We start from the raw sequence: 72,089 nt of genomic DNA on the forward strand, positions 1-72,089 counted from the left end.
AGGGGCCGGAAGTGAAGCTGAGCCTTTGAGCAGGGGTGTGGGTGGGGAGAATGGCTGGTGTTGCTAGAACAACCAGTACCAGCTACTGAGGAAGAAATCGTGGCTCCTTTTCAATAGACACTATTCTCCCCTCATGCCAACCCCATCCATATATCCTTCGATACTCAGCTTTGTGCTCCATCCTGCAAACTGCCTAAGTTCAAGTCTCAACTCCCTCGCATACGAGCCAGGTGTCTTCAAGGAAGGTACTTAACAAATTGGGCACCAGCTTCCTTACCTGGAAAACAGCTAGTGAGAGTTCCTGTCTCAGAGTCTGCCTGTGAAGTCTACTTCCTGACACATGGTAACACTGGCAGCAGTTGGAGGTGGTGGGAGTAAAGGACAGTCCCAAGTTTGGCTCCACCATCCAAGTATGTATTGAGGACGTTAAGTTCTTTCCATCTTCCACTCAGGAGCTTGACTTTCTTTTTTTTGTGGTTGTTTTTTTAATTTTACTTTAAGTTCCAGGATACATGTGCAGAACGTGTAGGTTTGTTACATAAGTGTACATGTGCCATGGTGGTTTGCTGTGCCTATCAACCCATCATCTAGGTTTTAAGCCCTGTGTGCATTACGTATTTGCCCTAATCCTCTCCTTCCCCTCTCCCCTGACCCCAGACAGGCCCCAGTGTGTTTTGTTCCCCTCCCTGTGTCCATATGTTCTCATTGTTCAACTCCCACTTATGACTGAGAACATGCGGTGTTTGGTTTTCTGTTCCTGTGTTAGTTTGCTGAGGATGATGGCTTCCAGCTTCATCCATGTCTACACAAAAGACATAATCTCATTCCTTTTCATGACTGCATAGTATTCCATGGTGTATATGTACCACATTTGCATTATCCAGTCTATCATTGATGGGCATTTGGGTTGGTTCCAAGTCTTTGCTATTGTAAATAGTGCTACAATAAGCATATGTGTGCATGTGTCTTTATAGTAGAATGATTTATAATCCTTCGGGTATATACCCAGTAATGGGATTGCTGGGTCAAATGGCATTTCTGATTCAAGATCCTTGAGGAATTGCCACACTGTCTTCCACAATGGTTGAACTAATTTTCACTCCCATCTACAGTATAAAAGCATTCCTTTTTCTCCACAACCTCACTAGCATCTATTGTTTCTTGACTTTTTAATAATCGTCATTCTGACTAGCATGAGATGGTATCTCATTGTGGTTTTGATTTGCATTTCTCTAATGATGAGTGATGTTGAGCATTTTTTCATATGTTTTTTGGATGCAGAGCTTCTTGATTTCTGCCTTAATTTCATTATTTACCCAGGAGTCATTCAGGAGCAGGCTGTTCAATTTCCATGTAGTTGTGTGGTTTTGAGTGGGTTTCTTAATCCTGAGTTCTAATTTGATTGCACTGTCCGAGAGACTGTTATGATTTCTGTTCTTTTGCATTTGCTGAGGAGTGTTTTACTTCCAATTATGTGGTCAGTTTTAGAATAAATGCGATGTGGTGCTGAGAAGAATGTATGTTCTGTTGATTTGGGGTGGAAAGTTCTGTAGATATCTATTAGGTCCACTTGATCCAGAGCTGTGTTCAAGTCCTGAATATCTTTGTTAATTTTCTGTCTCATTGATCTAATATTGACAATGGGGTGCTAAAGTCTCCCACTATTATTTTGTGGGAGGTCTTTGTAGGTATCTAAAACCTTGTCTTGTTAATCTGGGTACTCCTGTATTGCATACATATATATTTAAGATAGCAACCTCTTCTTGTTGAATCAATCCCTTTACCATTATATAATGCCCTTCTTTGTCTTTTTGGATCTTTGTTGGTTTAAAGTCTGTTTTGTCAGAGACTAGGATTGTAACCCCTAGTTTTGTTTTGTTTTGTTTTTGCTTTCCATTTGCTTGGTAAATTTTTCTCCATCCCTTTATTTTGAGCCTAAGTGTGTCTTTGCGTGTGAGATGGGTCTTCCATATACAGCACACTGATGGGTCTTGAAGCAATTGTTGTTGCTTTCCGTTTGTTTGTTTGTTTTTCTTTCAATGGTCAGGTCCCTCTTCTGTAAGGCTGCTGTGGTTTGCTAGGGGTTCACTTCAGGGGCTATTCATCTGGTTCACTCCTGCACCTGGAGATGTCATTCAGGGAGGCTGGAGAACAGCAGATGGGTGTCTTCTCCTTCTGAGATCTCTGACCTTGACAGGCACCAACCTGATGCCTATCTAGGGTGTCTGATGACCCCTATTGGGGGGTCTCAGTGAATAGGACCTGTTTAATGAAGCACTTGGCTGTCCCTCGATGTGAAAATCCTCAGTAAAATACTGTCAAACTGAATCCAGCAGCACATCAAAAAACTTATCCACCACAATCAAGTCGGCTTTATCCCTGGGATGCAAGGCTAGTTCAACATATGCAAATCAATAAACATAATCCATCACTTAAACAAAACCAAAGACAAAAACCACATGATTATCTTAATAGATGCAGAAAAGGCCTTTGATAAAATTCAACATCCTTAAATGTTAAAAACTCACAATAAACTAGGTATTGATGGAACATATCTCAAAATAGTAAGAGCTATTTATGACAAACCCACAGCTAATGTCCTATTGAATGGACAAAAGCTGGAAGCATTCACTTTGAAAACCAATACAACATAAGAATGTCCTCTCTCACCACACCTATTCGATATAGTACTGGAAGTCCTGACCAGGGCAATTAGGCAAGAGAAAGAAATAAAATGTATTCAAATAGGAAGAGAGGAAGTCAAATTGTCTCTGTTTGCAGAAGACATGATTCTATATTTAGAAAACCCCATCATCTCAGCTCAAAAATTCCTTAATCTGATAAGCAACTTCAGCAAAGTCTCAGGATACAAAATCAACGTGCAAAAATCACAAGCATTCCTATACACCAACAATAGACAAGCAGGGAGCCAAATCATGAATGAACTGCCATTCACAATTGTTACAAAGAGAATAAAATACCTAGGAATACAGTAACAAGGGATGTGAAGGACCTCTTCAAGGAGAACTACAAACCACAGTTTAAGGAAATAAAAGTGGACACAAACAAATGGAGAAACATTCCATCCTCATGGATAGGAAGAATCAATACTGTGAAAATGGCCATACTGCCCAAAGTAATTTATAGATTCAATACTATTCCCATCAAACTACCATTGACAGTCTTCACAGAATTAGAAAAAAACTACTTTAAAATTCATATGGAAGCAAAAAAGAGCCCATATAGCCAAGACAATCCTAAGCAAAGAGAACAAAGCTGGAGGCATCATGCTACCTGACTTTAAACTATATTACAAAGCTATAGTAACCAAAACAGCATGGTACTGGTACCAAAACAGACATATAGACCAATGGAACAGAACAGAAACCTTAGAAATAACACCGTACATCTACAACCATCTGGTTTTTGACAAACTGGACAAAAACAAGCAATAGGGAAAGATCTCCTATTCAATATATGGTGCTGGGAAAACTGGCTAGCCATATGCAGAAAACTGAAACTGGACCCCTTTCTTACATCTTATACAAAAATTAAGATGGAGTAAAGGCTTAAATGTAAAACCCAAAACCATAAAAACCCTAGAAGAAAACCTAGGTAATACCACTCAGGACATAGCCATGGGCAAAGACTTCATGATGAAAATGCCAAAAGCAATTGCAACAAAAGCCAAAATTGACAAATGGGATCTAATTAAACTAAGGAGCTTGACTTTTATCCTTAAACTTATCACCTTGTAATAGCAAAATGGCTGCCAGAGATCCAGGCATCATGACCTCACACAAACTTGCCTAAGCCAGGGAGGAAGTGGGGTTAAGAAGAACTCCCCTCACATGTCTCTCTTTTATAATCAAATAGAAGAATTTTCCCCCACAGCATTCCGGGACACAGGACTTACAGTACTAAATCCAAGAAAGTCCCAGGCAAACCTGAGTTGGTCACCTACTTCATGTCAGAATTGGGTCACATGGCTATGTGTCTCTCATGGGTAGCAGCCCCAGTCAGTAGGAAAGAAAGGGACAGGAGTAGTTGCTGGATAAGAGCCTAGCAGCCTGCCATACAGGCATGCCTCTTCCCTTCTTTCTTCCTGGTAGAATCCCAATTTTACTCTGGAAGCCACCACCTTTGACCACACGATTAAGCCAATCATAGCAGTTCTATTTCTGCTTCCTCTGCCAATGACTGATTAAGAATAGCCATATGATGCAATCTGGACAAAGAAGTGGAAGGGGAAACCTGTTTGATAAACCTTCTAGAAAGATGTTTTCAGGTTTAAAAAAGACTCAAAAAATAAAATAAAGTAATTGTACAATCCAGCAATTGCACTCCTGGGTATATCCCCAAAAGAATTAAAAGCAGGGTCTCAGCCAGGCGCGGTGGCTCACACCTGTAATCCAAACACTTTGGGAGGCCAAGACGGGTGGATCACGAGGTCAGGAGATCGAGACCATCCTGGCTAACATGGTGAAACCCCATCTCTACTAAAAAATCCAAAAAATTAGCTGGGCGTGGTGGCGGGTATCTGTAGTCCCAGCTACTCGGGAGGCTGAGGCAGGAAAATGGCGTGAGCCGAGATCGCACCACTGCACTCCAGCCTGGGTGACAGAGTGAGACCATGTCTCAAAAAAAAAAAAAAGAAAGAAAGAAAGAAAGAAAAGCAGGGTTTCCAAGAGATATTTGTCGTAGCTGCACTATTCACAATAGTGAAAAGGTAGGAGCAACTCAAGTGTCCCTTAAGGGATATGTGGATAAACAAAATGTGGTGTATACATACAGTGGGATGTGAGTCAGCCTTCAAAAGGAAGGAAATTTTGACATATACTACAACATGGATGAACCTTGAGGACATTATGCTACGGGAAATAAGCCAGTCACAAAAGGACAAATACTGTATTATTCCACGTATATGAGGCACCTGGAATACTCAAATTTGTAGAGGCAGAGAGCTGAATGGTGCATGCCAGTGCCTGTGGGAGAGTGGGTGGGCTATGGTTTGAATGTTTTTGTTTCTCAAAAATTCAGAGTGTTCACAGATGGATGGTGACGATGACTGCACGACAATGTGAATGTACTTAATTCTGCTGAACTATACATTTTAAAATGCTTAAGAGGGTAAATGCTATGCTATGCATATTATTCCATAAATAGAAAAAGGTCAGGGGGAGGGTTACTCAAGGAAGGGAAGCACTTGTATTTCATTATACAAGGTGGTAACACTTAGACACTTAACTATTGTAGGACTGTGAGGGAGCCTCACCTAAAGAGGAAGACAAAAATGAAGAGAAGAGAAAGAGGGAGGGTGGAGAGACCCAGGGTCTTGAAGACCATCAAGCTGCTATCTTAAGCATCCCAGAGGCCTCTACCTTCAGCCTTTTCATTGTTTAAATGTGTTGAGTAAGATTTCTCCTTATTTGTAGGTGAAAGTGTCCTAGCTGATACAGCATTCAGCATGTGCTCACTGTTATTACTTTAATATTGGCCATCCTTCTTCAGTCCTGTTCCCACAGGTCTCATTCCTGGCTATTTTCCTGAACTCTGGACTACTACTTTTCATATCGGTGTGCTTTCGGATCTCATCTGAAGGCCTGGCCTCTGACCTGCTTCCTGTCCCATGCAGAGGAGAGTGGTAGCTGTTGTGTCCCCTGTGGTGGGGGTAAGGGACAGTCCACTCAGCCTAGCTCATCGTCTTCTGGAAACATCACCCCCTCTTTTTTGCTACAGAGCCCCTTCCACATGAGCCTCCTTTGACCAAATGTGGGCACATGATTCAGATCCAGTCAATCAATGCCCTTCCAAGGATTTGGCCTGAAACTGTCAGAGAAGAGGCTCTCGTCTCCTGGGATTTCTACTGATGTGCATCACATAAGCCGGGAGCTGCTTGTATCCCCTAGCCCCTCTGGCTCATCAGTCCCAGCAGCTGCATGCCAGATCCTGTCAGCTTCTGTCACCCTCGCCAACTTAAAGAGTCCCTTAATGATGGCATCTGCAAACTCCACCCAGCCCAAAGTCTGACCTGATAAGAATGATGCTAGAAGTCCTCACCCCACTGCAGAGGCTGGACACAGCCCGTGACTCTGCATCCAGGTAAATGAGCCTGGGAAGGGGAGGAACTGAGCTGTGGCATCTGTCATCTCAGGCCTGTAGTCTCCCTTTCATCATTTCTGAGGGTGGCAGGATTGCGCCAGACCTCAGGCACTCGGCAGGGAGCCTTGATGCTTTTATCTGGTTTCTATGCATCATTCTTCCCCAGGAATGAACTTGAATATCTATTCTCAAATAGATTCTACAGAATGACAATGAAGACAGACAAAACCTGGGGACATTCCACGCAGCCTAGCTCATCTGGTTCCTCACCCCTTGGTGACCAACCCAGGCTGGAGTCAGTCTTCAGATTGTCAAACCCAATGTAGCTCCCAGGCCTCCCGCCTGAAGGCCTCTCAAATGTCTCAGTGATATGGCAACTGCACAACCATTACCACAAACAAGTGAAAGGATTCATTTTTACTGGACGCTATGAGCACAATGTAAAATTTCCCTAAGGAATTGCCAGTCTCAATTTGAGAATACCTGTGAGCACAGGAGGAAGTTTCACACTGGACTGCAATTCTTTCATCAATTCCATTAAAATCAGAATAAGCTGGGCACAGTGGCACATGCCTGTAATCCCAGCATTTGGGGAGGCCAAGGCAGAAGAATTGCTTCAGCCTAGGAGTTTGAGACCAGCCTGGGCAATGTAGTAAGACCCGGTCTCTACAAAAAAAAAAAAAAAAAAAAAAAAAATTAGCAGGGATTGTGGCATATGCCTGTAGTCCCAGCTACTTGAGAGGCTGAGGTGGGAGAATTTCTTGAGCCCATGAGTTCAAGACTGCAGTGAGCCGTGATCATGCCACCGCACTCCACCTTGCCTGAAAATAAAATAATAATAAAAATAATGATAATGAAAACAATTCCATTAACATTAGAATGGCTATTGCTAACCCTGTTCATTCTATCTTCAGAGAAATAAGGAAAAAATGGAAAAAGAATTTTTTAAAAGAAGAAACCCTGACAAAGTGAAATCTGTCTGCTTTTCCCAGTCTTCCCCCTGAGTGTCCCTGTCAGTCCAAGTCCTCCAAGAAGAGATTGACTGGAAGAAATCCCTGTGAAGGATAAAGAGGAGAGGGAGCTGGTGTACCTGGGGAATGGCTTCAGACCACAATGCAGGTCTGGCAGCTGTGAACCAAGAGAGGGAAGGAAGAAAGGGGTGGAAGGGGCCTCACACTGCAGTATAGCTCTGAGGAAGCCTCAGCCAGGCTGTGAGCCCCAGGGTGGAGATGGCCCAGCAGAAGGTCTTGCAATGGGCAGCAATGACCCGGCTCTAGGCCCCTGCCATGCTTAGTATTAGCTGGGAACAGCCCAGGAAAGCGTGGCCTCTGTGTGAACCCTGGCGGATCCAAATGTGCAGCAGCTAATGACTGTCCACCAACTACCCTCCTCGCAGCAGGTTCTCTTGAAGTGAGGTCTGAGTGGAGTCCCCTGTGGCCACAACAGCCCCTCCCAAACCATTGCCTCCCGTGAGCCCTCCAGCACCTGCTGCTACTTGGTGTCTCCTCTTTACCAGTCATAACCTGCCCTGCTCCCTGGTAATCTTGGATTATTAATCATGTCAATAATATTGACATGGCACGGGGATGCAGGGTACCTATAAAGATTAATCCATTCAACCTTGATCAACCACCCACCTACCGTGTGGGGATGCAAAGATAACTTAGGCCTAGGGCTCGAGAAACTCCAAATCTATCCTAGGGATTCTCAATGTTGACTGTACATTACCAGCAGCTAGGGGGGTTTCTAAATCAGGGATCGGGGCCGGGCATGGTGGCTCATGCCTATAATCCCAACACTTTGGGAGGCCATGGCGGGCAGATCACTTGAGCCCAGGAGTTCGAGATCAGCCTGTTCAACATAGTGAAACCCAGTCTCTACTAAAAATACAAAAATTAGCTGGACATGGTTGTGCACATCTGTAATCCCAGCTACTCAGGAGGCTGAGGGAGAATTGTTTGAACCCAAAGGTGGGGGTTGCAATAAGCCAAGGTCGTGCCACTGCACTCCGGCCTAGGTGACAGATAAAGACTCTGTCTCAAATCAGTCAATCAGGGATCAGTAAACTATGGCCTGCTGGTCAAGTCCAGCCTACCACATGCCACATGTTTTTGTATGGCCCACAGCGAAGAATGGTCTTTACATTTTTAAGTGACTGAAAAAAAATAGAGAAGGATAATATTTTCTAACTTGAAAAGCATATGAAATTTGAATTTCAGCGTCCATGCGTGCCATCTCATGGGAACACAGCCATGCTTCTTCATTTACATATCCTCTGCAGCTGCTTTTGAGCTACCGCAGCAACACTGAGGAGTCACGACAGAGACCAGATGGCCGCAAACCAAGGATATTCACTATTTGGCCCATTGCAGAATAAGGTTGCCAACTCCTGGGTTAAAGCCTTAAAAGTGAATCCTAGAATCCTGCCTCTAGGAGCTTACTGGGACATTGACGAGAGTTGTTTTGGAGGCTCCTCAGGACATAGGCAGAAGCCACACTGCACTATGGGCCCCAGGTTCCCAACACACCACATGCCCAACAAATACTGTATCCCACTGACCAAGAAGAAAGGGGAGGAAATGATGAATTTCCTGCTGACCATCCTCCGTACTGCCTGACTTTAAGGAAGGTTTAGTCTTTTAAGTAATTTAGAGGAAAAATGACTGTCTGTGAAGCACAAGGTTTATACTGCTCCTTCTCTATAAGTAAATACATTCTTCCTTATTCCTAGATATGATCCTTCAAAGCAGACTCCAGCACTAATTCATTCCTTCTGCCAAATCCCTTACATATGTCTCATTTCTCTGTCTTTCCATCTTTGCGCCTCAAGTTCTATCTGAAAACATGTAATCTGAAAAGATCCTAGGACTCTATGAGATGTTGATGTCACTTCAAAACCAACAATCTCAATTTATCACCTACACAAAATTAAAGGAAGAGCCCTGTTTGGTTTGAACAAGATGCAGAAATCTGTCCTTGAAAATTTTGTCTAGTTGAAGAGATAGAAAATATACATACATAATAAATGTATGTGTCATACAGGCTTAAAATTCACCATCCAGAAATCCAGTATTCGCACAAAGTTGGAGTGAATGGTGCTGATGATGGAAGGCTCCCAATTCAGTTCCTTGCTTTTTTTTATTTGAGTTCTCAAAAAGGACATCCAGGTCGAGTCCATTCTGAATCCTTAATTGTCCCTTTCATTCGATAATTGCCTGCTTTCGTTTCTTTTGTGTTTCCCAGTAAATGCTTTGGAATTCTCTTCACCACTATATGTATTTTGTCTTAGTGATAGTGTGTATCTCTATCAGTCCTCCTGATAGAGAACTACTTTATGTTTTCATTTCAAAATAATCTTAACATTTCTGTCCTTTACTAATTATAATAAGAAAATTTCTCGGCTGGGCGCCATGGCTCATGACTGTAATCCCAGCACTTTGGAAGGCTGAGGCGGGTGGATCACTTGAGGTCGTGAGTTCAAGACCATCCTGGCCAACATGGTGAAACCCTGTCTCTACTAAAAATACAAATTTAGCGAGTATGGTGGCGGGTGCCTATAATCCCAGCTACTCGGGAGGCTAAGGCAGGAGAGTCACCTGAACCCAGGAGGCAGAGTGAGCCGGGATTGCTTCACTGCACTCTAGCCTGTGCGGCAGAGCAAGACTCCATCTCAAAAAAAAAAAGGAAAATTTCTCCTTAACATCAATAATCAGGAAGTCAAATATTTCCATAGAGTAAGATTTTTTTTTTTTTTTAAGATGGTGTTTCTCAAACCAGGATTTGAGGATAAATTCTTGAGGAGGCATAAGAATTTGCCTTTCTTGGGCCAGGCTCAGTGGCTCACACCTGTAGTCCCAGCACTTTGGGAGGCCGAGGCGGGTGGATCACGAGGTCAGCAGATGGGGACCATCCTGGCTAACACGGTGAAACCCCGTTTCTACTAACAATACAAAAAATTAGCCGGGCGTGGTGGTGGGTTCCTGTAGTCCCAGCTACTCGGGAGGCTGAGGCAGGAGAATGGCGTGAACCCGGGAGGCGGAGCTTGCAGTGAGCGGAGATCCAGCCACTGCACTCCAGCCTGGGTGACAGAGCGAGACTCTATCTCAAAAGAAAAAAAAAAAAAAGAATTTGCCTTTCTTGTAATCAAACGTGAAGTATAATATAAAACTCTGTGTTTTGATATATCGATATGAGAATTTGGAAGCATATAAAAAATCTACCAGTGCCAAGAAGACTGGGATGGTCGGACTCCTCAGGGTTTTAATACCTTAATGGTTGACAGTAAATGCTGGCACTCCACTAAAGCTGTTTACCATGAGCTGCTGGTTACTGTGGAAAGAAATTAGAGGTGGTGGAAAACAAGGAAAATATGAGGTACAAGCTAGCAGTATCCATCAACAAGTTCTCCTCTGAGCCACATTGGAGTCATGGTATAGCTGGTGATCAGGAGAGGCTGTCAGATGTCACAGTGTCAACATCTTGTGCAAGTTGCGGGCCGGGACATTTTTGTAGCCAAGGGGGCCTGGCCTGTAAAAATGGGGCAATGAGGTTATTTTTACCAGAAACAATAATACAACGTACAAAATGGGGAATGGCACAGAGGAAAAATTAACAAAATGAAGCATTTGTTGAGAACCTTCTCTGTGACGGACACCACCTTAGCACTTTTACATCCATGGTTTTGTTACTCTCACAGCAACTCTGGAAGGTGGAAATGTATTCTCTTCATTTTATGATGAGAAAACTACGGCACAGAGAGATGAAGTGATTGCTTGAAGCCAGACGGCTAGCAAGTGCCAGGCAGTGCCCAGCAGAGCAGAGACACTCAGCTGTTAAACTCCACCGTCTCTCACAAGTAAACCACTGGTGGTATTCAGAGGCAGAGACCTTACTAACTGGGAAATCCGGGAAGGTTTCATGGTTGTGGGCGATGAAATATTTACAGGCATTGAACAGTCAGGAATTAGGATGTAAAAGCACCTGTGATAAAGGAACAAGCATAAAAAAGGGAAAGCGTTTTCTTTCCTGTTTCTTTCAGGTTTCTTTTGGTATGTGGAACCTGTCTTCCTAGCACCCATAACAATTATTCACTCACAGTGGACATTCAAATAGTAGGTGTAGTGCCAATATGGACAGAAATCAATCTGGGAAGTACAGAGAGGTCTCCTTTGAAAATAGTTTCGGAGATTTTGGATCCAGCTGTGCCTGAAGCTAGCTAGGCTTCCTCTGACCTTTCCAGTTACCTGAGCTAGTGCATTTTTTTTTTTCTTCTAGTTAAGGTGGTTTGAGCTTTGTATTTTCTCACTGGCCACTAAAAGAGTGAAGCATGAAGAATACACTCTGAAAGCAACCAATTATCTTTTAAAAATCCCACTCCAGAACCTTTGGCAGGGACCAAATCCTCATTCTCCTCCTGCTGAACCCACCTTCCCTTAAGCTGGTGCCAGATAAAGTTGCTTTGAGCATGACAAGGAAGAAAATGCCAGGAATTCCCAGGAAATCCTATCAATGACTGGGAAGGGAACAAGTACACCATCCCTTCCTTAAATCTCTAGAAGCCCTCCTGCTAGTAGAGTCCATTTGCCAGCCAGATCTCCAAGCAGGCAGGCCCAAGCAGCCACATTCTGGAGAGCAGCTGCAAAGTTGGCCATGCTAATGTTCAGTTTGGTACCTAAATTATTTCTCACATAAAGAAAAAGGTGGTCCTCTGGGAATATTTTCAGATGCACTCAAGAGAACAAAGCACTTCATGGGATTTGTTGAGAAAAGAAATCAACATGGAGACTCCATAGCCTTTTTAATGCTCTAGTTCTCAAAGTGTCATCTTCTGATCACAGCATCAGCAAAACCTAGGAACTTGCTAGAAACGCAAAATCCTGGACCCTAGCCATCTTTGGTTTAACAAGCCTCCCAGATGATTTAACGTCCGTTTTAGAGAGTTTGAGAGCCACAAGGAAAACATGTAAGAGTTGTGGTTTACTCCATTCATTCTATAAAAGTGTCTTTGGTTTGCTATGCTCTATGATTTAAGGCGATTTAAGGCAATTTAAGACTGGATGCCCTGGCTCATACCTGTAATCCCAGAGCTTTGAGAGACCGAGGTGGGATGATCACTTGAGGCCAGAAGTTTGAGACCAGCCTGGGGAATACAGTGAGACCCTCTCTCTACAGAAGATTTTAAAAAATTAACTGGGTGTGGTGGAGCATGCCTGTAATCTCAGCTACTCAGGAAGTTGAGGTGGGAAGATTGCTTGAGCCCAGGAGGTCGAGGCTGCAGTGAGCTATGATCACACCGCTGCACTCCAGCCTGGGCAACAGAGGATGTATTAGTCAGGGTTCTTTAGAGGGACACAACTAATAGGATGTATGTATATATGAAAGGGAGTTTATTACGGAGAGCTGACTCACACGATCACAAGGTAAAGTCCCACAATAGGCTGTCTGCGAGTTGAGGAGCAAGGAAGCAAGTAGTGGATCAGTACGAGTCCCAAAACCTCAAAAGTAGGGAAGCCAACAGAGCAGCCTTCAGTCTGTGAATGAAGGCCTGAGAGCCCCTGGCAAACCACTGGTGTAAGTCCTGGAGTCCAAAAGATGAAGAACTTGGGGTCTGATGTTCAAGGGCAGGAAGCATCCAGCACAGGAGAAAGATGGGGGTCAGAAGACTCAGCAAGTTCACCCCTTCCACCTTCTTCTGCCTACTTTATTCTAGCCATGCTGGCAGCTGATTAGACGGTGCCCACCTAGTTGAGGGTGGCTCTGCCTCTCCCAGTCCACTGACTCAAATGTTAATCTCCTTTGGCAACAGCCTCACAGACACACCCAGGAGCAATACTTTGTATCCTTCAATCTAATCAAGTTGACACTCAATATTAGCCATCACAGAGGGAGAACTTGTCTCAAAAAACAAAACAAGCGGCCGGGCGCGGTGGCTCAAGCCTGTAATCCCAGCACTTTGGGAGGCCGAGACGGGCGGATCACGAGGTCAGGAGATCGAGACCATCCTGGCGAACACTGTGAAACCCCGTCTCTACTAAAAAATACAAAAAACTAGCCGGGCGAGGTGGCGGGCATCTGTAGTCCCAGCTACTCGGGAGGCTGAGGCAGGAGAATGGCATGAACCCGGGAGGCGGAGCTTGCCGTGAGCTGAGATCCGGCCACTGCACTCCAGCCCCGGCGACAGAGCAAGACTCCATCTCAAAAAAAAAAAAAACAAAACAAACAAAAAAACAATTTAAATCTGCGTCAAAAAGACAAACATGTCCTTACATGTCACAAAAGTAAATCATAAAGCTAGTTTGGTACAACGGAGTCCAGCAAATATTCCCCTTTGCAACTCTCTCGATTAATTCCAGTATCACTGCTGTATAAAACAGAAGCAGCTGTAGGAATGTCAACATTAAGTGAAGGTGAGATTAATTTCTAAACGTCTGTCTTTCTGTTCCAAGACTTCTAGGGCAGAGCTATCAACCATTCACATTTTAGGCTAAGTGAGAAATGCTCTCCTCTTGACGGAAGAAACATTAAAAAACAAAAAACAAACAAACAAAAAAGAGTATACGGGCAAGAGAAAACACATTATCCTTCCAGCAGGCTGTGAAAGAGATGGAATTTGCATGAGAGGGGGGATGAAAGGATATGAGAATGGGGAAGGGTTGTTCAACTTTAAAGTTGAGGACATTTGCTCTATTAACTCTTCCCCTTTCTATTTAGCATCAGCCCTCAGCCCCTCAGTAGAAGGGGCCTGGGAAGGAAAAAGGTAAGCCAGGATAGCCCAGAGATGGGTAAGCTAAACACAAAAGTGGGGTCTAGTTTAGGGTCTTAGAAGTTTTGAGAGAAGGAAATGCTAGGATTCCCCAAAGCAAGATAGTGCCCCTCTTTGACAGGCAACACCAGCTTCCAGGTTTTGCTGCCTTCTTTTGCCATGCTTCATGGTCTCACCCTGTATCCACTGTCTTTGATGCTCTTTCCAGCTGAAACAAAAAAAGGCTCTCCCATTTTCATTCTGTTCACTGACTTCCTAAAGGCAGAGCCAAAGTTTTGCTAAGAAGACCAAAAAAGCAAATCCTCTCCCTTCTCCTCTAATCTGTGGAAAGTAAAGGCAAAGGTAGACTGTTAACTGTCTCGGCACCTTAGGGCTGTGTGACTTGGCACACGTATGAATGAAAATCTAATAGGAAGAAGAAAAAGTATGCGTTGAAATACCTTTCTGAAAAACAAGCTAAGTTTTAGGATTTGAAAAAAGGTACACATCTAATTCACTCCCAAATTCCAATTAGTTTCTATTACTCTAAACTCCATATTAAACACCACTGTGTTGTCTGTGAACAAAATGTATCAATTAGCAACAGTCAAGGCCAAACATACATCCCATCAGCTGATCTGGGTTGGCCTCACAGATGGAGGTAAAGTTGAAGCTAGTAGTCCCCTTGCTGGAGGAGGGAGGGGCCCCAGACTGTTTGCACAGCCGCAAGCCCCACCCAGGCACACTCCTCCCCCAATAAAACAATCCCCTCTTAAAGCGGAACTTTATGACACCCACACTCAGACTCTCATCTCCTTGGCTGCGGATCGCTAAGCTCTTCACTTCCCAAAGCTTCTCTGAGCTGATACTGTGCACACATGGGCAAACACTGGCAATTGCCATCTTCATCCTAGTACTTGGTGCTAGGCTCCCTCCCAAACTGTGTGTGGCCATCGACATTCTTTGCAACACCCACTCCTGTTCGCCTCTGACTTCCTGTCCAAGTGGCTCTGTTTCCCACTAGCGAGTGGGCAGAGCTCCCTACAATCTCCCAGGTCCTTCCCGCTTTGGCAGAGGGGAGGAGCACACTTCCAAATAGTTCAGGACCTAGTGCCAGGCGTTGACTTCCTACAGAGGCTAGGCTGCAGCTGGAGTACACGGGTGTGGGCACATCCTGCTTCTGCTAAAGCTGCAGTGCTCCCAGGATAGGGCAATAGTCACCCATCCCCCAGACATCTGGTTGTCCAGCAGTGGGGTTCTTGGCCCCTCTGGCTCCTCTCAACTCTTGTCACATCTCAGCTCCTGGAACCAACTTGAAAGGGACCCTCTCTACCCTGCCTTCAAGAATTCAAGAAACTCAGATTTCAGAGTGTTGGCAAATTTTAGAGAAAGACAAAGAAATCAAAAAAAGGAAAAGCAAGGAAGAAAGAATTCACAGATTTCATCTTTTGCTACCACTGAAATGCATAAAAATAAAGACCACATTTCCAAGCCTTCTGGATTATGGTCACAGCTTGCCTTCTGCCAGGATACTCTGCCTCCAGAGCAGCACTACACAAAGAAGGAAATAGAAAGTTGCCAAATGCCCAGTCTGTTTACTCTGCAAATCATGCCTGGAGGAGGGGGCTGTCTCCAGATGGCTCTGGGCAGGCAGTGAAGCTGAAGAGTTTTGGAATGTGCTGCTGGGAGGCTCTGCAATGGCCCTAAGCAGATTCTCGCCTGAGCTGGCAACTGGAGCCACGCAGCTCCCTATCACATTGTCATCAATCATGAACTTGGAAAAACTTTCAGTGCTAGAGTTGATTATCAACTCTTAATGAAAATATATGGGTTTCATAGAAGAGTCTGAAAAGCACAGTGTTTGAATGTGAAATACGAAAATTGTCTGATTAGGTGCTAGGGCCAAAGCGATTGCCTGATTACAGCTGGGAGCAGCGGGAGGAGAAAGGCCATGGCACCTTCAGTACACGGAGTTGATCACACCTCTGGAGATCCAGCCAGGGCAGGGAGTAGCCTGCTCTAGAAAGCATCAGGAGACTTTACTCCCATAAAAACAATCCAAATATGTAACCTTCTATGTTGAGCACTTAGCAGGCTCTGTGAGGAGGACTCTGCAACCCAACTTCATTCAATCCTCACATCAATCCCATTTTACAGATGAGGAAACTGAGGCTCAAAGATATTAGTAATTTGCCTAGGTCTCACTAGAATCCAAACCCAGGTCTGTCTGATTCTAGAGCCTGAGCTCTTAAGTACGAGTCAACAAACTTTTTCTGTAAAGGGTCAAGTAAGTAGTAAATATTTCAGGCTTTGTGACCACATAGGGCGTGTCTTCATTTGGAGGGTTTTGCTTTTGTTTTGTTTTCTGCAATCTTTTAAAAATGTAGAAACCCTTCTTAGTTCTCTGGCAGTACAAAAACAGGCTCCCAGATAGATTTGGCAGATGGGCCAGAGTTTACTGTTCTTCATCTACCTTGTGGCCTTAAACATTTCTCCCCTCTCTGCAACCAGTGGGTTTTTGAAATGGGTTAAACACAGGGACAAAATAGGAAATTGGGAAATGGGAGGGTGGTACTAACTTCCCAGCATCCTGGGAATATTACCATCTCCTGAGGTAGCTTCTACTGTAGCAATTTCTTTGTGATTTTTACATTGGGTAAATCCCACTAAACGCTAAGCTTATGATAATTAAATAGCCAGTTACTTCAAATTTGTGTTGGAAAAAAGTGACTGCGATTTGATAAACATACATGAACCATACAAAATATCACCTAGTCAGTCATAAGAATTTGATGCAAAAAGACTGACATCAATTGCTTAATTTGATCCACAGCCTCTTCTCCTTTAATGGACAAAGCGGACTTTAAACACATGAAACATAGGACAAGAAAAAAAAAAACACACCAGAGATTTACCTACCTGGAGGAAAGTTTACGGTTGTATTCATATGTACATGGAAATAAAACAACATTAAGTTATTTATAATAATTCTAGGTGATACAGATGTTGGGCAAGAAAGAAAAAATAACCACTGGCAACTTCACTGGCTGGTTATGATTTGCATTTATATAGCAGTACCAACGCCAATACTACATGGAGCCCAAACAAAAGCAACAGAATTCTATCGGGAGGATGGAAGAATGAATGGTGAGGGGATGTTTTAGGTACCAGACAGAAGAGTGAACATGAGCTAAATCTTCATCTTCTGTAATAGAGAGTCAATAGATACTGGCTCAAACTGGAAAAAAAAAAAGAAAAAGAAACAGTAGTATAAGCATGTGAAGATATGGAGATAGATACCAAAAGAATCAACTAAAATAGTTGAAACTGTTGCCCCAGGGAGGAGGAAAATGGTGGTGGATACATAGGACTGCTATCATTTGTAACAAGTCTTGTAAAACTATTTGACTATGTGTATGTACACTTTGATAGAATAAAAGCCAAATTAAAAACAATAACTGGGCCAGGCACGATGACTCATACCTGTAATCCCAGTACTTTGGGAGGTCAAGGTGGGTGGATCACCTGAGGTCAGGCGTTGGAGACCAGCCTGGCCAACATGGCAAAACCCCATCTCTTTGGGGCAGAGCAAGATGGCCGAATAGGAACAGCTCCAGTCTCCAACTCCCAGCGCGAGCGACACAGAAGACCGGTGATTTCTGCATTTTCAACTGAGGTACTGGGGTCATCTCACTAGGGAGTGCCGGACAATCGGTGCTGCTCAGCTGCTGCAACCTGACCAGCGAGAGCTGAAGCAGGGCGAGGCATCGCCTCACCTGGGAAGCGCAAGGGGGAAGGGAATCCCTTTTCCTAGCCAGGGGAACTGAGACTCACAACACCTGGAAAATCGGGTAACTCCCACCCCAATATTGCACTTTAAGCAAACGGGCACACCAGGAGAATATATCCCACACCTGGCCAGGAGGGTCCCACGCCCACGGAGCCTCCCTCATTGCCAACACAGCAGTCTGTGGTCTCACCGCAAGGCAGCAGCGAGGCTGGGGGCAGGGCGCCCACCATTGCTGAGGCTTAAGTAGGTAAACAAAGCCGCTGGGAAGCTCGAACTGGGTGGAGCTCACAGCAGCTCAAGGAAACCTGCCTGTCTCTGTAGACTCCACCTCTGGGGACAGGGCACAGCTAAAACAACAACAACAACAAAAAGGCAGCAGAACCTCTGCAGATGCAAACGACTCTGTCTGACAGCTTTGAAGAGAGCAGTGGATCTCCCAACACGGAGAGGTTGAGATCTGAGAACGGACAGACTGCCTGCTAAAGTGGGTCCCTGACCCCTGAGTAGCCTAACTGGGAGACATCCCCCACTAGGGGCAGTCTGACACCCCACACCTCACAGGGTGGAGTACACCCCTGAGAGGAAGCTTCCAAAGTAAGAATCAGACAGGTACACTCGCTGTTCAGCAATATTCTATCTTCTGCAACCTCTGCTGCTGATACCCAGGCAAACAGGGTCTGGAGTGGACCTCAAGCAATCTCCAACAGACCTACGGCTGAGGGTCCTGACTGTCAGAAGGAAAACTATCAAACAGGAAGGACACCTATACCAAAACCCCATCAGTACGTCACCATCATCAAAGACCAGAGACAGATAAAACCACAAAGATGGGGAAAAAGCAGGGCAGAAAAGCTGGAAATTCAAAAAAAAAGAGCGCACCTCCCCCTGCAAAGGAGCGCAGCCCATCGCCAGCAATGGATCAAAGCTGGTCAGAGAATGACTTTGACGAGATGAGAGAAGAAGGCTTCAGTCCATCAAACTTCTCAGAGCTAAAGGAGGAATTATGTACCCAGCGCAAAGAAACTAAAAATCTTGAAAAAAGAGTGGAAGAATTGACAGCTAGACTAATTAATGCAGAGAAGGTCATAAACGAAATGACAGAGATGAAAACCATGACACGAGAAATACGTGACAAATGCACAAGCTTCAGTAACCGACTCGATCAACTGGAACAAAGAGGATCAGCGATTGAGGATCAAATGAATGAAATGAAGCGAGAAGAGAAACCAAAAGAAAAAAGAAGAAAAAGAAGTGAACAAAGCCTGCAAGAAGTATGGGATTATGTAAAAAGACCAAATCTAAGTCTGATTGGGGTGCCTGAAAGTGAGGGGGAAAATGGAACCAAGTTGGAAAACACTCTTCAGGATATCATCCAGGAGAACTTCCCCAACCTAGTAGGGCAGGCCAACATTCAAATTCAGGAAATACAGAGAATGCCACAAAGATACTCCTCCAGAAGAGCAACTCCAAGACATAATTGCCAGATTCACCAAAGTTGAAATGAAGGAAAAAATCTTAAGGGCAGCCAGAGAGAAAGGTCGGGTTACTCACAAAGGGAAGCCCATCAGACTAACAGCAGATCTCTCGGCAGAAACTCTACAAGCCAGAAGAGAGTGGGGCCAATATTTAACGTTCTTAAAGAAAAGAATTTTAAACCCAGAATTTCATATCCAGCCAAACTAAATTTCATCAGTGAAGGAGAAATAAAATCCTTTACAGATAAGCAAATGCTTAGAGATTTTGTCACCACCAGGCCTGCCTTACAAGAGACCCTGAAGAAAGCCCTAAACATGGAAAGGAACAACCGGTACCAGCCATTGCAAAAACATGCCAAAATGTAAAGACCATCGAGGCTAGGAAGAAACTGCATCAACTAACGAGCAAAATAACCAGTTAATATCATAATGGCAGGATCAAGTTCACACATAACAATATTAACCTTAAAGTAAATGGACTAAATGCTCCAATTAAAAGACACAGACTGGCAAACTGGATAAAGAGGCAAGACCCATCAGTCTGCTGTATTCAGGAGACCCATCTCACATGCAGAGACATACATAGGCTCAAAATAAAGGGATGGAGGAAGATCTACCAAGCAAATGGAGAACAAAAAAAGCAGGGGTTGCAATCCTAGTCTCTGATAAAACAGACTTTAAACCATCAAAGATCAAAAGAGACAAAGAAGGCCATTACATAATGGTAAAGGGATCAATTCAACAGGAAGAGCTAACTCTCCTAAATATATATGCACCCAATACAGGAGCACCCAGATTCATAAAGCAAGTCCTTAGAGACTTACAAAGAGACTTAGACTCCCATACAATAATAATGGGAGACTTCAACACTCCACTGTCAACATTAGACAGATCAACGAGACAGAAACTTAACAAGGATATCCAGGAATTGAACTCATCTCTGCACCAAGCGGACCTAATAGACATCTATAGAACGCTCCACCCCAAATCAACAGAATATACATTCTTCTCAGCACCACATCGTACTTATTCCAAAATTGACCACATAATTGGAAGTAAAGCACTCCTCAGCAAATGTACAAGAACAGAAATTATAACAAACTGTCTCTCAGACCACAGTGCAATCAAACTAGAACTCAGGACTAAGAAACTCAATCAAAACCGCTCAACTACATGGAAACAGAACAACCTGCTCCTGAATGACTACTGGGTACATAACGAAATGAAGGCAGAAATAAAGATGTTCTTTGAAACCAATGAGAACAAAGATACAACATACCAGAATCTCTGGGACACATTTAAAGCAGTGTGTAGAGGGAAATTTATAGTACTAAATGCCCACAAGAGAAAGCAGGAAAGAACTAAAATTGACACTCTAACATCACAATTAAAAGAACTAGAGACGCAAGAGCAAACACATTCAAAAGCTAGCAGAAGGCAAGAAATAACGAAGATCAGAGCAGAACTGAAGGAGATAGAGACACAAAAAACCCTCCAAAAATCAGTGAATCTATGAGTGGGTTTTTGGAAAAGATCAACAAAACTGACAGACTGCTAGCAAGACTAATAAAGAAGAAAAGAGAGAAGAATCAAATAGACGCAATAAAAAATGATAAAGGGGATATCACCACGGACCCCACAGAAATACAAACTACCATCAGAGAATACTATAAACACCTCTACGCAAATCAACTAGAAAATCTAGAAGAAATGGATAATTTCCTGGACACTTACACTCTCCCAAGACTAAACCAGGAAGAAGTTGAATCCCTGAATAGACCAATAGCAGGCTCTGAAATGGAGGCAATAATTAATAGCCTACCAACCAAAAAAAGTCCAGGACCAGATGGATTCACAGCTGAATTCTACCAGAGGTACAAGGAGGAGCTGGTACCATTCCTTCTGAAACTATTTCAATCAATAGAAAAAGAGGGAATCCTCCCTAACTCATTTTATGAGGCCAACATCATCCTGATACCAAAGCCTGGCAGAGACACAACAAAAAAAAGAGAATTTGAGACCAATATCCCTGATGAACATCGATGCAAAAATCCTCAGTAAAATACTGGCAAACCGGATTCAGCAGCACATCAAAAAGCTTATCCACCATGATCAAGTGGGCTTCATCCCTGGGATGCAAGGCTGGTTCAACATTCGCAAATCAATAAACGTAATCCAGCATATAAACAGAACCAAAGACAAGAACCACATGATTATCTCAATAGATGCAGAAAAGGCTTTTGACAAAATTCAACAGCCCTTCATGCTAAAAACGCTCAATAAATTCGGTATTGATGGAACGTACCTCAAAATAATAAGAGCTATTTATGACAAACCCACAGCTAATATCATACTGAATGGGCAAAAACTGGAAAAATTCCCTTTGAAAACTGGCACAAGACAGGGATACCCTCTCTCACCACTCCTATTCAACATAGTGTTGGAAGTTCTGGCTAGGGCAATCAGGCAAGAGAAAGAAATCAAGGGTATCCAGTTAGGAAAAGAAGAAGTCAAATTGTCCCTGTTTGCAGATGACATGATTGTATATTTAGAAAACCCCATTGTCTCAGCCCAAAATCTCCTTAAGCTGATAAGCAACTTCAGCAAAGTCTCAGGATACAAAATTAATGTGCAAAAATCACAAGCATTCTTATACACCAGAAACAGACAAACAGAGAGCCAAATCATACTCCCATTCACAATTGCTTCAAAGAGAATAAAATACCTAGGAATCCAACTTACAAGGGATGTAAAGGACCTCTTCAAGGAGAACTACAAACCACTGCTCAGTGAAATCAAAGAGGACACAAACAAATGGAAGAACATACCATGCTCATGGATAGGAAGAATCAATATCGTGAAAATGGCCATACTGCCCAAGGTTATTTATAGATTCAATGCCATCCCCATCAAGCTACCAATGAGTTTCTTCACAGAATTGGAAAAAACTGCTTTAAAGTTCATATGGAACCAAAAAAGAGCCCGCATTGCCAAGACAATCCTAAGTCAAAAGGACAAAGCTGGAGGCGTCACGCTAACTGAGTTCAAACTATACTACAAGGCTACAGTAACCAAAACAGCATGGTACTGTTACCAAAACAGAGATATAGACCAATGGAACACAACAGAGTCCTCAGAAATAATACCACACATCTACAGCCATCTGATCTTTGACAAACCTGAGAGAAACAAGAAATGGGGAAAGGATTCCCTATTTAATAAATGGTGCTGGGAAAATTGGCTAGCCATAAGTAGAAAGCTGAAACTGGATCCTTTCCTTACTCCTTATACGAAGATTAATTCAAGGTGGATTAGAGACTTAAATGTTAGACCTAATACCATAAAAACCCTAGAAGAAAATCTAGGTATTCAGGACATAGGCATGGGCAAGGACTTCATGTCTAAAACACCAAAAGCAATGGCAGCAAAAGCCAAAATTGACAAATGGGATCTAATTAAACTAAAGAGCTTCTGCACAGCAAAAGAAACTACCACCAGAGTGAACAGGCAACCTACAGAATGGGAGAAAATTTTTGCAATCTACTCATCTGACAAAGGGCTAGTATCCAGAATCTACAAAGAACTCAAACAAATATACAAGAAAAAAACAAACAGCCCCATCAAAAAGTGGGCAAAGGATATGAACAGACATTTCTCAAAAGAAGACATTCATACAGCCAACAGACACATGAAAAAATGCTCATCATCACTCGCCATCAGAGAAATGCAAATCAAAACCACAATGAGATACCATCTCACACCAGTTAGAATGGCAATCATTAAAAAGTCAGGAAACAACACATGTTGGAGAGGATGTGGAGAAATAGGAACACTTTTACACCGTTGGTGGGATTGTAAACTAGTTCAACCATTATGGAAAACAGTATGGCAATTCCTCAAGGATCTAGAACTAGATGTACCATATGACCCAGCCATCCCACTACTGGGCATATACCCTAAGGATTATAAATTATTCTACTACAAAGACACATGCACATGTATGTTTATTGCGGCACTATTCACAATAGCAAAGACTTGGAATCAACCCAGATGTCCATCTGTGACAGACTGGATAAAGAAAATGTGGCACATATACACCATGGAATACTATGCAGCCATAAAAAAGGATGAGTTTGCATCCTTTGTAGGGACATGGATGCAGCTGGAAACCATCATTCTTAGCAAACTATCACAAGAACAGAAAACCAAACACTGCATGTTCTCACTCATAGGTGGGAACTGAACAATGAGATCACTTGGACTTGGGAAGGGGAACATCACACACTGGGGCCTATCATGGGGAGGGGGGAGGGGGGAGGGATTGTGTTGGGAGTTATACATGATATAAATGATGAATTGATGGGTGCTGACGAGTTGATGGGTGCAGCACACCAACATGGCACAAGTATACATATGTAACAAACCTGAACGTTATGCACATGTACCCTAGAACTTAAAGTATAAAAAAAAAAAACCCATCTCTACTAAAAATACAAAAATTGGCCGGGCGCGGTGGCTCAAGCCTGTAATCCCAGCACTTTGGGAGGCCGAGACGGGCGGATCACGAGGTCAGGAGATCGAGACCATCCTGGCTAACATGGTGAAACCCCATCTCTACTAAAAATACAAAAAACTAGCCGGGTGAGGTGGCGGGTGCCTGTAGTCCCAGCTACTCCGGAGGCTGCGGCAGGAGAATGGCGTGAACCCGGGAGGCGGAGCTTGCAGTGAGCCGAGATTGCGCCACTGCACTCCAGTCTGGGCGACAGAGCGAGACTCTGCCTCAAAAAAAAAAAAAAAAAAAATACAAAAATTAGCTGGGCATAGTGGCGGGCGCCTGTAATCCCAGCCATTGGAGGGGCTGAGGCAGGAGAACCACTTGAACCCAAGAGGCAGTGGTTGAAGTGAGCCAAGATCACACCACTGCACTCCAAACTGGGCAACAGAGTGGGACTCCATCTCAAAACAATAAAAATAAAAATAACTACCTGGAGAAGAAATGATAGACTATTCAACATCTAGTGTTATAACAATAGAAATTTTAATTATGTGCAATCTCTTTGAGTACATGAGTTTCTGTAATACAAATTAGCTTATACGCTATTGGTAAATAAAAGTATCAGGTCAGTATAATGTGGAGTCATGTTCATATTCAAGGGTTTCCAAGAAATTAAAGATTTTGCAACTAACGAACAGCAACTGACCACAACATATGCTAAAACAGCTGAATGTACAATCTGCAAAGGGACACAATTCCATGTGCAGTGCTTCTTCGCTGTCTATTTTTCTCTGGGCTTAGTTTAGTAACATGCCCATGGTGAGGCTTCCCTGCTCTTTGCATTTTCCATTATTGCTGCACTTAGCAGTCTCCATCTTTTCTTACTCCTCAACCATTAAGCTACACTCAGTTTTTTCTCTGTTAGGTAGAATTCTATATATGCTACAATATATCATTATTTATTGAGCATTTAAACTGTCTTTCAAACGGTGCTGGTAGCTTTGTTAGCATCCTTATTGTCTTTTTAGTGCTCTAGTTACAAAGTAGCTTAGGTTTTGAGCGGTCTTTCCTTAACTTTCATTTTCCCGTAACCCTGGGATTTTTAGTGTGTGCTTTTGCAGAATATGAGGGTTTTCACAAAAACTTTATCATGTTACAATAGAAGTTCTTGTGCCTACTTGGACATCGCATATAATTATTAAAATTGTCAGCCTTCTTTATAAAGCGATTTTTTAAAACAGTGCTGTTTAAAAACAGTGTGGTAGCAGAATTCTAAGACGAACCTCAAGATTCCCAACTCCTGGTGTGCAAGACCTATATTATCTCCTCTCCTTGCGTATGATTGGGAGCTGTGTGTATGATGATTGTCATTGCTATGATGACGTTGTGTTAAATGGAAAATACAAAAGCATTTTTACAGATGTAATTAAGATCACTAATCAGTGACTTTCAGATGATCAAAAGCAAAATTACCCTGGAGGTCGTAACCTAATCAGGTGAACACTTAGAAGAGGATCTAGAGGTGAGAGACTTAAAGCCTCAAAGACACTCCTGCTGGCCTTGAAGAAGCAAACACCAGGAGTTCCACCATGAGCAAGGAAAGGAATTCTGCCATGGGAGCTTGGAAGAGGATCTCACGCCTCACATGACACCCCAGCCCCAGCCAACACCTGGATTGGAGCCCTGTAAGACACTGTACAGAAGACCCGGGCTGTGCTCAGAATACTGGTCCAGGGAAACTGTGAGTAATAAGTGCATGTTTGTTTTAATCTGCTGAATTTGTGGTGGCAATTGGTTATGAAATAGAAATAGCAATAGAAAACAAATACAGACAGAAACAATTTTTATTCCTTCTCTTAATTATCTTAGTTTCGGTTAGTCTTTCCTAAAGAAGGAACAGAACCTAGAATCTTGGAGAATGAAGGAGAATTTTGGTTAATCAGACTTCATAATATTTTGAAACTGCTATATAATAAAAGTCGAGGCCAGGAGCAGTGGCTCACGCCTGTAATCCCAGCACTTTGGGAGGCCGAGGCAAGCAGATCACGAAGTCAAGAGATCAAGACTATCCTGGCCAACATGGTGAAACCCCATCTCTACTAAAACTACAAAAATAAATTAGCTGGACGTGGTGGTTCACACCTGTAGTCCCAGCTACTCAGGAGGCTGAGGCAGGAGAATCACTTGAACCTGGGAGGTGGAGGTTGCAGTGAGCCAAGATCACACCACTGCACTCCAGCCTGGGTGACACAGCGAGACTCCATCTCAAAATAAATAAATAAATAAAAGTCACCACAAATAGTGTTAAACACCAATAATATGCTAGAGGAAAAGATTTCTAGCACATATATTTACAGCGGAAGTAGACTTAAACACTAAATAAAGAGACTAGCAGCCTCCTTCATGACATGATCAACCAGTATACGTACAGTCCTGCAATATGCAAGGTGGGGCATGGGGGTGGGGCATGGATGATGGGGAAAACATTGGAATCTTTTCTTGCTATTCCCATGGAGAAGCTGGGACAGAGATGGGTTCCCAGTTTTTCAAATTCAGAGCTGGAACTCCAAATATGTTTTCCATGAAAAGTATTTGGTAGCCTATTGAATCCATAGCATGGCAGACATGGCTGGCATCTTTGCAAGTTGGCAAGAAGAAATTCCTCCTTAATCTCTACCAGAGATGGTAAGAAGTGAGGCTTCCTGAGAAAGTCATAGGAAATTCCCTACTATAGAAGAAGACACTGGAGCCACAACAGCCATTTGACTTTTCTAGATCACCTAAAATTTGTCAACATTTAAGTTCACTGGAATGTACATAATAGAAACCTTCAGTTAACTGGATATTTGGCATGGTTTCTATTAAGAGAAAAGAGAAGTGAAGAGAAAACAAAATCTAATATCCAGCCTTGATCTAAACATGCTTCTTCCAAAAAATTCCTGAGTACAGTTAACATTCATCCCAGTTTCCATTTCCATTCACAATGACAGACTGAACAGTGAGATTTAATGATCAAGACAAAGATCCTGGAAAGGCTGGACAAGTTTAATCAGCAAAAATTAACTTCTGCTCCACAAATCGTAGTTATGAACGCAGGACATCAGACACAAACATTTTGGAAAGATATTTTAACAACGAACAATTGAAACAACTGTAGCATGCTTAAGTTGCTTTCGGAAAATATACTGAAGCTTGGAGGATATTTAGGAGTGGACAGTCACATTCCCACACATCGGCTACTATATAATGTTGGGGAAAGAGGCAGAATCTTGCATTCCTGAGAGCTTCTAGGTAACATAGCTGAAGTTTGGGTCATTATACATGTCGAATCAAAGGAAAAGGCAATTATCCAAACAATTTAGCCTTTTTTCAAACCTCTCACTTGAAATAACCTGATAATTACAAATGGCTTATTTTGTACTCTGGGCATATTTTAGGTGTGTGTTTGAATTATTCATATGAATTCTTCCATTGTCCATTTCCATTTTCCTATGTGGAAATATTGCAAGGCTGACGTGATACCATAGCAGAATTCTAAGCAAGTGTGTTGACAGTGGAGTCCTGGATTACGGATGAAGGCCCCAGAGTTGGGGGAAACATTGACCAACTGGACAGCCAGTGACTTCTTCATTTAAAGACCAGACAGATAAAGTACAGCTCTCTCTGGCCCTGTGGGGGGCACTGTTTTTTAGAGTCCAATCAAGATATTAATGGGATTCTGCAGGATGCCTCCAGTCCAACACTTTGCAGCACGCAGAGCAATAATTATGCTCAATTACAGCCTAGCATGTGGTTTCTGGCACCATAAAAATCACCTGTGTCAAACCAATCTTCAAGGCAAAGAAGGGCCTATTTTGGCGCTCTTCTGCACTGCTAAACAACAATCCCTAATTTCGTATCCAGAGCGCTTCCACCATTTCATATCTGTTACCGGCTGCCATGAAATCCCAGGACTAACATGTTCAGTGATGGCATCAATATTTCCAGGGAGCTTCAAGACTCAACCTGATTCGGGGATGAACAAAGGATTCTCACTGCCCCTGTCTTATAAAAATGGATCCCTGTTGAGGTCATATGATGAGAAAATTCAGAAGCAAAACAGAAAACAGCCCACATTTGGGAATGGATTTATTTTCATTTTAAGGTTTCAGTCAAGCCTGCTTGTTTGTTCCTTCTTGCAAGCACACACCCACCAGCTGTTAAGAATAAGAATAGGTAAAGCCAAGCCAAATAAAACAAAAGCAGCCCAGGGTCAGTAAGGCAGCAGATGCAGAGGCCTGTGCCACCAACCCAAAAGGGGCAGTCTAGATGAGCCACAGCCTTCTCCCTGCCTGCAACTCTGGGCACAGAGATGAATTTCCAAGGCTGGGTGTTGAGATGCATTTTAAGAATCTGTTCATGCTTTATAATACTGAGAAGGCTGCAAAACCATTGGCTTCTTGGGTTCCATTATCTAAAATGTACTCACACTCACATGTTTCAAGCAATTCCAGTTTGGACTGATGATTTAGGAAGCCTCTAATTTCACCTTAACACTAGAAAGCAAGATTCATCCAGATTCAGGAGAGTCTAATGTAAAGGAAAGGGAGGGAGGGTGGAACACTGGCCAAGAAACTAGCATCGAGTAAATTACAGGCATGACCAGCAATCTACAATGAAATAACTATAAATGTCTACAACAGTAAAGCACAAAATTATGCTTCTGTCCCAATAAAACTGTCATAAATGAACCTAACATATTGATCATCCAAGGGACTCCACTGTTCTCTAAAATGTTATATAGCGCATAATAACCCTATTATAAATTTGATGTAAAATTAATATGCCAGCTTTAAGCATGAAACATTTTATATGCCTCTGTAAAATTAAGAGGCAATTGGAGGATCAATTTAGATGTCTTGAAATCAGAAAAAAAAGATGTCAGCTAGGAATGTCTGAAACATACTGGACTTTTGTTTCAGAAATCAGCCAGCCGTAGAAACACTCAAAATTACCCCAATGATTAAACAGCACTTTTTTGACAAATACACCCTGCAGTTCCACAGATCGCCATTAGGTGATACGAATCTGCATGGAAACCACTTAGGGGGCTCAGGAAACTCAAAGGGGAGTCTACATTTATAAGATTTGAGTCTGAAAATAATTCCAGGCTGAAAGGCCAACACGTCTCATATTAATTGTTTATGAAGTGAAGTGTGTCTACAAAACAGTGCCTACAGCAATTGGTTAGCAGGCCAGAGGCTCTATGTGAAGGTCCTCCAGAAGAAAGAGCTGTTTAAAGCTAAAAATCATGCAGTTAGGGGCCAGGCGCGGTGGCTCACGCCTGTAATCCCAGCACTTTGGGAGACCGAGGCAGGCGGATCACGAGGTCAGGAGATCAAGACCATCCTGGCTAACATGGTGAAACCCCGTCTCTACTAAAAATACAAAAAAAAAAAAAAAAATTAGCTGGGCGTGGTGGCGGGCGCCTGTAGTCCCAGCTACTCGGGAGGCTGAGGCAGGAGAATGGCGCGAACCCGGGAGGCGGAGCTTGCAGCGCCACTGCACTCCAGCCTGGGCGACAGAGCGAGACTCAGTCTCAAAACAAACAAACAAACAAACAAAAAAAATGATGCAGTTAGGGAGGCTGGCTGGAGCAGCCAAGAGCAGCCAAGAAACCCATCTGAGAAGCGTCTGCGAAGCGTCCAAACAAAGCTCATTAATCTGAAGGCACCAAAAGAAGGTGTTGGTTGCGGGGATGGTGGGGGTGGTCTTTTCTTGGACAGAGAGCTTGGTCGTGTGTGGTTTGCACCTCCAATGCTTTTGAAAATGGCTATTTCCAAAGGGAAAGTGTGATTCCGAGTAGGTCAGTATTGCCTTGAGAAAGGCTGGTGCTAAGTAATACGGACAATTTCAAGTTTTACTTTCACAAGTAAAACTGAAAACATCAAATTGGTCTGAAGGGCTGTCTTCGTCTCTTTTCCATGTCTCAGGTAGGTGTCATGGCTCATGCCTGTAAATCCCAGCGCTTTGGGATGCTGAGGTGGGAAAGTGACTTGAGGCCAGGAGTTCAAGACCAGCCTGGGCAACACAGCAAGACTCTGCCTCTACAAATAATAATAATAACAACAACAACAACAAGCCCTGCATGGTGGTGTGTACTCCTAGTCCCAGCTACTTGCAAGGATGAGGCAGGAGGCGGGAGAATCATTTGAGCTCAGGAGTTTGAGGCTGCAATGAGCTATGATCATGCCACTGCACTTCAGCCTGGGCAACAGAACAAGACCGTTTCTCAAAAAAAGGAAAAGAAAAAAAAAATCCGTTCTCTTTCCTTTCTCAAAAGTTAGGCTCTCATGCTACTGCCAGCTCCTGTAATGTGTCTACGTGCCTAGCTCCACCCATGCAGTGAGTAGATCAGGTTTTCACCCTCTCCCATCAAAATTTAGCTGCCTTATGTCCCAGCTCTCTACGGTATTTGTACCTAAAAAAAGGAGGGGCAGCCAAGGCATTAATTGTTAGCAATGGCTTACTGGAAAGTCTTTAGCAAATCCATTTGCATTTTAATAAAAGTCTTTTAGGCCTTGGTAGAGAAGTTAGTAATGGGGGCTTTGGGGCTTTTAGAGAAATAAATTAGGACACCCCAGACATTTACTGCAGGGTCCTTTTCCTTGCTGGTTCCTTAAATGCTCTGCTACCAAACACTTCCAGAAGTCTATTGTCGCCTGTGGCTTGAGAGTCCTGGTAGAGGTTCCCTAACTTGACTGTGGCAGGCGCCTCCTAAGAGCAACCGAGACGAGCTCAGCAGTTCTTTCCCACTCCTTCCACCCTCCCTCCAGTGACTGGGCACTGAGAATGATGCAGAGGAGAAAGGCAGGGAGAGAAATGATTTGCATCTTAGACTGGTGCAAATTCACACTTTGTGGAAAATTAACAGCTTCCTCACCAGACACCCTCCCCACACCGTGAGACAGTGAGACTGGATGCTCCTTAGCCTCCCCAGGGTGAGTCGAATGCGATCACACGAATATTGACACCCGAAACTCCCTAGGCCTAAGCATCCATTTGCCCAGTCAAGAATTTCAGTTCTCACAGTTTTTCTGCTCTGCTCCACACATTCCTGAGAATCACCAGGATGTGTCTTACATGTATCAAGAGTGAGCCTGGGCTGCCTCTCACCCTGAGTCTGTGTCGCTGTGGAGGCACCACTCTGCAGCCTTGTTCCTCTCTGCAAGCAGGCTGCTGCCTACACTGGCTTGGACCTATGTCACTAGTCTCAGAGTTTCAACAATGCCTGTTGGAAAGGAAAACCCACCTAATTATTGTATTCTTTCTAACTCACTTAGGAAGGATGCACAACATCTTAAATATTTTGGGGTTTTGGGATCCAGTATAACAGAACTTTCAGGCCACACAAAGGTTTTTCCCATAGCTTGTTTCATGGTAGCTATCAGGATGCTATTCTTAGAACTGAAGATTAGAACATGCCATCCCCAAATATGCCATTTTCGGGTGAAAGCAATTAAGAAACAGCCAATGCAGGAAGGGCTCTCTGCTCTCCTCCTTTCTGCCTAAAAGCAGTGTATAAATTTTCTGTGAGAAATTTGTTTTTCCAATACTAGGAAGAAGAAAACATTCTTATCACTGGAGATGAGAAGTCAACTCTGACGTAAGTCTGCAGAAATAAACCTTATGGAAATAACCCTTATTGTCCATTCATTTCTCCCATATATTTCCTAGATTTTTCCCCCTCAATTTACCACCCATAGAAGCCCAAATTCCTTTTCTTTGTCTAGTCACTTCCCCACAATTTATTGCCCTTTGTTATGATGGTACCATAAGCCCCCAAGTCTCACCACTTCCTTGAGGTTTTCACTTTTTTTTTTCTATGAAGGCCCCCTTCCTGTGCCACATACAAATATTAACATCAAATAAAATTTAAATGATTTTCCATTATTCATCTGTCTTTTGTCAGCTTAGTTCATAGATCTCAGTGACAACATTAAGAGGGCAGAGAAAAAGTTGTGTCCTCCCTCACTATTATCAAGCCCTACTAAAGAATATGGCCTCCCATGCAGGATTCCTTCTTTCGAGGGACTCACTGACCCCCCTTTTTGTTTTTAATTCAATTTTTAATTTTGAGTAGTCTTAGATTCACATGCAGTTGTGAAGAATAACACAGAGGGATTTTTGTACCCCTTACCCAGTTTCCCCCAATGGCAATATCTTGCAACTAAGTATAACAACTATACTTGCAACTATAGTATAACATGGCAACTAAGACATTGACATGGATACAGTTGAGATACAGAACATTTCCATCACAACCAGGGTCCCTCATGTTGTCTCTTATTCCCACACCTGATTCCCTTCTCCCTTTCTCCTCCCTAACCTCTGACAATGAATCTGTTCTCCATTTTTATAGTTTTAGCATTTAACAATTATTTATTTTTTATTTCAATAGATTTTTAGTTTTATCACTTTAAGATGATCCCTGAGGCTACTGTGGGACAATGGATTGCAGGGGGTGGGAGTGGAATGTGGACTCCAGGGAGAGGGATCCTGCTACCTTCAGAGCGAGGACCTGCCGGTAGCTTGGGCTGCCCTGTTGACTTCTCCTTCCAGCCCACTCTCACTTAAGGTGAGAAGCAGAGAGCAAAACATCCCGTTCAATCTTCCCATCATGGGAGTCCTTCTCACTGTGCCTCCTCCTGCTTCAGTGAAGCCAGCTGAGAGGCAGCTGGAGCGAAGACCTTCCTGTTCACAGGCACCCAAAGCCCCTGCTTTCTTTTTCTTTTCTTTTCTTTTCTTTTTTTTTTTTTATTATTATACTTTAAGTTCTAGGGTACATGTGCCACTGATCCTCTTTTAATCTGATCTTCCATTCAGACTTCCCTCCCAGGCATTGTGGAGTTTGATCTGCAAGTTACTTTCCACACGGTATTTCTGAAAAGGATGGCTTCATTCTTACAAAGTGATGTCAGACTTTAGAGTGCATTTATTTTAGAGGTGTTGGTCAAGACCAAATGCTGCCAGGGAGTCCCACTAGAGCTCAGACTCATGTCCTCAATCAGGAATTGGATTTGTCAATGGCATTTTGCAAAGCTCTTTTTTTTTTTTTTTCTTTTTCTTTTTTTTTTTTTGAGACAGAGTCTTGCTCTGTTGCCCAGGCTGGAGTGCAATGGTGCCATCTTGGCTCACTGTAACCTCTACCTCCCAGGTTCAAGCGATTCTCCTGCCTCAGCTGGGACTACAGCACATGCCACCATGCCCAGCTAATTTTTTGTATTTTTAGTAGAGACGGGGTTTCACCGTGCTAGCGAGGATGGTCTCGATCTCCTGACCTCGTGATCCACCAGCCTCCGCCTCCCAAAGTGCTGGGATTATAGGCATGAGCCATGGCGCCCGGCCCGCAAAGCTCTTTCTTAACAAAAGCTGAGACTGGTCTCAGAGAATGCTCCTGCAACAGCAAGAAGAGAAAAATATTCATCCCTGGTTCAAGGACCACACAGGCAGGGATCACGGTGGAAAGAGAGGGCTGATGGAGAGAATGTCATAGAGATCCATGTTTAACTCATTCATGTCCTCAGATTGAACATGAACATGCTTTGTTGTTGAGGGCCAAATGCCTCAGGTCTCCAGGATGTGCAGTTCAGATGCCCATCACTTTCCAGATGGTAGATTAAAAGTCTCTGCTTCAATATCGAGGGTGGTGGTTATATTACTGAGCGCTATACACTTAAGAGCCTCCAACACATGATTGTGGGTGTCCCACAATAAAACACTTGCTGCAATCTTCAACCCCAGACTTGGCTTGAAGAGGAAGATCCCTTCTGATGGTGAGGAGGAGGATGCCGAACCGTCCAAGGTCAAGGTGGAGACCCTGCGTAAGCTGTGCGAGTCAACACAGGCAGGACTCCTTGCACCTCAGAGAATTATCTGGTTGGGACTCTATAGGCCATAAGTTTAGAGAAGGTACTGCCCAAACCCAAGTAGATCATTTCTTGCGCAAAATTTGAAGACCCAATGAAGTGAAAACACCTCTCATTTTGCTCTGGTTGTGGGAAAGAGGTGTCTCCTATTAGCATATAGCAATGGTATGCCTAGCAATTTAGATGCTAGGTTGCCTGGGAGCAGTCAGGAAACATGAACAGGAAGCAGAAGAGTCACCCCATTCCCTTGAATAAATGGGCTCTGATGACCCTGGAGGATGGAACTCTAAGGGGAAACAATGGAGCAATCAGACTGGGCCCCAGATGTCAGCAGTGAGAAAGATGATGAGGCCAGGTAAGGTCCAATGCAGCACCCAACAACCTCTCTCATTCCTGATAAAAAGATGGTAAGGGCTCCTTTGACTCTCAGCTTATAAAGATTAGGCTACATCTGACAGGCTATCCAGAGGTGAGATTCTGGGAATCTGAGTCTGGAGAAAACATTACTGGAAACTAGGATCAGGGAAGAAGCTGTCCCCTCTGGTCATCCTCAGCCTTCATTCATGCTGCTACCAGAGAGCGGGTCATACAGACTCGGAGCATGACATCCTCAATGTTAGAGCTTGTCTGGGGTCACCGCATGGTGAGAAAAGGAGCCAGAACTGGATAGCAGAGGCCTTGGAGAGGACACAGGGAGAGATGTTAGTTAACATTCAATAAGGAGGCTGCCCAATCCATACTTGAGCATGTGAAGCCTGGCATCACCTGATATATGGAAATATGACCCTGGGGACAGAGTTCTGAGGCACAGCATAGCAAAAATCATGTGTGTTTACCTCCAAGAAGAAAAGTTCAAGGGAAGTTGGTAGAGACTTTTGCAGGTACTGTGAATAATACACTAGGGAGAAAGAGAAATAAACATTCTGTGCCCTCTCTTGGGGGCTATATTCTTCCAGACACTTGGTTGCAAGTAATAACAACCCAGACCATCTTAAGAGGAAAAAGAATAATGTATTAGCTCATAGAATTGAAAGCACAGGAATAAGTGCCTGTTTCAGGCAAAATTAGATCCAAGGCCTCCAACAATGTTTTCTGGAAATTGTTGCTCTGATTCTGCTTTCCTCTTGATGTGATTTGGATGTGTGTCACTGCCCAAATCTCATGTTGAATTATAATCCCCAATGTTAGCAGTAGGGCCTGGTGGGAAGTGATTTAAATCATGGCGACAAATTTCTCATGAATTGTTTGGCATAGTCCCCTTGGTGCTGTCCTCAAAATAGTGAGCAAGTTCTCGAGAGATCTGGTCATTTAAAAGTGTGTGAAACTGAGACAGCCAAGGGGTCCCCAGAGAAACTCCAAATGGCCTGCACACTGGGAGGGGTGCACACTGGGGTGGAGCCTCAGGAAGTTTGTGCTGTTTGCAGCGGGAAGGAGCCTGGCCCCTCCTCTTCCTGGGTGGAACATGGGATTCAGTCTGCGAGGCAGGAAGCACACTAGCAGGATTCTGGCTTTGTAGAAGGTCCCTGTTGGGCTTTTTTTCCCTTTTGCCCAATAATTTCCATTTATTCTCACCCTTCAAAGTGTCTGCAAGCCTGATCTCTCATGGCCATGTGACAAGAACCCAGCTCTTAGCTGAACTAAGGGAAAAGTTCAGCTGACACCTGTAGGAGGGACGAGAGCTCCTCTTTATAGGACTGAATTGAGAGTGGGAGGGCTTAGATCTCCAGAGGAAAACAGGTGCACTGTTACTCAAAGAGGAAGTGTTGGGAAGGCGAACCAAGTGTTCACTCACCCAGCGGCCGAGGAAGCCACTTCTGCCATAAAATTGCAATACGGGTAAATGCTGGAGCTCTGAACCCAGGCAACGGTGGGCTTGAGTCCTTATGACTTATTAGTATGAGCTCAGTGAATGATTTCACTCCTCTAGGCCTCAGGTTTCTCACTGTAAAGTGAGGGTACTGCCTTCTTTGTGGATATACTGGGAGAGTGAAATGAAACAATATTAAATATTCATTCAATGCTAAATACTAATAGTACCTTTTCCCAACCTCCCCTAGCACCTTCAGCTTAGACTAAACTGAAAGAAAGTAAAGATTTCGTCTGCTTTCTTCATGACTATTTCCCCATTCTTCATAGAAAGTAGGCACCCTGGTATACAGTTGCCATAGTGTCAACATTTGTTGAATAAATGAATGAATGATGACAAAACTAATAAATTTCTGGGGAATTTCTACTTTTGAAAGATCAGCTCCCAAGCCCTAGCAAACAGAATGAATTATCTCCTCCTGTGTGTCTGCTGGTATTTTTAATTAACTCCTCTTCCAGCTCTTATCAGCCAGAATGTGAACCAGGACTGTGTGTGACTCAACTCAAGATCCTACTGCCTGGCACGCAGCACAGTTTGTGTTGCTGAATAAAAAAGATCACCTAGTCCAAATGCCTCACCTCACAGATGTTGTAACAGAGCCCCAGAGAGGTTAAAGAATTTGCCAAAAGCCCCGCAGCTTACCAAGTGAGCCATTACTTCTAGTCCACAATTTTTTCTACTTTATACTCAGTACTGTTTTTTTTCATGCTGCCACAAGCAATGCACGCTGCCAGGAATGAAGCAAAGTTCTTGGTCCTCTGGAAAGGAAGGAACATCTTCAGTATGAAAAGTCATCATCTGTAAAGAGTGGCATCAGGTACCAAATGCAAGTGTACGGGTCATTCACTTGCTTCATACCACATATAAACCATTTTTAGTCTCAACATTTTTATTTTTATTTTTGTTTTTGCAACCTTTGCTTCTTTCCAATAACTCAGGCAAAGTTCAGCCATTCCTATCCACCCTCCCCACACATGCATCCCCAATTCCCAACTATTGTTGGAGGAGGCCAACAGGCCTTATTCGGGCTGGAGACTGAATGCTAAGCCCACAGCAATGGGTTGTTAACCTCCTCACACTATTTTCTGTCTGAAGGAAGAGGTCCCAGCAGGTACTAAACTGCATCTCCCCTTCCCTGACTGCTCCTAAACCCAATTTCCCAAAGTCCACGTGCCCTGTCCAATTAAATTCTATTCAAATGGGATCCACCAGAAACATATTCAAGATTATGTATGCCATTTTCCTTATTGGAGACTATGAAAAGACATTTCTCTTATTCATTTACTAATTCGACAAACATTTTAGCAGCTACCTGTACTATGTGCCAGGCACTGAGCATACCAGAACAGATACATGAATCATGAAGAATGTATGCAGTGGCTAAAGCAACTATGTAATCCCTTAATAGTTTTTGTATCAAAATCCCCAAAGCAGAGCTTTCTCATTCACCAACCTCTCCCCGCACCCCTCTCCCACAAACACCAATATTTAACTCAAAGAAATGTTTTGCAGAGCAGGTCGTTAATAGCTTTTTAATTAAGAGGAAAGGTTCTTTCAAGGTAAGCTGAATCTTTTGGCTTGCAAAATGGTGTTCTTATTATAATTTAAAAAAAAAGCAGGTAGTTCTCTCATATTGATAGAAAGAAGGTTGATTTGATGTTGATGTTGATGTATTCACTGCTTCCTTAATACCAGGAGGAAGGGCTGAATCTAAATTCAAAGTACGCGGAATGTTTTGATGTGAGAAGAAAGCAAAACATGTAAGACTCCATCAAAAATCCCGTTTGGAGGAGCTCAGAAGAGCAAGACATTTCTCCAAGACTCAGGTGCACAGCTAAAATAGCTGAATGAATTAACTCGGCTGTGCATAAACTATTTTTCTTTTGTGTGTGTGTGTGTGTGTGTGTTCAGAAGTTTTACTTGTGATAGCAAAAATTGAAAACAACTCAACTTTTCGTCAACAGATAAATATGAAAACACATTATGATATATGCATACAATAAATTCCACTCTACAATAAAAAAGAATACATTTGGTACATTGTACTACACGAATGAGTCTCAAAAGAGTTATTCTGAGAAAATATTTCAGATTTAAAAAATGGTATCACACTGCATGAACAATTTCATGTATTTAAATTCTACAAGGAGACACAAAGCAGTAGCGTGATTATTGGGAGAAGAGGGAGGTATTACAAAGGGACACGTGAAAACTTTTTGGAGTGGTGTATATATATAATGTATTGATTATGGTGATTATGATGAGTATGTATGCACATTGAAACTTACCAAAGTATATATTTTCAGTGTGCAGTTTATTGTATGTCAATTATACCTCAACAAAACTGTTAAAATTATTTTGTATTGTGACAACTATTAAACATTAATTATGGCATTCCCTTAACCTCTTGCTAAATTTTAATGGTTTTAGGTAATAATAGTACATACTTTTCAATTGAATAAATATCGTTAAAGAAGAAAACAAATGAGTATAAAACAAATTAATATATCTTTTGATCCAGAAAGTTTAGAAACCTGATGGAAATCAAGGCAAGTTTTTTTTTCTAACTTTTATTTTAAGTTTGGGGGTACCTGTGAAGGTTTGTTACATAGATAAACATGTGTCATGGGGTAATTTTTCTTCCACTCTTATTCATAATGAATTCATTCATTTTGAAAATTTAGTGACCCTAACTTAGTAGTGTTAAGCCAGGCTTCTCGAATGTTCCCTAGTATTCCAAAGCTCCTTCCTTGCTAACTGTAAAAAAGTTTCCTTTTCAATTTATAAAAAGAGACATCTTGGCTTCTCATTTCTGCAAATATGTAACTTTCGAGTGAGGAAACTGAGACTCAGAGTGATTTGCTTAAGAGTACACAGCTAATTAGCTCTAGATCCAAGACCCAAACCTCTTAACTACAAATTGAGAATTACACTTAAAGAAGTCCATTCGATAACTGTATTCCTTGAAATTTACATAATAGTCTAACCAATTATTAAGGGTCTATTATGTACTGGGTACTTTACATATTTTTTTCATTTAATCCTCAAGTAAAACCTCCAAGATAGGGGTCATTAATGGATGCTGTTGAAGTGTTTAAATAATATCATTATATAGCACTTAGGGTGTACTGAATACTTCCTACATATTATCTCCAATTTTCACAAAAACCCTGCAAAGTATCATCAACCCTGTTTTATAGATAAGAGACCCTGGGTCTCTGAGGGATAAAGCAACTTGCTAAGCTCACGCAGCTAGGACATGAGTAGGGCTAGATCCAGATCTCAAAGCCTGTGTGCTATCCGTGAAATGCTGACCATGTAGGCAGCCATAGACCTATCTCAGCCCAAATAAATAGCATCAAAGAGTCTTTCTCTCAGCAGGCCTATTATACACCATAGAAACACTCCCCAGCATGAGGTAGCTAGCTACAGTGATGGTGCAACTGAGAAGGTAGGTGACCCTTCCAGGCAGGGCCGAGCTCTCAGCCTAGTAGTGCCATGTAAGGGGACCTTGCATTATGGTTCTGTCTGGGTCTTGGCTTGTCAGAGTCTGGAATTTCACCCTAACATTTCATTTAGGGGTGGCTGGTATCCTTAAATTTTTTTTTTTATTTTAGCTGTATCACAAAATAACAATCATAGAATGATTATAACAATGATGTACTGACAACTACCATTTGTTGAGTCCTATGTCATATGATGTGCTTTATGTACTTTGTCTCTAATTACTATGGAGATTGACTTACCTACCTAAAATGAAGCCCATTTCTCTTTCAGGATGCATCCTCCTGTTGAACCGTGGTGTTTAAGAGATTTTTTTCAGAATTGTTGCAGACAGAGGTGGGTTCCTGTCTCCTTCTACAATTACTTGCTGAATATCCTTGAGTGAGGGTTAAATGCCATAAAAATAACTTGCCAAAAGTTAATTTTCCTTATACATAAGTGACTATTTTAATCTGTTCAAGCTGCTATAACAAAATGCCATAGGCAGAGATTAGTTACTCATGGTCCTAGAGGCTGGAAGTACAAAGTCAAGGCATTGGTAGATTTGGAGTCTGGTGAGGGTCTGCTTCCTGGATCATAGATGGCTGTCTTTTTCTGTGTCTTCACATGGTAAAGGGGGTGAGGAATGTTTCTGGGGTCTCTTTTATAAGGTTGCTTGCACTTTTAAATGAGGGTCCCACGTTGTTGCCAAGTGTACAAAAATAGCAGAAAAGCTAAAATCAAAATGTTGGACCAAGATTAAATACAGGAAAAGACGTAGACAGCATATAAAAACAAGTATGTAGAGTCATGAATGGCTCAAAGTCAGACACAACACCATCACAAATAACAGTCTAAACACTGGTCATTTCTGGGATGTCTTCCGCAGATTAATCTCACCCATTGCATACAGATGCTTCCATTTTATCTTAACATTTCGAGGTGATTCATTTTATTTCGAGGACATATGTGCCATTCGTTTTCTTCCACAGCTGCACCAACATACACACACACTCGAACATTAGTCTCATCCAAAATTATATACACAAACAGACTGAAGCTGGGGATGCAGTCAGTCAGCCAGAAGTTGTTTGGTAAATCATCTATTCATTTGGAAGAAAAGTAAAGTTAGATCCCTATCTCAAGCTACTGAATAAACAAAATTAAAACTCCAAAATATAAACATTAAAAAAAAAACTATAAACATACCAGAGATGATACTTCAAGTTAGAGCAGCCGAAAAAGGTGGACAAATCCTCTCCCCACAAAACAAATATAAAAGTAAAAAGTTGTTTTGCTCACTTCAGCAGCACCTGAACTAAAATTGGAACAATACAGAGAAGATCAGCATGGCCCCTGCACGAGGATGACACACAAATTCACAAAGTGTTTCATTTTAAAAATAAGTATAAAACTGTTTAAACAAGCATTTTAGGACTGGAAATCAACCAAAAGCAAATAATAAACTAAAAAGGGTATATTCATGAAATCTGCCCAAATGTCATATAAGAACAGCAGAAGTCTGAACTTACTGATTATTTCCTCCTGTCATCTCACATCTATAGATATAGATAGATTAGTAGAAATTATCCTTTCTGCAGCCAGGCGAGGTGGCTCATGTCTGTAATCCCTGCAGTTTGGGAGGTCAAAGCGGGTGGACCACCCGAGGTCAGGAGTTCGAGACTAGCCTGGCCAACATGATGAAACCCCATCTCTAATAAAAATACAAAAATTAGCGAGGATGGTAGTGGGCGCCTGTAATCCCAGCTACTTGGGAGGCTGAGGCAGGAGAATCACTTGAACTCATGAGGTGGAGGTTGTAGTGAGCCAAGATAGCATCACTGCACTACTGCAGCCTGGACAAGAAGAGAAAACTCTACCTCAAAAAAAAAAAGAAGAAAAAAAAGAAAGAAAGAAATTATCCTTTCTGAAGAACATGGAGAAAAATGAACAGAGCCTCAGAGACCTCTGGGACAACATCAAGCATACAAACATACGTATAATAGGAGTCCTGAAGGGAAGGAGAGCAGAAAAAAGGTTAAACAAATTTTTTTGAAGAAATAATGCCCTGAAAACTTCCTAACTATGCTGAAAAACATTAATCAGCAGGTTCAAGAAGCCCCACAAACCTATGTAAGAAAAACACAAAGAGATTTGCCCATCATAGTTAAATTGCTAAAAGCCAAAGACAATTTAAAAATATTGAATGCAGTAAGAGAAACATAACTCCCATGAACAGAAGAAAAACAACAACATATTTAACAGCTGAGTTTCCATCAGAATCAGCGGAGGCCAAAAGGCAGTAGAACAACATATTCAAAAGACCCAAAGAAAAAAGTGTCAACCAATATGTCCAGCAAAATATCTTTCAAAAATGAAGGTAAAATAAATTAATTCAAAGATATACAAAAACAGGCTGGGCACGGCAGCTCATGCCTGTAATCCTAGCACTTTGGGAGGCCGAGGCAGGTGGATCACTTGAGCTCAGGAGTTTGAGATCAGCCTGGCCAACATGGTGAAACCCTATCTCTACAAAAAATACAAAAATTGGCCGGGCATGGTGGCAGTCACCTGTAGTCCCAGCTACTCTGGAGGCTGAGGCACAAGAATCACTTGAACTCCAGAGGTGGAGGTTGCAGTGAGCCAAGATCGTGCCACTGCACTCTAGCCTGGGAGACAGAGCAAGATTCTGCCTCAAAAGAAAGATGAACAAAAACATAATCTGTAGCTAGCAGAACTGTCCCATAAGAAATGCTAAAGGAAGACTTTCAGGTTAAAAGAAAATGATACCAGAAAATGAATCCACAGAAAGAAATGAAGAGCAATGGAAATGATAAATATGTGAGTTAACATAAAAGGCTGTATGAACAGGTTTTTTTCTCTTTTTTAATATGAGTTTGTTTTAAATGTTCTGTTCAAATATATATAAGTTCATATGACATATAAATATATATACATTTGTTAATATAAAATAGTTTAAAATGTTTTTTAAAATATTATATGATTGCATAAGGCAATAACTATATCACTGTTCTGTTGGATTTATGGCATATATAGGTATAATAAATATGGCATTAATGGCACAAAGAATGGGGAAATGGAGCTATATTACAACAAAGTTGTTAAATTTTTCAAAATTCCCAGTATTAAGCTAAAGTAGATTGTGATAAGATATATATTATAATCTCTAGAGTAACCACAAAGAAAATTAAATTTCAAAATGGTCAGTAAAATAACTTAGGACTTAAAATGTCTCACCCAAAAAAAAAAAAAAAAAAAAGATGTGTTTAACACAAGATTTTAAGCTAAAGTAGATTGTGATAAGATATATATTATAATCTCTAGAGTAACCACAAAGAAAATTAAATTTCAAAATGGTCAGTAAAATAACTTAGGACTTAAAATGTCTCACCTAAAAAAAAAAAAAAAAAAGATGTGTTGAACACAAGAGAAGGCAGCAAAATAGGATGGGGAAAAAAGACATGGGACATACAAAAACAAATAGTAAAATGGCAGATGTAAATCCAATCATATCAATAATTAAATTAAATGTAATGGATTAAATGCTACAATCAAAAGGCAGTCATTATCAACATGTACAAAAAAGCAAGTTCCAACTACAGTCATGTGCTACATCATGACATTTCAGTCAATGACAGGCCGCATATAGGATGGTGGCCCCATAGGATTATAAAGAAGCTAAACAATTTCTATTGCCTAGTGACATCATATCTGTGGTAATGTTGCAGCATAAAGCATTACTCGAGTCTGCGGTGATGCTGCTGTAAACAAATCTACTACCAGTCATACAAAAGTACAGCCCACATAATTATAGTGCAGTCTCTAATACCTGATAATGATAATAACTGACTGTGCTACTGGTTTATATATATATACTGTACTATACCTTTTTGTTGTTTTGTTATTTTAGGGTGCACACCTACTTTTTTTTTTTTTAAGTTAACTGTAAAGCAGCCTCAGGCAGGTCCTTCAGGAGATATTCCCGAAGAAATTATTGCTATCATAGGAAGTGACAGCTCCGTCCATGTTACTGACTCTGAAGACCTTCCAGTGGGACAAGATGTGGAGGTGGGAAACAGTGATACTGATGATCCTGACCCTCCCTGTAGGGCCCCAGACTAATGTGTGTGTTTGTCTCTTCATTTTTAACAAAGAAGTTTGAAAAGTAGGAAAAAAATTACAAATTTTAAAAATTAAAAAAATGGAATAAGGATATAAAGAAAGAGAATACTTTTGTACAGCTGTACAATATGTGCTTTAAGCTAAGTGTTATTAAAAAAAAGTCAAAAAGTTAAAATATTAAAAAGGGTATAGGCTGGGTGCCGTGGCTCATGCCTGTAATCCCAGCACTTTGGGAGGCTGAGGTCGGTGGATCATGAGGTCAGGAGATCAAGACCATCCTGACCAACATGGTGAAACCCTGTCTCTACTAAAAATACAAAAATTAGCTGGGCGTGACAGCACATGCCGGTAATCCCAGCTACTCGGGAGGCTGAGGCAAGAGAATCAGTTGAACCCAGGAGGCGGAGGTTGCAGTGAGCCAAGATTGTACCACTGCACTCCAGCCTGGCAACAGAGCTAGACTCTGTCTTAAAAAAAAAAAAAAAAGTATAAAGTAAAAATTATATTGTGCTAAGGTTATTTTATTATTGAAGAAAGAAAACTATTTTTTAATAAATTAACTGTAGCCTAAGTGTACAGCGTGTATGAAGTCTGCAGTAGGGTACAGTAATGTCCCAGGCATTCACATTCAATCACCATTCACTCACTGACTCACCCATAGCAACTTCTGGTCCTACAAGTTCCATTCATGGTAAGCTCCCTACACAGGTGTTACATTTTTTATCTTTTATATCATATTTTTACTGTATCTCTTCTATGTTTAGAAATGCTTATATAACCAAGTAGTTATGATATGATTATGTTACAACTTCCTGCAGTGTTGAGTACAGTAACATGCTGTACGGATTTGTACCTAGGATCACTAGGTTATACCATATAGCCGAGGTGTGTAGTAGGCTATACCATCTGGGTTTCTGGAAAGGTACATTTCTCAAAACATATCTCTGTTGTTAACTGACACAGAACTACATAAGCTGTCTTCAAGAAAAGCACTTTTAATTGAAAGACACAAGTAGTTACAAAGTAAAAGAATGGGGAAAATACAGCTGGCTCATGCCTGTAATCCCTGCATTTTGGGAGGCCCAGGTGGACGGATCACTTGAAGTCGGGAGTTCGAGACCAGCCTGGCCAACATGGTGAAACCCCAACTCTACTAAAAATACAAAAATTAGCTAGTCATGGTGGTGCACACCTGTAATCCCCACTACTCAGGAGGCTGCGGCAAGAGAATCACTTGAACCTGGGAGACGGAGGTTGCAGTGAGCTGAGATTGCACCGGTGCACTCCAGCCTGGCGACAGAGAGAGACTCTGTCAAAACAAAACAAACAAAAAAAAAAGAATGGAGAAAATATATATAAGTCATACAAAATGTTACCATAAGGAAGTTAAAGTACCTATGTTAATATCAGAAAAAAAATAGAATTTAAAACAAGAAATATTGCTAGGGATAAATAGCAACAACATTTCATAATGATAAAAGTATCAAAACATCAGAAAGATAAAACAATTGTAAAGACATAGGCATTGAATAACACATACATGCAGCAAACACTGACAGAATGGAAAGGAGAAATGCGCAATTTAGTAATTATAATCAGAAATTTCAAGTCCCTTCTCTAAGCAACTAGTAGAATGGCTAGACATAAAATGAATAAGGATATATAAATCTTGCACAACTGTCAACCAACTTTACCCAAGTAACATATAGAATGCTCCCACCCAACAGCAGGGTACACAATCTTTCATGTCCACATGGAACATTTTCCAGGATAGAGCCCTCGCTGGATCACAAAACAAGTCTCAATAAACTTAAAAGGACTGAAGTCATCTGAAGTATGTCCTCCAACCCTGATGGAACTAAATTGAAAATTAACAACAGAAATAAATTTGGTAAACCCTCAAACATTTGAAAAACATACTTCTGAATAACCATGGAGGCCGGGAGTGGTGGCTCACGCCTGTAATACCAACAATTTGGGAGGCTGCGGCGGGTAGATTACCTGAGGTTAGGAACTCAAGACCAGCCTGGCTAACATGGTGAAACCCCATATCTACTAAAAATACAAAAATTAGCCAGCATGGTGGCACGCACCTGTAGTCGCAACTACTTAGGAGGCTGAGGCAGGAGAATTACTTGAACCTGGGAGGCAGAGGTTGCAGTGAGTTGAGATTGAGCCACTGCACTCCAGCCTGGGTGACAGAGTGAGACTCCATCTGTGAAACCCCATATCTACTAAAAATACAAAAATTAGCCAGCATGGTGGCACGCGCCTGTAGTCGCAGCTACTCAGGTGGCTGAGGCAGAAGAATCACTTGAACCTGGGAGGTGGATGTTGCAGTGAGCCGAGATCGTGCCATTGCACTCCTGCCTAGGCGACAAGAGCAAAACGCCATCCCCCGAAAAAATAAAATAATAAATAAATAAATAAATAATTGAATAACCACGGGTCAAAGAAAAAATCATAAGGTTAATTAGAAAATATTTCAAACTGAATGAACTGAAAACCACTGAAATTTAGGAGGGTAGCTAATGCAAGGCCTGGAAGAAAGTTTATAGCTTTAAATGCTTAAATTAGAAGGAAGAAAGATCTATAATCCATAATCTAATCTTTCACTTCAAAAAGGTAGAAAAAGAAGGGCAAAATATACCCAAAGTAAATGGAAGGAAACAATAGCGATCAAAATACAAATCAATAAAATAAAAACAATAAGGAAGAAAGTCAAAAGCTGATTATTTGAAAAGAGAAATATAATTGGTAAAATTTTTGCTAGACTGACAAAGAAGAAAAGAAATAAGACATACATTACCAAAATCAGGAATGAAAAGAGAATGTAACTACTGACCCTACGGAAAGAATTTTAAGGGAATATTATGAACCACTTTATGCCAGTAAATTATACAACATTGATGAAATGTATAAATTCCAAGAAAGACAAAAATTACCAAAACTGACTCAGTCAGAAATTTAAAATCTGAAGACACTGATAACAAACAAGAAATTGAATTAGAAACTTAAAATCTTCACACACACAAACACACACAAAGAGTCTGGGCCCAGATGACTTTACTGGTAAATCGTATCCAATATTTAAGGAAGAAATCTTGCCAATCCTACACAAACTCTTCAGAAAATCGGTGTACTTGTTTATGAGGGCTGCCATAACAAAGTACACTATGTGGCTTAAACTACGGAAATTTATTGTCTCACAGTTCTAGAGGCTACAAGTCCAAGACCAAGGTGTGGGTAGGCTGGTTCCTTCCAAGGACTGTGAGGGAAGGGTCTGTTCCAGGCCTCTTCCATTGGCTTGCAGAGTCATCTTCTGCCTGTCTTCACATTGTCTCCCCTCTGTGTCTGTGTCCAAATTTCCCCTTCTTATAAGCACACCAGTCGTATCGGATTGGGACCTACCCTAAAGACCCATTTTAACTTGATTGCCTCTATAAAAACCTTATCCCCAAATAAAAACACATTCGGAGGCTCTGGCGCTTAGCATTTTAACATCTACATTTGGGGAGGAGAGCACAATTCAACCCATACCAATATGTGAGGAGGAAATATTTCCCAACTCATTTGACGAGGCCAGTGTCGTTACCTGGATACCAACACAATACAAAGATGTCGGAAGTAGGAAAAGCTATCGACTAAAATCTCGCATAAAAATAGATGCAAAACCTCTTAAAAAATAATACTAGCAAACTGAATATATAAACATATATTTTTAAGTACACACCATGACAAAGTGGGAATTAGCTCAAGAAAGTAAGGTTAGATTATTAGCATTTGAAAATATATTAATATTGCATACCATATTAATAGAATAAAGAATAAAAATCACATGATCATCTCAATAGATACGGGAAAATCATTTGACAAAATCCGTGATAAAATAAAAAGAACTTTCCACAAAGTAGAAAAAAGCAGAACTTCTTTAACCTTATAAAGAGCTTTTCTCAAGAAACCTATACCTATGTGATATTTGATGGTGAAAGATCCAAGGGATCAGAAACAAGACAAGCATGTCCATTCTTAACACTTCTATTGAAAATTTTACTGAAAGTTATAACCAGGAATAGGCCAAAAAAAAAAAAAATAATAGAAGGCATCCAGACTGGGAAAAAAAGAAATAAAACTGTCCTTAATCACAGAAGACGTGTGTAGAAAATCTGGTGGAATCTATTTTTAAAAACCTGCTAGAGCTAATGAGTAAGGTTAGAAAGGTTGCAGGACATAAAACCAATATAAAAAATCAATTGTATTTTTATATGCTAGCAATGAACAATCTAAAATGATATTAAGGAAAAAATTGCACTCACAATACAATAAAAAATAATAAAACACTTGGGAAAATATTAACAAAAGAAGTATAAGACTCATACACAGAGAACTTTGAAACAATATTTTGTGAAGGTATAAATAAATGGAGAAACATGTTATGTTCCTGGGTTGGAAAACTCAGTGTTGTTGAGATGGCAATTCTAACCAAATTTATCTACAAATTCAAATGCAATCCCTACCAAAATTCCAGTTAGGATTTTGTAGAAATTAGCAAGTTGATTTCAAAATATATATTAAGATGCAAAGGATATAGACTAGCCAATGTAAGTTTCAAAAAACCCCACAATTCATATTACTTTATTTCAAAATTTACTGTCAAACTAGAGTAATCAATTCAGGGTGGTATTGGCATAAGGACAGACATGTTGGTCAATAGAACAGGATAGAGAGTACAAAAATAAACCTTTACGTTTATGGACAATTGATTTTTGACAAGAGTACAAAGGCAATACCTGTAGAAAAGACAGGTTTTTTTTCAACAGATAATGTTTATTAATATGGTGTGGCTGTGTCCCCACATAAATTTCATCTTGAATTATAGCTTTCATAATCCCCATGTGTCATGGGAGGGACCCGGTGGGAGGTAATTTAATCATGGGGCGGTTACCCTCATGCTGATCTCATGATAGTGAGTAAGTTCTCATGAGATTTGGTGGTTTTATAAGGGCCCTTTCCCCCTTGTGCTCTGCACTTCTTCTTGCTGCCACCATGTGAAGAAGGATGTGTTTGCTTCCCCTTCTACCATGATTGTAAGTTTCCTGAGGCCTCCCCAGCCAGGCTGAACTGTGAGTAAATTAAATCTCTTTCCATTATAAATTACTAATCTTGGGTATATCTTTATTAGCAGCGTGAGAATGGACTAATAAACTTATAGAATTGAATTGCTATAAAATAAATGACTTTAGGCCTTTATCTCACACCATAGAGAAACTTACTATTTTTTGCCATTTTTATTTGTATTTTTATTTACTATTTTTTATTTCAATAGTTGAAATTTTCAATAGTTGCATGGATGAATTGTATAGTGATGAAGTCTGAGATTTTAGTGCAACTGTCACCTGTTGTACCCAATATGTAGCTTTTTATCACTTGCCCTCCCTCCTACCCTCCCCCTTCTGAGTCTTCAGAGTTCATTATATCACTCTGTATGCCTTTGCATACCCATAGCTTAACTCCCACTTGTGAGAACATGCAATATTTGGCTTTTTATTCCTGAGTTACTTCATCAAAGTTGCTGCAGAAGACATTATTTGATTCTTGTTTATGGCTGAGTAGTATTCATGGTGTATATATACCTTATTTTCCTTATTCACTTATTGGTCGATGAGCACTTAGGTTAGTTCCTTATCTTTGCAATTGTGAATTGTGCTGCAATGAATACATGCATGCAGGTGTCTTTTTTATAATGACTTTTTTTCCTTTGGGTAGATACTCAGAAGTGGGATTGTTGGATCGAAAGGTAGCTCTACTTTTAGTTTTTTAAGAAATCTCCACACTGTTTTCCATAGAGGTTGTACTAATTTACATTCCCACCAGCAGAGATACACAAAAATTAATTTAAATGGACCATAAGCTTCAATGTAAGAACTAAAACTATAAAACTTCTTTAAAAGATAGAAGAAAAATCTTTGTGACCTTGAATTAGGCAAAAAAAGATTTTTAGATTTGACATCAAAAATATGATTCATAAAAGAAAATATTGATATATTATACTTCAACAAAATTTAAAACTTTAGTTCTTCAAAAGATAGCATTAAGAAAGTAAACAGATAAACCATACACTTCGAGAAAATATTTGCAAATTATTTATTTGATCACAGATTTATATACAGATAATGCAAAGAATTTGTACAGCTCAATAGTTTGAAGCTAATTAAAAATGTGTAAAGGATTTTAGTAGACATATCACCTAAGAAGATATATGAATGGCTAACAAACACATGAAAAATGTTCAAAATAATTAATCATTAGGGAAATGCAACTAAAACCACAATAACATACACTCAGCTCAAACCCACTAAAATGCCTATAATTAAGAGATTGACAGTACTAAATATTGACAAGTATGTGTTAGTAAGATTTTTAAATGGCATAGTCACTTTGGAAAATAGTTTGGAAGTATGTTAAAAAGTTAAACCTGTACCTATACTTAAGAAATCATCCATCAATTTCACTCCTAAGTTTCTATGAAGAGAATTGAAGGTGTATGTCTACCTAAAAACATACATGGGAGTGTTTGAAGCCACATTATTCATAATAAGTAAAAACTGAAAGTAATTCAAATATTCATTAACTGGTGCATAGATAAAGTAAATGTAGTAGATTGTACAATGGAATGCTACTCAGCAATACAAAAGAAACAACTACTGATATTTCCACATGAATAAACCTCAAATGTATTGTGCTAAATGAAAAAAAAACAGACACAGAAGGCTACATATTGTACAGTTCCAATTGTACAAAATTTCTAGAAAAAACAAATCTATAGAAATAAAAAGCAGATCAGTGGTTGCTTGAGGCTGAAGGTGAGCATGAGAAAGAACTGCAAATGGATACAAGGGCATTTTATGAGTTGAAGAAAATGTCATTAAACTAGATGGTGTTGATGGTTGCATCACTCTCTACATTTACAAAAGTAATTAAACTGTGCATTTTTCTTGGGTGAATTGTGTGCATGTAAATTGTATCTCCATAAAGCTACTAAAATTAAAAATGAAAAAGTACTAGAAGAGAAATAGAAAAATTAATATATGTTTATTAAATACTGTAGAAGCAAATGATGTGGGAATGAACCCAAAAAGATAAAAATAACATTTCAAAGAAATAACTGACAATTACTAAAGCTTGGAAGAGCAGGGTAAAAGACAGGAAGGAATAAAAAAGCATGAGTTTTTGCATCAGAAGTCAGTAGACTGAGCCGCTCTAAGGAGGGTATAAAATATTACTAACAAGTTTGGTTGAGTTTAAGGTATCTGATAGGCACCTGGAAATGCAACCCCGGAGATCAGACTAATGTCAGTTTGAAGGAGATACATTTGGGAATCATCCACAGAGTTGAAATCATGGGAGTGAGAGAGATCATCATGACAGTAAGTGTTAAGAACAAGCAAGACAGGACAGAATCTTCTAGAAAACACACACCTATGGAGCCTGAGGAGCAGAGTTAGAACAGACATATCTGTAGAACTACAAAAAAGAAAGAAAGAAAGTCTACAAGGCCTTCATGAGATACATATTTTGTTTTTTATTTTTTAAAGTTTCATTTCCCTTTTATTTGTCATAAATGACAGTATTTCAATGTTTTTTAATGGCTGAGTAGTATTCCATTGTATATAGAGAGCACATTCTGTTTATCCATGCATCTGTTGATAGACACTTAGATTGATTGCATTATCTTGGCTATTGTGAACAGTGTTGCTGTAAACACAGGAATGCAGATATCTGTTTAACACATTGATTTATTCTGGTTACATATCCAGTAGTGGGATTGTTAGATCATCTGGTAGTAGTGATTTTAATTTTTCAGGAACCTCCATAATGTTTTTCATAATGGCTAGACTGATTTCCATTCCCACTAATGGTATGTAAGGGATCCCTTTTCCGTATCCTTTCCATCGCTTGTTATCTTTTGTCTTTTTGATAAAAGTCATTCTAGCTGGAGTGAGGTAATATCTCATTGCAGTTTTCATTTGCATTATCTGATTATTACTTGATCTTAGCCAAAAGGCCAAGACGTGATCTCTCTGATGAGTAGTGATGTTGAGCATTTTTTTTCATGTACCTGTTGGCTATTTGTATATCTTCTTTGCAAAATGTCAAAGAGATCTCTTGCTGAATTTTAAAATCAGGTTATCTGTTTTTGCTGTTGAGTTGCTTGAGTTCCTTACATATTTTGGACGTTAATCTCTTATGAAATATATAGTTTGGCAGAGCGTGGTGACTCACACATGTAATCCTAGCATTTTGGGAGGCCAAGGCAAGTGGATCACCTGAAGTCAGGAGTTTGAGACCTACCTGGCCAACATGGTGAAACCCCGTCTCTCTCAAAAATACAAAAATTAGCTGGGCATGGCGGCACGCACATGTAATCCCCGCTACTCGGAAGGTTGAGGCAGGAGAATCACTTGAACCCGGGAGGCGGACGTTGCAGTGAGCCAAGATTATGCCATTGCACTCTAGCCTGGGGGACAAGGGTGAAACTCCATCTCAAAAGAATAAAATAAAATAAAATAAAATACATAGTTTGCAAAAATGTTCTCCCATTCTGTAGGTTGTCTCTTAACACCATTGTTTCCTTTGCTGTGCAAAAGCTCTTCAGTTTGATGTAATCCCATTTGTCCATTTTTTGCTTTCGTTGCCTGTGCTTTTGAGGTAAATTATTGCCCAGACCAATGTCACAGAGCTTTCCCCTGTGTTTTCTTCTAACAGTTTCATAGTTTTGGAGGCTTAAATTTAAGGCTTTAATCCATTTAGAGTTGGTTTTTTTTATATGGAGAGAGGTAAGTATCTAGTTTCAATCTTATGCGTGTGGCTATCCAGTTTTCCCAACACCATTTATTAAAAAGACTGTCTTTTGCCCATTGTGTGTTCATGGCACCTTTATCAAAAATCAATTTACTGGCCAGGTGCAGTGGCTCACACCTATAATCTCAGTAGTTTGGGAGGCTAAGGCAGGCAGATGACTTGAGCTCAGAAGTTCGAGACCAGCCTGGCCAACAGGGTGAAACCTCATCTCTACTAAAATGACAAAAATTATCTGGGTGCGGTGGTGCATGCTTGTGATCCCAGCTACTTGAGAGGCTGAGGCACGAGAATCACTTGAACCTGGGAGGCAGAGGTTGCAGTGAGCCAAGATCACGTCATCGTACTCCAGCCTGGGCAACAGAGTGAGACTCTGTCTCAAAAAAAAAAAAAAGATATTAACTCTGATCCATGAACATGGAATGCTTTTCCATTTGTTTGTGACACCTATGATTTATTTCAGTAGTGTTTTTAGTGTTTTGTAGTTCTCCTTGTAGAGAACTTTCACCTCCTTGGTTAGATGTATTCTTAGGTTATTTTTTTATAGCGATTGTAAATGGAGGCCAGGCGTGGTGGCTCACGCCTGTAATCCCTGCACTTTGGGAGGCCAAGGCGGGTGGATCACCTGAGGTCAGGAGTTCAAGACCAGCCTGGCCAACATGATGAAACCATGTCAGTAATAAAAATACAAAAATTAGCTGGGCGTGGTGATGCACACCTGTAATCCCAGCTACTCAGGAGGCTGAGGCAGGAGAATTGCTTGAACCCTGGAGGCAGAGGTTGCAGTGAGCTGAGATTGTGCCACTGCACTCCAGCCTGGGCAACAAGGTGAAAACTCCGTCTCAAAAAAAGAAAAAAGAAATTTCTAAGAAACAGAGGAGGAGGAGTACATGAGAACGATGGAAGAGTTTGAAAATGAGAAAGGCATGAAGAAGGAAGTAGAAGGAATATGAAAAAGGAAGACAATAGAAGAGATACAGAGAAAAAATTAAAAGGCAGATGGAGAATTTTATATGGGGCTTAGTTGACATTTCCTGGGTACTATCCCCATCATGGGAGGATTCTCTGCCCCACATCCCTGTCTCCACCCTGCTTCCCCATGCCAAGCCTGCCCTTCCTTTTTGCAACATCAGCACTCTTCCTGTGTCTGTGCCCCTCAAGACCAAGAATCCATAGCACCTTCCTGTGGGTGGTAGAGGAGAGGGAGGACGTCTTCCTGGGACAGAGACAAGAAGCCCTGGCCAAAGACTGCTCAGATTTTAAAGAGATGCAAGTTTTCAACACAGTCATCAAAAACTCAGTTATTTAATGCAACACATACTTCTGCACTGGATTTTTTGCTATAAGAGACATTATATGGGAAAGCTGAAGAAATTTGAATATGGATGGTATTAATGTTTCAGTGTCAATTTCCCAATTTTAGTGGTTGTATTCTCGTTATGTAAGAGAATACCCCTCTTTGTGGAAGATATTAAAGTATTTGGAGTGATGGAGAATCATGGGGACAACTTCCTCTCAAGCAGTCCAGGGGATAAATATTCTTTGTACTACACTTGCAACTTTTCTAGAAATTTAAAATTGTTTCAAAAATGTTTAGAAGTTGTATATTAATGGGTAGGGTGGTTTCATACTAGTTTTTGGTTTATGGGTTAGTAGGACCAAATAGAACAAAATGGGAAACAGAGGGAAGTATCATGTGTTTCCTAGCCCTGGTTCTGGTAGAACTCCAGGTTACATAAGACTGGAAGTCACTCTGTTTGCCTTGTGAAATGTAAACAAAAGCATTATACTCACACACTGTAATAATGTGCTTTCCTCATCCTAGCTAACAGCAGGACTCCAGTCATCAAACCAAATAAGCCCAGTCGATTGCACTGAGAAAGTTCGCTCCCACCAAGAAGAGGCAATTTAAGTAATTAGCCAGTCTTTATGGCCCTGATCATCTTCCAGGCTCAGCGGGGTGGGAGGGAGCACATGGCTATAGTGCAATAAAAGCAATTCTTCATTTTTACATTCTCTTCTCCTAACTCAAACTTTCAAAACATGCCCAGAGAGGACACTTTTCCTCAGTGTCTCTTGGTGCTCCAGATGGGACAGGGCTGATGGCTAAGCCAAACCAGCACATACTGAGAAGGTTTTGTTTCATTTTGAGTTTTGATTGTTTGTTTCAAAATAAAACCTGTTTTATTGTTTTTCCAGATTATAAAAGTAATCCATTCTTGTTATTAAAACAAATGAAGACAAAACAAATAACCATAGCTAGAAAGTAGAAAGTTAAAACTATTCATAATCTTCCCAGAGAGAGTTATGGATCATATTTTAGTGTATTATCCTTCAAGTTTATATAATTGTAAATAAAAACATGTGTAAGATTTGAATATGTCCCCGAAATTTCATGTATTGGAAACTGAATTCCCAAATTTATACATTGATTGGAGGTGGCACCCTTAGGAGATAATTAGGATTAGATAAGGTTATTAGATGATGGAACTGGTGGCTTTATTAGAAGAAGAGAGACTTGAGCTGCTATGCACACTTTTTTCATGTCATATGATACCCTCTGACATGTTATGACACAGCAAGAAAGCCTCACCAGATGCCAACACCATGCTCTTGGATTTCCCAGCCTCCAGAACCATGATATGAATAACGTACTTTTCTTTATAAATTACCCAATCTGTGGTATTTTGTTACAGCAGCAGAAAATGGACTAAGACAATATGATTATATTAAGCAAGCTGTGTTAGAGTCATTGTAATTTTTACTTTCTCTTCCAGTATTATGAGCATCTTTATATGTTAATAAATATAAATCTGTGACATCATATCATACAAAAGTCTTTGCTCAACTCAGACAACCCAGTAGAAAAACGGGCAAAGGACTTAAGCAGCCCAGGCATGTTGGCTCACACCTATAATCCCAACATTTTGGGAGACTGAGGTAGGCGGATTGCTTGAGCCCAGGAGTTCAAGACCAGTCTGGGCAACATGGCAAAACCCTGTCTCTACAAAAAATACAAAAATTAGCCAGGTGTGGTGGTGCATGCCTGTAGTCCCAGCTACTTGCAAGGCTGAGGTGGGAGGATCACCTGAGCCCAGGAGATTGAGGCTGGAGTGAACCATGATCACACCACTGCATTCCAGCCTGGGTAACAGGGCAAGACCCCATCTCGAAAAAAAAAGAAAAAAAAAAAAAAGAGTTAAACAGTTTTTGGGGGGAAATGCTCAGTATGCATTAAAAGAATGTTCAGCTTCATTAGTCATCAGGGAAATTCAAATTAAAACCACAATGTAATACTACTACATGTACACCAAAATAGCCAAAATGAGAGAAACAGATAAAAGCACATATTGGCAAGACTGTGAAGCAGTTAGAACTCTCATACTCTTCTGGTGGGCAGGTAAACTGGTACTACCACTTTGGAAAGCTGTTTGACAGTATCTAGAAAAGCCAAACATATGTGCAGATGGTCCTTGACTTGTGATGATTCAACTTATGATTTTTAAACTTTACAATGGTGCAAAAGTTATAGAGTAGAAGGCATATTTTTGTTTTATTTTGTTTTGTTTTGAGATGGAATCTCGCTCTGTCACCCAGGCTGGAGTCCAACGGCATGATCTCGGCTCACTGCAACTTCCATCTCCTGAGTTCAAGTGATTCTCCTGCCTCAGCCTCCCTAGTAGCTGGGATTACATGTGCCCACCACCATGCCTGGCTAATCTTTAGATGAGGTTTTTAGAAGTAGAGTTTCTCCATGTTGGTCAGGCTGGTCTTGAACTCCTGACCTCAGGTGATCTGCCCACCTTAGCCTCCAAAAGTGCTGGGATTATAGGTGTCATTTCCACCCAGCTGGAAGCATACTTTGATTTTTGATATTTTCCTGGGCTAGTGATATGCAGGACAGTACTCTCTGATGATGCTGGGCAGTGCAGGGAACAGCAGCTCCCAGTCAGGCACATAATCATAAGGATAACCAACTGATACTGTGTGGTGTACTGCATTGCCAGATGATTTTGACCTGCTGTAGGCTAATATAAGGTTTTCTGAGCACAATTAAGGTAGGCTAGGCTAGGCTACGGTGTTCTGCAGATTAAGTGTATTAAATGTATTTTCAATTTAATAGTATTTTCAACTTACGATGGGTTTATTGGCATATAATTCCATTGTAAGTCAAGGAACATTTCTATATGTATAGTTCAGCAATTGTATTCCTAGATATATAAACAAAAGAAGTGCATATACGTATTGACTAAAAGATAGGTAAAAGAATGTCCGTGGCCTCACTAATCATAATATCTCCAAATTCAAAACAACCAAATGTCCATCTATAGTAGAACAGAAAATACACTGTGGAGAATGAATGGATTAAAACTGTGCATAACAACATGATTGACTCACATTCATAATGCTGAACACAAATTTGTGAAAGTTACACACTGTATAATCCATGTACATGAACATCAAGAGGGAGCAAACTAACCTACGGTGCAGGAGGTCAGGAGAGAGGTTACTCTTCACTGCAGCTGGGGAAACTGCAAGGAGGTACATGAACACTTCTCAGATAAGGTAAAGTTCTCATTCTTGATCTGCATGCTGGATATACGGGTTTATTCACTAAGTGAAAATTTATCAAGCTGTACACTTAAGATCTGTGTATTTTTTCTGTATGTAATATGCTGTTAAATATACCACACGTAGTAATACTACTAATAAAATTAATTGATTAATTCTTAAAATCTGGAATCTATAGGGTTACATTTAAACATTTTTCTCACAGTCAAATTGTAGAAATTTCCTAATTTGTAGGGTAAAAAAAAAAAAAAAAATCCAAACTGCATACAATTTTCATGGCATTTTAACTTTTAACCACTTACAACTATTTTGACCTATATCTACCTGTCTCCTCTCAATATGTTGTCCTCTGATAGATAGTAAACACCACCCACAAACATCCATGGGTCCATGAGTCACCCAAAGGGCTAGAACAGTGGTTCTTACCAAAAGGTACAACAAAATCACCTGAAGCTCTTGTACATCTAGACAAGCACAAGCTAGGTTGATCTTAACTGCATATTGTTCATGTTAAAGATTGCCACCCAGACTCCACCTCAGAGCTGAGACACTCGTCTTCATCTTCCCAGCTGCTGGGAGTGTTGCTTGCTGAGAACTCACAGCCAGTTCCTCCCCAGAAATTGCTCTCTGCAAAAGAAAGCTGCTGGCTCAAGATTTTGCTTCTCACAGGAGGCAGCCCACATCTAATGACTGGTCCATACAGCAATAGAAAGTCTGGCCTCCCGGCCTCAACAGGAAATCCCAGCTCCAGGGTGCCCCATGACTTTACAGAAGCTTCTGTTGCAACAACATCGCAGTTTTCAAATGTACCCTGTATCCAGCCCTTCTCCCTTTACTTCCTCTCAGGTTTGGGTTTGAGACTACTCCCCACAAACATCCTGTATGCAAATCTCCATTTCACAGTTTGTTTCCTGGGGAACCTGCCGGAAGACATTCACTTATGAGGACACATTCAAAATACATGTCACATAATTGAGGCTAATGTTGTTCAGGATAGGCTTTATGAAGAAAGTGATATTTAAGGTTACAAAAAAAGATGATGATTTTGGAGAAAGCAATGTAAAGCTTGCCAGATGAGGAAGCCCAGGAATGCATACGGTGAGAAGCTGAGAGATGAGCAAAGTAAGTGGAGGGACCACTGTGAAGGTCGCCTAACCAGAGCAGGAGATGGCTTTATTGGAAAATAGAGACCCAGGTTATAAACCAATCACAGGGCTGCGGGAGGGGGAAAAAAAGCCTTAGCAGGAAATGTGTTTTTGTATAACGGGAACACTTTGTTGATGTTTCAGCAAGTGATCGCAAAGGAAAAGCTGTTTTTAGATAAATCTAGCATCAGTGTGCAAGTCTGATTGCAGGGGGCATTGGCAGTCTGAAGATCCGAATGGCAGATGGGGCCGCAATCCTGAGGAAAGGTGTGACTCACTTTGGAACTAGCTCACAGCAGAGACAAGAGAACTAACTTCCCATATTTGAAGGACCATCAAAGAAAGAAGAGTCGGCCTTGCTCAGTGGGGCAACACTGAGCTCTTAGGGAAGCAAAATAGTGAAATGCAAAGAAATGTGTGAAACCAGAGAGCTATCCACCTATGAAGGGACTTCTCTTTGGCAGAGGTGAGTTCACATCTCTGGAGATTTTAATCTAAAGGTGATATGGTTTCTTATCAAAGGTAAGAGGACCCTAGCAACGAATGGAAGGTAGAAGTAGAGTTCCTTTAACCTTTCAAGACTTCTGCAAAAATAAAAGAAAAAAAGCTTTAACTCCACCAAGAAATATTTAGCTACATTTTGGTGACCTTTGGAGACATGGGGTGCAGAAATGTGGTCAAATAGCCTCCAAGTTTTCAAACCCAGAGGATGGAATGCAGTTGGTAAAACTGGTCCAACAAGAAAGTTTAACAACTGGGCATTTTTCTAAACCATAAAGCAAACAATCTGATTTCACTTTGAGTTAAAGTGGAAAGGATGCATGTGGTGCCTTGTGCCAGCCACAAGACAGGAGCCACAAAGTAGGTTGTATGCCTCACTTTCCTGCAAAGCTCATTCCCATTTTTCAAAATGGAGCTTCTCCCGCCACCTGGCTTTCAGAAGCTCCATTCCCTCATAGCTCCTGCACTACCACAGAAGAAAAGGATCCCTAGCAGCAGCAAACCAAGGCTTCAAAGTTCCCTAATGGTTTCTTTGCCCTCACTGCTGCATGCCACAAAAAGACCATGCTATGAAAAGACCAACATCTCCAAGCGTAGCTGTAGATGACTTTCCTTTCACTTCTAGTTACAACTGAACTTACTTATTCTTTGTCTTCTAAAGAAGCCATTCAGTTGTTGAGAACTTTTCTGGTGTCTGGTTCTGGAATTTGTCTTTTAGATGACAATTTTTTTTTTCTCTAGAGTTAGACAAAGACTCCATGGCATTTTATTATATTTATAGTGTATTTTTATTATAGTTATACAATCAGTGTTTTTCTTTTTAATGGAGTTCTTTTTCAAGTTTGATTTTTTTTCTTTTTTTCTTTTCTTTTTTTTTTTTTTTTGTTGTTGTTTGTTTTTTGAGACAGGGTTTCACTCTGTCAGCTACGCTGGAGTGTATTGGCGTGATCTCAGCTCACTGCAACCTCCACCTCCTGAGTTCAAGCCATTCTCCTACCTTAGCCTCTGGAGTAGCTGGGACTAAAGGTAGGCATCACCATGCCTGGCTAATTTTTGTATTTTTTTGTAGAGACAGGTTTCACCATGTTGGTTAGGCTGGTCTCGAACTGCTGACCTCAAGTGATCCACCCACTTTGGCCTCCCAAATGCTGGGATTACAGGCGTGAGCTACCATGCCCAGCCCCGAATTTGATTTTATTATACCAACATTATCTTCTCCCCCTCCCACAGTTCCCCAAACACTTCTCTACACACTCTGGTCAGGCACAGTTTCCCACTTGTGGAGTTGATATTTGGGGCTCGTACTGGAAGGAGGATAAAAACAGAAGGAGTTTGGCCTGCTTCCTTCACACAGCACTCCTCCATCTTCCACACATGCGGCATTTGTTCTCACAGTGCGTGTCAGAATGGCGTGCCAGCACCGGCCTCTGGTCTAGCATACAGAGAAAGGATGAAAAGTACACGTGGTGACCATTGTCGGTTTGCAGATTTCCTGCTGCATGCTCACATGTCTAGAACCAGTTTTGCTACTGTTACACCGCTAACCACAGAAGCCAGAAAAGGAAAATACCTTTTTTTTTTTTGAGAGGGAGTCTCGCTCTGTCGCCCAGGCTGGAGTGCAGTGGCCGGATCTCGGCTCACTGCAAGCTCCGCCCCCCAGGTTTACGCCATTCTCCTGCCTCAGCCTCCCGAGTAGCTGGGACTACAGGCGCCCACCACCTCGCCCGGCTAGTTTTTTGTATTTTTTAGTGGAGATGGGGTTTCACCGTATTAGCCAGGATGGTCTCGATCTCCTGACCTCGTGATCCGCCCGTCTCGGCCTCCCAAAGTGCTGGGATTACAGGCTTGAGCCACCGCGCCCGGCCGAGCACGGAGCTTCAACTGGAACAAAATATGTGTGCAACACTCATGACTATGTGACTGTTTTATCCCCACTGCTCCTTTCTTTTCTGCAGAAGGTTCTTTTTAAATTTTAACGTATATTTGTCCAATTGTTTGGTAATGCATGTCCATGTTTTCAGAAACAGTGAATCAAATCTGAACTGGAACAGCTCTCCCTCACTTACCTCCTGCACCCAGCAGCTGCCTCGTTGTGGGAATGCCCCATCCTTGGCGTCTTAAAATTTGCAGAGCCTCTTTACTTGTACATAAGACATGTGCATATACAGAGCAAAAATTCTGCATGACCTCACTTACGTGTGGACTCTAAAAACGTCACACTCACAGAAGTGGAGAGTAGAATGATGGTTACCAGAGGCTGGAGGGAGGGGCGGGCAGGGAAAGGGAAGAGGTTGATCAATGGGTACAAAGTTATTATCAGTTAGAAGGATTAAGTTCTGGTGCTCTATTGCACTGCGTGGTGACTATAGTTAATACTAATGTATTGTATATTTCAAAAGACCTGAAGGAGAGAATTTTAAGTGTTCTCACCACAAAGAAATGGTAACTACTGGAGGTGATGGATATGCTAATTAGCCTGGTTGTATCATTCCCCAGTGTTTATGTGTATCAAAACATCACATTTTATCCCATAAATGCATGCAATTATTTTTTAATTAAAAACTTTTTAAAACTTAGGCCAGGCGTGGTGGCTCATGCCTGTAATCCCAGCACTTTGGGAGGCTGAGGAGGGTGGATCATTTGAGGTCAGGAGTTCGAAACCAGCCTGACCAACTTAGGGAAACCCCCTCTGTACTAAAAATACAAAAATTAGCTGGGCTTGGTGGTACGTGCCTGTAATCCTAGCTACTCAGGAGGCTGAGGTGGGAGAATCACTTGAACCCAGGAGGCAGAGGTTTCGGTAAGCCGAGATCGTGCCACTGCACTCCAGCTTGAGCGACACAGCACAGGCTCTGTCTCAAAAAAAAAAATCTAAAAACTTCAAAAATAAATATGTGTCTTATTGTCCCAAATGTTTCACACACCAAAAAGCCATTCTGTTCTAAACCTTGTTTTTCTTTTCATTGAACAATATTTTTTGGAGAGCTTTCCAAAGTAGCACATATAGAAATTCATTTTTTTTGTAGCCCTATAGTATTTTATTTTTGCACAATTTATTTCAAAGCCTAAAAAAAAAAAAAAAAGTTACAGTGAATTACCTTACACATATATCTTTTGCTTTGTATCTATAGAATAAATTCCTAGAAATAGAATTGGGAGGGATATACATTTGTAATAAATATCACCAAATTGTCCTCTGTAAGCTTTGGCTTATCACTTTATAACATAAAAAATTTCTATAATATATAACCTTACCTCATACCATATGAAAAATTAACTCAAAATGAAACAAAGGCATAAATGTAAGAGAATACAGAGGGATACATCCTTATGATCTTAGGTTTGGCAATAGATTCTTTGTTCTGAGAATGCCGACTCCCTCACAGTGTCAGAAGCTCAAGCAACAAGAGAAAAACATAGATGAAATGAATTTCAACAAAATTTTAAACTTTTGTGCACTGAAGAACTCTATCAAAAAAGAGAAACGACAACCCACAGAATCAGGGAATATGTTTGCCAACTGTAGGTATCTGTTCAGGGTCTGTCTAATGTCCTGTGGTTTCATAGATTCTTTTTTTATTTTTTTATTTTTTTTTTGAGATGGAGTCTCACTCTGTTGCCCAGGCTGGAGTGCAGTGGCGTGATCTCAGCTCACTGAAATCTCCGCCTCCCATATTCAAGTGATTCTCCTGCCTCAGCCTCCTAGTTAGCTGGGATTACAGGCACACACCACCACACCTGGCTAATTTCTGTATTTTTAGTAGAGGTGGGGTTTCGCCATTTTGACCAGGCTAGTCTCAAACTCCTGACCTCAAGCGATCTGCCCGCCTTGGCCTCCCAAAGTGCTGGGATTACAGGCGTGAGCCACCACACCTGACCTGAGATTCTTTACGTCCATTTGGCATCTAGTAACTGTAAGGCCAGCAGACAAGTGTTTACCTCTCTCCTTCAAAAAGGGGCACTCCTCTCCAAGGATGGGGCATTCCCACAGCGAGGCAAGCCTGGGTGCGGGAGGCAAGTGAGGGAGAGTTATTTCCGTCCACATTTGATTCACTGTTTTCAAAAACATGGAAATTCATTATCAAACAACTGGACAAATATACGTCAACTTGACTAGAATTCTCCTGTCGTGTGCAGACAAGCTGATCCAACTCTGTGCCTCCACCTGCCTTCTGTATAACTCTCACACACCAAACCAATATTTCCCTTATCCTAAATCATCCCAAGGCCAGGTTCCAGGCAACTAGAGACCACCCCTATAGCCCAGGCTCAACCGTGTTATTCAAAGTAGCCAGTCCTAAACTGACCGCCCGGCCCAGCCTCGCCTTTCCTGCAGAAACTCCAGCAAGGGCTCTGGCCCATGCCTTCTCACTCGTCTTTTGCCTCTTAACCATCCTAATGCTTCTGCTGTGGCCCTGTGTGTTGTGGCATGTCCCCTCCTCTCAGGAACTGTAAGTAAGAAAACTCTTCTTTCAGTAGCATTGGCCTCTCCGCGTCATCATTCAGTCACCTCCATAAACTAAAATCCTGTTGTTACAATTGAGACAAGTATCCAGAATATATAAAGAATAGTCACAACTCAACAATAAAAACACAACCCAAATCAAACATGAGCAAAGATCTCAAACAGACAGTTCTCCAAGGAGGATATACAAATGGCCAGCAAGCCCAGGAAAAAGATGCCCAACATCATTAATCACCAGGGAAATGCAAACCAAAACCACTGTGATGTGAACAATGTGAATGTAATGAAGGCTGCTGAGCTATACAGTTAAAAATGCCTCAAACAGGCCAGGTGCAGTGGTTCACACCTATAATCCCAGCTCTTTTGGAGGCCAAAGTGAAAGAAGCCCTTGCGCCCAGGAGTTCAAGACCAGCCTGGGCAACACAGGGAGAACCCAGCTCTGCAAAAAATAAAAAATTAGCTGGGTGTAGTGGTGCGTGCCAGTAGTCCCAGCTATTCAGAAGGCTGAGGTGGGAGGATCGCTTGAGCCTGGGAGGTTGAGGCTGCAGTGAGCTGTGACTGCACCACTGCACTCCAGCCTGGGCAAGAGTGAGACTTTGCCTCACAACAACAACAGGCTAAAATTATAACTTTTATGTACTACGTATTTTACCACAGTAAGAAAAAACAATTAAAGCATTGTATTAGTCAAGGTTCTCCAGAGAAATAGAACCAATAGAATTTGTTTGCTTGTTTATTTATAAGATATCGATTGGCTTATCTAGGACCAGAAATATCATTTGACCCAGCAATCCCATTACTGTGTATATACCCAAAGGATTATAAATCATTCTACTATAAAGACATATGCACAGGTATGTTTACTGCGGCACTATTTACAATAATAAAGAGTTGGAACCAACCCAAATGCCCATCAATTACAGACTGGATAAAGGAAATGCGGGACATATACACCATGGAATACTATGCCGCTATGAAAAAGAATGAGTCCTTTGCATGGGTCCTTTATCCATGTCCTTTGCAGGGTCATGGATAAAGCTGGAAACCATCATTCTCAGCAAACTAACACAGGAACAGAAAACCAAACACCACATGTCTCCCTCATGAGTGGGAGTTGAACAATAAGAACACATGGACACAGGGAGGGGAGCAATACACACCACAGCCTGTCGGGCGGTTGGGGGGAAAGGGTAGGGAGAGCATTAGGACAAATACCTAAGGCACGTGGGGCTTAAAACCTAGATGATGGGTTGATAGGTGCAGCAAACCACCACGGCACATGTGTACCTATGTAGCAAACCTGCATGTTCCGTGCATGTATCCCAGAACTTAAATAAAATAAAATAGATATTAATTGGATCACATGATTCTGGAGGCTAAGTCCCGCTGTGAACCACCTGTGAACTGAACACCTAGGAAAGCCTGTGGTGTCCGAAAGTCCCAGAGGTGGCGAATCAATGGTGTAGATTCTAATCCTGGTTCTCTTAAGGCCTGAGAACTGGTTCTCTTAAGGCCTGAGAACCAGGAGTGGTGAGGGCTGGAGAAGACTGATATCCCACCTCAGTAGTCAAGCAGAGTTAATTCAACCTTCCTCTGCCTTCTTGTTTTATTCAGGCCCTTGGTAGATCTGATAATGCCCACCCATGTTGACCATCTTCTTTACTCAGTCCAACCGTTCCAATGCTAATCTTTTCTGGGAACACCCTCACAAACACACCGAAAATAAGGTTTAACCAACCAGCTGGGTATCCCATCACCCAGTCAAGTTGACACATGAGTAACCATCTCAAGCATAGACCACAAAAACAAAACCAAAAAAATCACAGTGATATACCACTTCGACTTATGAGTATGGCTATATGAAAACTAGAAAGCCCCTAAAAAACAGAACATAGCAAATGTCAGTGAGGATGTGGAGAAACTGAAATATTCATACATTGCTGGTACAAAGGGAAAATGGCACAGCCACTGTAGAACAGTTGACCAGTTCTTCAAAACATTAAATACTGAGTTACCATTAGATCCAGCAGTTCTACTCCCAGATATATATCCAGGAGAAATAAAAACGTGTCCACACAAAAACTTGAACACAAACATTCACAGCAGCACTATTCATAATAGCTAAAAGGTGGAAATAATCCAGACACCCAATAACTAGTGAACAGGTCAACAAAATGTAGTTTGTCCACACAACAGAATATTATTTGGTCATAAAAATAGGCTGGGCGCGGTGGCTCATGCCTGTAATCCAGCACTTTGGGAGGCCAAGGCGGGCGGATCACTTGAGTTCGGGAGTTCAAGACCAGCCTGGCCAACGTGGTGAAACCTCATCTCTACCAAAAATACAAAAATTAGTTGGGCGTGGTGGTGGGCACCTGTAATCCCAGCTACTCGGGAGGCTGAAGCAGGAGAATCGCTTGAACCCAGGAGGTGGAGGTTGCAGTGAGCTGAGATGGCACCACTGCACTCCAGCCTAGGCAAGAGAGTGAGATTCTGTCGCAACAACAACAACAAAGTGAATGAAGTACAGAAACACTACCACATGGATAAACCATGAAAACATTATGCTAAGTGAAAGAAGCCAGTCACAAAAGCTTACTTACTGTGTGATTCCATTATGAGAAGTCTCCTAAATAGGCAAAATATATAGAGGCAGAAAGTAGATTTGTGACTGGCTTAGGGCTGGGGACAAGGAGGGGATTGGGGAGCAATTTTAAAGAGGTACAAGATTTCTTTAGGAATAATGGAAAAGTTCTAAAATTGACTGCAGTCATGGTTGCATGGCTCCATGAAAACACTAAGAACCATGTAAGTGCACACTTTAAACGGGTGAACTATGTAGGATGTGAATCTATCTCAATGAAACTGTTACAAAACAAATGTAATCTCATTACTAAGGAACGCGTGTCTGGGAGGGGTGGGAAATCAATGGCGGGGCTTTCGTGATTATCCTCACTCAAGAGCCTGTTGAATCTTGATCCATATCACAGTCGAGCATGCCCAGGCCTCCTCTGAAAATGCCCCATTTTAAGCACTGGGAATGGGAGCCCACCACTTTGCCATGTGGTGATTTTAAACCAGTAAAAATATTCCAACCACTACATATACCTGATTCATCATCATTTAACTTCTGGCTTTTCTCCATATTGAAATGAAGGATAAAATCAAAGAAAATTGGCATTCTTGAGGCAAATGATTCTGCACAGTAAACTACCCAAAGGTGATCTGAAACAGGAGTCTTAGACCCGTGTCCACAAGATAGGTGATTCATGCATCGAATACGCAGGTATAGTAGACAACATCTGACAGCCATTCATCATTTAAACATCTACTGAAGAGCATAATTTATTTATCCTATTGTTCCCTGAATCTTTGGATTGACCTCATTTAAAAAAAAAAAAAAAGATCCTACAAATCAATAAGTAAAAGACCCACTGGCAAAGAACATGCACATACCATTCACAGAGAGGAAAAAATGTGAAAATAGGATTTAAGTATGGAAAAGTGTCTACCCTCTTCGGCACCTTAAGAGATTCAAGTTAAAACTACCCCCGAAATCCATAATTCCTTGTCAGAGTGGCAAATATTAAAACATTTTCAAAGGTGTTAAAAAAATAAGACTCATGCATTATTGGTGTAAAAGTAAATCGGCACAATGTCTCTGAAAAGCAACTGGACAGCATCTAACAAAACCTAAGATGTGGCTGGGTGCAGTGGCTCACGCCTGTAATTCCAGCACTTTAGGAGGCCAAGGCGGGCGGATTGCTTGAGGTCAGGAGTTCAAGATCAGCCTGGCCAACATGGAGAAACCCCATCTCCACTAAAACACAAAAATTAACCGAGCGTAGTGGCGCATACCTGTAATCTTGGCTACTCGGGAGGCTGAGGCAGAAGAATCGCTTGAACCTGGGAGGTGGAGGTTGCAGTGAGCTGAGATCACACCACTGCACTCCAGCCTGGGTGACAGAGCCAGACTCTTATTGTCTCAAAAAAAAAAAAAAAAAAAAGTAAGATTCTAACCCCTTGGGCTCAGCAATTACACTTCCAGAAGTCATGCCTCAAATCCACTTTTCTCTCTTCTAGATCTTTTCTCCTCTCTGTCCTAATCTCCACTCCATGCCTCAAGTGAAGCCAATAAATGGGTAATAATTCCCTTAAACTCTGTGGAATTAATTTCTTCTTGACTATAAGGTAGGCAGTTCAAAAAAAAAAAACCCTGGATTCCTTAATAATTAAATAGAAACCTTAAAGTTCCTTCTAAAAAGGTTCACGGCTATAAAAGTAATAAATGAATCGCCCAAAATATTGCACTGTGGGTCGCGTTAATAATCCTGTTGGACAGGAGCTGGCTATACTCAGTTTGGGCAGCCGAGCCCAGACATCAGCATATGTGCTACTGTAGCTCCCTCTTTTGGCCGAATGCAAAATTAAATTTATGTGGTCGCTTTTGGTCAACACTGTTTTCCATAGCTGCTTACAAGCATTGAATTTCCTGCGACTTCCTGTTCACTACCTCTGCTCTCCTCAAGTTCTCAGTTTTTTCTTGCATCAACTAGGCTTGCCTCCTCCTTCTCAGGGAAGATCTAGATCCCCTGATATTCCTAATCTTAGCTCCTAAGATTTGCCCCTTCCACTACCCTGTTTCCTGGCTGTTTGCACCATGGCCTCCCTCCTTGAGTAATTCTAGTTCAATCTGTTCTCTCTGTAGCTATCTGCCTCCTTACTGGCCATTTACCATGTGCCCACATTGCACCTGGGCCTCTGCACTCACTCACTGCCCCGTCTCACCTGCACTTGCCTAAGTGCTCTCCATTCATTCCTTGATCCAGGATTTTTTAAAATGAAGTCTGTGGACAATCTACATGCTCTCCACCTGGCTGCTTGCTACAGGGCAGATTCCTGAGCTCCCTGAATCAGACTTTCTGGAACCCTGGAACCTGCATTTGTAATAAATGCCCTAAATCATTTTTATGTACATGGACACACATACACACAAACACACACACACACAATATAAAAACCACCCTGATGTTTTTGTTTGTCTGTTTGTTTTACTAAGCCATATGATCTTGTTCAGAAACTTGCCATGGCTCCAAACCATCTAAAGATTTAAATGCAAAAGACTCACACTGGCTTTCAAGGCTTTTGGTAAATTGTTTTATATATTAACTGTTGTTCTTTCCTGTAAGAGGATTATATTTCCCGTTTCCCAGGGATGGCAGGCATGGCCAAGTGACTTGCTTTGGCCAATGAAATGTAAACAGCAGTAACATAAGCCACAGCCAAGCGGACACTATGAAAACCATTGAACAGTTCTGCCATATTTTCTTTCCCTTGGCCAGAATTGATGATAACCAAGATCAAAGCTGCCTCTTTAGCCTGACCCCAGAACAAAGGAGCCACGGAGCAGAGCTACAGATACCCACAAGGGAAATGTAATGTAAGAGAGAACTAAGCTTGTAGTATTGCTGTGATTTGGAGAGTCCTTTGTTACTGCAGTTTAACTGCCTAAGCCGACTGATACACAGTATTTCACAATTTGCTTTTCTAACTCTATTTCCCATTATTCCCTAACACTTATTCCAACTCCTGCCAGACTGAACTACTTGCTTCTCCCCAAAGACCAACAAATTTCTCCAACTCTGTGCAGTTATTTGCTTCCTATCTCCTGCCTGCCAACAACACCTCTTGAAGTTTAATTTCAACCTTCAAGTCCATCTTAAGTGCTACTTTCTCTGTGCAGTGGTGTCTGATCTTTTGGCTTCTCTGGGCCACACTGGAAGAAGAACTGTCTTGGGCCACATGTAAGATATACTAACACTAATGATAGCTGGTGAGCTAAACAACAACAAAAAAATCTCATAATGTTTAAAGAGAGTTTACGAATTTGTGTTGGGCCACATGCAGCCCGCGGTCCACAAGCTTGATAAAAAGCCTTTCCCCATTCCTTTGATGGCCTAGGAACACCCCCGACCCACCCTCTAAAATGGCAACTACTGTAACCTATGTTTATTGTCTTTACATATTTTCTTATCACCTCCCCCAAGAAAAAAATCATAAACTCCTTGAGATTAAAGACTATCTTACTGGCCAAGCGCAGTGTCTGACGCCTATAAACCGAGCAAATTGTGACGGGCGGATCACTTGAACTCAGGAGTTCGAGACCAGCCTGGCCAACACGGTGAAACCCCATCTCTACTAAAAATGCAAAAATTAGCCAAGCATGGTAATGTGCTTCTGTAATCTAAGCTACTTGTGAGGCTGAAGCAGGAGAACCGCTTGAAACCCAGGAAGCGGAGGTGGCAATGAGCTGAGATCGCGCCACTGCACTCCAGCCTGGGGGACGGAGCGAGACTCTGTCTCAAAAAAAAAAAAAAGACTATCTTATTCATCAATGTATTCCCTGAAGCTTTGCAAATAGTAGGTATCCACTCAAATATTTATCAAATTAGCACATTCAATTAGAGAATTAATATGTTTATGATTTTTTTTATAGGAAGATTTTAAAGAACATATACTCATTGGGGAAGCAAAATTAAGATGCAAGAAGAATTAAAAATAATAGCAAATAGCAAAGATTCCTACTGAATAAAATATAGGCCAGGCACAGTGGCTCACATCTGTAATCCTAGCACTTTGGGAAGCCAAGGCAGGCAGATTGTTGAGGTCAGGAGTTCGAAACCAGCCTGGGCAACAGAGCAAGACCTCATCTCTACTAAAAATAAAAAACTTAGCCAGGCTTGGTGGTGTGCACTTGTAGTCCCAGCAGCTTGAGAGGCTGAGGTGGGAGAATCACTTGAGCCCTGGTGGTGGAGGTTGCAATGAGCCAAGATCATGCCACTGCGCTCCAGCCTGGGTGACAGAGCAAGACCCCATTTCAAAAAAAATAAATAAAAATAAAGTATAACTCAAAGTTTAATGAATCTCTCTCTCTCTCTCTCTCTCTCTCTCTCTCTCTCATCTGTAAAAATAAGCATGTCTTGACCTTCATCTCTTTCTCTCCCTGGATATACCCAACAGATCTTAAAGTAAAACTTCACCAAAGGGAAACAATGAGTTATGACCGCTATTGTTACGGTCCATATGCTAAAGGCAATGATTTTTCTAATTGTGGACCAAATTAGCTTCTGTATATTCTTAGGCATAGGAAAAATATATTTCCCTGCTTATGATTAAAAGCCAACAAAACATAATTCCAATTCTAAAACAAATCCCCTTGCCAAACCCCAACAGCAAAGTGCTGCCCCTACAAACCTCACAGCAGATAGAGTCCTCAGTGACTAGCAGCTGCCTCTTTTCCCACTCCTCTCCAGCTTCGATTAACCTAACGCCCTCTGAGACATTTTGGCAGTAATTGCAAATCTTCTTCCAGTTTGGGAATCTAATTTAAAAAGGATAGGAGACATTATTTTTGAACTGCTTATCAATCTTCTGCTGTGTGATGTTTTACTACAAGCTGAAGATAAAAGTACTACGCACATATTAGGGACACAAAGTTGATTGCCAAAGCACTTCAAATCTGCCATCTGTGCCTAGGAAAACATATTATCTATTCACCCTCTTCATTATCTCAGAAAGGGCAACATTTCTTCCCCAAACAATGCAAAATGACACAAAAACACATAAAGATTCCCGACCTTTTGTGAGTCCTTTTGCCAGCATTTTCTGAACTGTATTCTATGGAATGCGAGTGTCTCTGCATAGAGAATAGATGGTTAGCAACAAAGCAAGGACTTATGGGGTGGGGGAGTGTGAGGAATCAGTGATCAAATGAGCATGAGGAAAACTGAAAATTAGGCCACATCCTCTCTTAAACCCTCTCATCCTCTTTAAAATCCCCTTTGTTTATGTACATCTCGAATCTTTCACACAATGCTGCAGTAAAGAGTCCTGTTTCACTGCTACAGTGACATCGATGAACATGTTTCCCAAGTTTTCCATCCTAGAATTAGCTTTTGTTTTTATGTTTTGTTTTGGAACACCCATTATCTTCTGGGCCACTAGTACTGGTTTTAATTGAGAAATAGTTTCACGTAGGTATGCTTGTATCATCCATCTAAAATGAATGTTAAAACAAAAATTATCTGACTTAAAAATTCAGGTTATAGGACACACACGGATGTCCCATAGAAGACTGAGTGGCTGGTTCGCAAACACTATTCAAGAACAAGGGTTAATAGGTCTCCCAGATTAAATGTACCTGACAGAAAAAAAAGGTCCCATTAATATTCTCTCGTTTGGATTATTGAAGGGCTCCAATGCACTCTTAAACTTCTGGATTCTTTCAGATTGAGAATAGTGCAGCCCAGACTGATGCTGTTGGTCAAGGCAAGTCTTTTTCTTTCTATCATATGTACAGAACTTTATTAATTAATGGTTTGTAAAGCCCTGGCCACACTCTCCACAGCATACATTCTTGTAAGGCTCTTTGCCAGTGTTCATGTATCATTCCCTCCTTAGGCCTAACTATTTGCGTGTTTTTGGAGTATGCACCAGAGTTTCCAGAGCATTTTAGCAGCTAGCAATAACTGCTCCCTCATTCAAGCAAATCTAAAATGCACTCATCAGAGGCACTATATATATATTTTTAGGACTCATCTTAATTCTAGAATGATTTAGAGATGATGTAGTAGTCACTTGTTTTAACAAAAGCATAACCTGCTATTTTCTTTGTGTGAAGGTACAGCAACTTACCTGTTAAGGCTTTTCCATCATCTTTATGAAAACAACACCCATTGTATATTTTAGATCCCCTTAGCTTTGGGGGTGATTTGGGTTTATGTGGCAAGATTTAATTCTAGATGCTTCTCCTTAATACCAATTTAAAACTAAATGCTTGCTTGTTCGCTTTTGTTTCCTGGTAATAACTGGCTTATGGCCCTGAGAAGAAAAATTGGGGCCAATAAAACAAGCTGGATTAGCCTGGGTCTTCACTGGCTCCACAAATCACCCTACCATTTGTGCAAAGACCACTCCAGGAGGAAAATGCTTTGAAGGTAGGACTCTAACATCCTAATCCAAAGACCCAAGATTAATTGTTGGCCAACATTGCTTCCTTTGTGGACCATATCAGTCTAGTATAAAGAACACCAGACTGACAGTCAGAAAATGTGAGTTTTGTCAGCAGCCTAGGTGTTAAGAAACATGGGGCATATAAGGGTGGTCAGGTAATTTATTGTCTAAACTATGACACTTGAAACTGAAAGGGGCACTATTCATGATTGTACCAGGACAGCAGGTAGAAACTGGGACTGTCCTTGGCAAACCGGGACACCTGGTCACCCTAGAGACACTTGAAAAATGATGCTGTGGGCCAGGTGTGATGGCTCACGCCTGTAATCCCAGCACTTTGGGAGGCCGAGGGCGGATCACGAGGTCAAGAGATCGAGACCATCCTGGCCAACATGGTGAAACCCTGTCTCTACTAAAAACACCAAAATTACCTGGGCGTGGTGGCGTGCACCTGTAATCCCAGTTACTCAGGAGGCTGAAGCAGGAGAATCACTTGAGCCCAGGAGGCAGAGGTTGCAGTAACCCAAGATG

At 41.4% G+C, this 72,089-nt stretch overlaps 2 long non-coding RNA genes and 1 other non-coding gene across 4 annotated transcripts; 1 reads left to right on the forward strand and 2 right to left on the reverse strand.

The window, feature by feature from the left end:
• Window positions 1-32,891: 32,891 nt before the first annotated feature.
• On the reverse strand, window positions 32,892-44,248 carry LOC117095099. 2 transcript variants are annotated; one of them, XR_004441814.1, is made up of 4 exons: window positions 44,197-44,248; window positions 40,071-40,179; window positions 39,129-39,595; window positions 32,892-36,136 (listed from the first exon to the last, which is right to left on the reverse strand). It is a non-coding gene; the product is annotated as an uncharacterized LOC117095099 (long non-coding RNA). The 2 variants fall into 2 exon arrangements; XR_004441815.1 differs by having other exon boundaries at window positions 39,125-39,595.
• Window positions 40,156-40,262, forward strand: LOC117095585. Its single transcript, XR_004442102.1, has one exon. It is a non-coding gene; the product is annotated as a U6 spliceosomal RNA (small nuclear RNA).
• A 22-nt stretch (window positions 44,249-44,270) lies between the features above and the next one.
• LOC117095101 lies at window positions 44,271-58,897 on the reverse strand. Its single transcript, XR_004441816.1, has 3 exons — window positions 56,883-58,897; window positions 56,344-56,395; window positions 44,271-44,313 (listed from the first exon to the last, which is right to left on the reverse strand). It is a non-coding gene; the product is annotated as an uncharacterized LOC117095101 (long non-coding RNA).
• Between the last annotated feature and the right edge of the window lie 13,192 nt (window positions 58,898-72,089).

This window comes from Trachypithecus francoisi, unplaced genomic scaffold (assembly GCF_009764315.1).
Source record: "Trachypithecus francoisi isolate TF-2019V2 unplaced genomic scaffold, Tfra_2.0 Lachesis_group13, whole genome shotgun sequence".
Taxonomy (NCBI): domain Eukaryota; kingdom Metazoa; phylum Chordata; class Mammalia; order Primates; family Cercopithecidae; genus Trachypithecus; species Trachypithecus francoisi.